Source organism: Quercus robur, chromosome 12, assembly GCF_932294415.1.
Source record: "Quercus robur chromosome 12, dhQueRobu3.1, whole genome shotgun sequence".
In the NCBI taxonomy this organism is placed as follows: Eukaryota; Viridiplantae; Streptophyta; class Magnoliopsida; order Fagales; family Fagaceae; genus Quercus; species Quercus robur.
This window is the reverse complement of record NC_065545.1, coordinates 43,055,704-43,114,063: the sequence shown is the minus strand read 5'-3', so window position 1 is coordinate 43,114,063 and position 58,360 is coordinate 43,055,704. Positions and strand designations below refer to the sequence as shown.

Sequence of the window (58,360 nt, the reverse complement as noted above, 5' to 3'; positions counted from 1 at the left end):
CGGGAAAGAAAGACGCAATTTGGTGAACAAGCAGTTTGTGTGGAGTTTCAGTCCGAGGGGAATGCTCATTCAAACTTAGGTCCTCATTCCTTGACTGAATTCCAGTTTGGTGCATGGTTGCAAGCTAGCCATACCAATGTTAAAATCCCCCCACATATTGTAAGCAATGTTGGAGTACAAAAATGGGACTGTTTCGATGGTGCCAAAGAATCAATCATTGGTGATGGTTCTAAACAAATTGAGTAAGCGTTAATAGCAATTGGGCTTCTCTTAATCAATTATAAACCCAAAATTTAATTAGTAAAACTAAAAACCACCTGATATGAGACTCAAAACATGCCTGCACAAAACACTTTCTAACAATCTAAACCAATCAAATCTGTACAATTTGGGGTATTACAATCTTGTCTGCTTAAATTTCTAACGTTTTTGTCAGCGCTGCTTGTATTGTAGTGCCTCAAAGCCATATGATGTTATCAGATTTGCTTTGATACCATTTATAATGGCTTAAGTAAAACACTAGACATATTTGAGCTTACATCCCAAAAGGACCAGTTAAGAATCAATTAGGTCTATCGTAATAACTTATAAACTCAAGATACATCTAGTAAACAGGATAAGAAGCTCAATAAGCACTTGCACAACACACTTTAATAATCTCTTCCATTCTAATTCGTAACACTTTGTGATATCACAATGGTGGTTCTCCTACTAACTATCAAGTTGAGAGTTCGAAGACTTCTAGGAGGAAAAACAGTAATGGTGGTAAATCCAAGATTGAGAAAAATTGAAGTTAAACATAATGTGGAACAACTGGAGATTATTGCAGTGAAGTTATAATGTAATTCACAGTTGGAAACTGCAAACAAGGAGAATTTTAAATTGGGAGGGGACTACTCAACAACTCATGCAAACCCATGAATCATAGGATTTGACTACAAGTTTTTTTAATGTCACTCAAGCTATTGATATGGGCCTAAGCCTAATCATCCATCTGAGTGTTGTTAGGTTTTTATTATTATCATTATTATTATTATTTACTACCAACGCACACCTTTGGCGAGTTGGTGTGATGGTCTCCACAATTACAAGCTCTTATGGGATGGGGGAGAAGGGCTGAGGTACGACTTACAAGTCTCTAAAAGGAATTTCACACATATACTTAGATTAAGCTATATACATATATAATGTAAACACCTATTTGGCTTGGCTTTAAAAAGATGGTGAGCATGCATACTTGCATTTGATATATCTTACAAGATAATTAGAAGTTTAATTATTAAAATTAATTGTTTGGTTCAATAGAATGATATAGAAGAAAAAATGTGACCGAACTTTTGTTGATGATCCACAATGAACTCCAATTTTTTGGGACTAAGACTTAATTGTTGTTTTTGTTGTTATAATGTTTGTTTTCACAAAGTTTTTTTTTTTTTTTGAGAAGCATTTTCAAAAACTTAATTAATTAAATTCTTTCTCCTAAGTATTTTTTAAGCTAAATCAAGGTTTATCATTGAAAAATGAAGTTCCCTAAGAAATCTTGTGATTTTTTTAAAATAATCACATAGAGAAACTCACCATAAAGGTGGTTATTTTCCTCTGACATTTTCTTCACCAATTTTTTTTAAAATAGAAAACTCACCCCTTTACTTCATTCAACCATATCGACAAGGTTTCTTTGCGAAAAACCTCATTTTGAAGCCGTTAAAGCATCACTCCATCAAAGTTCATCATCTCAATTCACAAAATATATAATATAGAAAATCAAACTCTAGCTTTCTAGGTAGTTGTTGGCCCCAATATTATCCTCTACATATATATCACTAGCTGCAACACATTTGATTCATACATATTCAATGAGAGACATGAGCCACGTGACTTATCATTTCAAGGGGAAGATTTGACTATCGTTGGAGTTTGTACCTGCTGAGGGATTTGACTTTATCCTGTGGCTGATTAAGAAATTTTTCTTAAGTACTTCTTAAAAAGCATAAATTATACCATTTAATAAAAAGAGAAATTCATATATTGACAATAACAATAATAAAAAAACATACAAATACATAAAGTTTACAATTGTCTTTTACAAGTTTTCATATTTTGAAATCGTTGTATGATAGTCTCATTATCAATACTAAAAACTATATCTCTTTCAATGTATACAATCAAGCAATTATTTATCCATTGAATGTAGAACAAATTATGGAGCAAAATTTAATTTTATTGGTATAAAAAAAAAAAACTGAGGGTGTTCCCAATTTTTTTTTGAAGGGTAGACAAATAAAATTTTTTTAATTATTATATATATATATATATATATATATAAAATTTCAGGTCATGGTGGTTTTTTCGGAATTCTGTATCTAGATAAATGAATGTCAATGTTACTTAAAAAAATTTCAAGACTGGTGGTTTTTTTAGAATTCACTTGATGTTTCTAGATAAATGAATGTCAATGTTACTTTTAGCAACAATTTAAAAACGGAGATTGTGGGGGTAAGGGTCCAAAATCATGTATTAGGCTTTGGGCTTCACCCGGGACAATTGACAAGTCCGAGAAGAGGAAAAATGTTGTTAAAGGGACTCCCAATTAAGGTCTCATAAACAGGGAACCCGAGAAGGATGATCCGAGAAGGAATATCTCCTCGGATACGATGGGTGTAGCTCGAATACATAACTCTGGCAATTAAAGGGCCCCGCCGAAAGGCCCTAGTGACTGGAATGTGCCACATAAACATACGGGAAAGAAGGAAATGCAAAATATCTAAAGAAAAGTTGCTACCACAGCATTAAATGCATTACAGCTACTTTTCTGGCTACATTTATGTGGAGAGGACCTCTGAACAGTACTGCCTTAGCTAGCGCAACTCACAGAAGGCTGAAGGGGGATGTCTGATAGGACGGACACTCAAGTGGGAGCTTAGATGATCAACAAGTGTAGGATCAAGATGGCCAAAGGAGGGCTATATAATGGAAGAGATCCCTAGGAGAAAGAGGAGGAAGAAAAATAGAGAGAGAACACTGTAGTAATTTAAATTGTCATAGTATCCAATGGTGATCAATATACTATCATTTAGCCTCCTTGGACTGAAAGTCTATGGACATCGATATGTTTTATTTGTGCTTAATTGTCGTTTAGCTCAATGCTAACTGTTGTCCAATTCGCTAGGATTTAGTTCTTTGACTCATTCTCTACAAATTCATTGTTTTGGACTCATTGGGTCAAGACCCCATACCTACCCAAGACCCCATACCTCTTGGGCTTGGACCAAATCATGACTCTACAGGGATGATAGCTTATTTATACTTTATTATGTCATATTTTTCTTATAAAATTATCAAAATATGTGTGAAAGTTAAATTTCTCTACATAGTTTATTTTAGTAAGTAGTTTACTAAATTTTATAAATATAATCTATTATTTATATTGTAAGGACTGAAGGATCTTACGGCCCAAGCCCATTTAGAATAGTGACTGGATCAGCTCAACCATGGCTCAAAACAAAGAATTTGTAAGAGAGGGAACTAGACAACCAAAGGGGTCTTAGCCTGAGGACAAAAACAAAGAAGAAGAGGTTGATCGTATTAGATAGGTAAACCAATTTATCTTGTCAAGCTTGTTCGAGGAGGCCACAGTTACATAGGAATTATTACTGTTCACTCTTTTTTTTCTAAGTGTTCTTCTTGTTTCCTTTTTTTTCTCTTGATACCCGTGTCCACCCCCTCTCTCTGTCAACCTTCATTTTTTTATATACTCCTCCCTTCATCATATCTCAACCATCCATCCTCACCTAACATCCCTCCTCTCATGACATTTGTCGCTTTTTACATCTGAAGAAGGTGGTGGAAGCATAGTTGTCAAAACATGAATCATATCGTAAATCGATTTTTGATTTTTCCGTATCGTGTATCTCAAGATACACAAACACTTGATAAAATTTATAAAAAATTATAGATATAAATATATATATATTAATGGTATATTCATTATAAATTTTGAATATATTTAGCTAATGACTAATTTATCCATCACTTATGTAACAATATTTAACAAGCTAACTTAATAAATCAAACTAGCACATGTTTATAACATACACATTCAAAAGTGATAATACATAACAAATGACCCAAAAATTAATTTATTTCCATCATATTCATCATATTGGCTAATCAACCTCATCTAAGTCAGTACTATCATCATGATTATCATTTTGTAAATTTATTTCTTCATTAAAATTTTCTTCATCTTTATTAACATTTACTATCTCTTCTTGTTCTTTTTATTTTAATAATTAAAAAAAAAATCTTCCTAGCATTCTAGTTTATTGGACTTATAGCAATAGTGAAAAAATAAAAATAATTATACTTTCAATTAATATCTTATTCATGATATAGAAAACAAATTTGTAAATATTAAAGTGTAGTGTAAGCGTGTACTATGTAGTCCAAATTTTGTAGAAGAAAGAGAGGGAAAAAAACTTATAAATATGTTATTTTATTAAGTAACCTAATAATTTTGTGTTTAAAACAAGTCTTCTAACAACTTGTAAGATTCAAATAAAAGAACAAATTTTAACCAAAAAATCTCATTTTAAAGCATTTGTATCGCATGATATGTATGATTTTATGATACGATGTAATTCATACGATACACACACTGTATCGTACGATTCATGAATACTTATGATATGTCGATACAATACATAATTTTTTACCCATGATACGATACGTATCGTATGATACGTATTGCGTATCATACGATACTAACAAGTATGGGTGGAAGGAGTCTGTTTAGCTGTGACTTATATTGTTTAGGTCACTTCCTCATTAATGCAGCTGATAAAGCTATTGCCTACCATTTAATGCGGAGGCAGTAAGCTAATCCAAACTAGAAATTTCCCATATGACCACTAATTCTCTCTCTTCAAATTCTTGTTCCCGCTTGGAATGCCTAAGAGTACTTTGACTCATCTCTTCCTCTCCTTGAGTGGCATTCCTCCTCGGGTCCATGGACTACAACATCCCTACATATATATTGCAACTCTTCAGATCCATTCTCGGTTTACGGGCACCCACATGCATATTAATTAATTATTAGATAAATTTCAGAATATTCTTTACATATTTAAGAAGAAGTCCATGTTCTAGACTATATTTTTCTTTTAGAATATATTCTTTACATTTTTCATTTATCAATTTTTAATAAGTTTTTATTTATTTATATAGTTACAATATGCTACTAACCTTATAACTCAAATTCTTTTACTCCTTAGACCCCAACCATCTTATGCATGGGGAGGTCCCAATTAAGTTATAAGGTCCTTGACCACTCTTAAGAAGCTTAAAGGACAAAATTAAACCTGAATGATATTTCATAAGCAAAAATAGAACTAAAACTATATGGTTTTTTTTCCCCTAAATTATAATAAATAATAATTTTTCATCCCTTAAAAAAATTGAAGTGGATAGAAGTATGGAACAATCAAATGAGTTACATTTTAAATTTTGAGACAAAATTTTTTATTATAAAATATAGGGATGAAAATATAACAAGTAATAGGAGTGAAAAATATTTTTGAATTAAACAATAATTTTGAAAAAGCAAAACAATTGAGTCCTGTTTTGGTTTTTTATTAAGGGCCTTGGTTTTTTTTATAATTAATAAAAAAATATAATAAAAGTTTTCAAAAAAACCCAACAGTAGAGGGTATAAATGTCGCTAGTTTGAAACTCTAGTTTAGTTCAGTTAGGGTTTAAGGAAGGAATTGTCCTGTCCAGTAGCAGAAGCAGAATGAGGTTCCTAATTTCAAGAACTAAAACCCTTTTTAACTACCAACTCCAACATTCCTCCTTGAATTCTCGATTCCTCAGTAACCTTCTTCACTCTTTCCATTTCCATTCCACTAACTCCAGTGACAGGAGCTCATCAATTGATCCAAACTACAACTACAACTACAATACTCTCGATGATAACCGGGTTCCTGCCACTGTCATCACTGGTTTTCTCGGTTCCGGCAAGACAACTCTCCTCAATCATATACTTTCATCTCAACACGGCAAGCGGATTGCCGTCATAGAAAATGAGGTACGTACCTACTCACTCAAACAACTTTTGTCACTCAGAAAACAAAACCAAAAAAAAAAAAGTGGTGGGTCCCAGTCGCTGGAATTTTCTAGCACTAGTAAAGGTTGTATTTTCTTCTATTCTATGCTAGTAAATGGGCATCATCAGGTTCTATTGGAACTGGTTGTGAATTAATCAGTGTTCCCACAATTATTTCTCTTCTTCTTATTAGTGTATCTTTTGAATTTGATAGGAAGGTTTTATTTGACTTGGACTTGGTAGAATGCTAAAGCGACATGGGCAGTTTACTACACCAGTAATTTGTAATTAACTTGAATGCTCAAAGTGTGTATGCTGTTAAGAAGCTGTTTCTTATTATTATTCCACAAAGTGGGTGTTTTTCTCGGGATTCTTGATGCAGGACGGACAGTTTAGGTTCCACCACCTAGAGCAGCCTGAAAGCCTTAGGCTTCGCCACCTAAGGGTTGCTTGGAATCATCACCAAGGAGATTAAGATATTTCTCATTCAATAATAGTATTCTTAAAAATAAACCACCTCGAGTGTCTGTATAGAGCTTCCAGGGTTACAAATGATTGTGACCCATGAAAGTCTTAACTAAAAATAATCTGAAATCTTATCCCTAATAATAAAAAAAAAAAAAAACTAAAAAAAAAATTGATCCCTATTTGAAATCTAAATAAAAATGAATAATTTAAAATAATCCAGTCCCATGAGATAAAGAAAATCTGAAATAATAAATTCCAAAATAATTTTGGTTATGCTCCCTGCATTAACTATGGAGACCTTCTGGTCTGTCACATATAGTTCCTATGTCAGAAGACTCAGATAGCGTAATTTGGTTAGAAGACTCATGTTAAGGAAGTGAGCATGCAAATATCTAGCGTTCTTTTACCTCCTTACTAGAGAGTTTATTTTTAAAATTTTTTATTATTAAAGGGCTGAGAATTATTTGCTGAGAGTGCTAAGGTTTTTCTTGTACTTTATTAGTAATCTGATTACTATCAATGCAGTTTGGTGAAGTGGATATTGATGGATCATTGGTTGCTAGTCATTCCTCTGTATCTGAAGACATTATCATGGTTAATAATGGTTGCCTATGCTGTACTGTGCGAGGAGATCTTGTTAAAATGCTTTTGAAGTTAGTTAAGGAAAAACAGGACAAATTTGATCATATTGTTATAGAAACAACAGGTATTTTACATTAATACCTTTGCAATGCCAATTATCAATTTTTTATGTAAGCAGTGAGGGTGGAGGTTTTATTTTATGTATTTACTCAAATTCTAAAATGACTGATTAGTATAGAGGTATCAATCTTGAAGCATAAGTTGAATCTCATTTGGTATGAATTCCAAGTGGATCTTTCATCAAAATAAGAAAAAAGATGAAAATTAGAACTTATTATTAAAAAGAAGATGAAAGGATATGCACATAAAAAAATCTTCACCAGTTGAAATTATAAACCTCATGTTCAACAGCTTCTTGTTCTTGATCTTGAAGATTTGTTGAATAGCTCTTGTCATTCCTTTAGTATGATGTTATGCTATTTATGGATTTTTAAAAAAAAGTAAATTTTGGCTCCAATAGGTGGGGGAAGGAGTGATTTGAACTAGTGACTCCACTTATGAGGCGTGGTCTCTAGCCGATTATGCTATCCCTTGGGTTTGTCTTTTATGGTTGTTATTTTAGGGGAAAAAAAGAGAGGTGAAACCTGGGAGTTTACTAACTCCATCAAGTGCAGGTACTGAAAGCTACTCTTTAATTCCTGGAATCTTTTTTGTAGGCCTTGCTAAGCCAGCTCCTGTTATAGAAACATTCTGTAGCGATGAACTGGTTTCACGTTATTTGAAACTAGATGGAGTTGTTACTTTGGTTGACTCAAAGCATGCCATGCAACATTTGAATGAAGTCAAACCAAGGTTTGTGGTGAATGAGGCGGTAGAACAAGTTGCCTATGCTGACCGTATTATTTTCAACAAGGTGAATTTTGATTTCTTGTCTTGAAATGCTATGGTTCTAAGTTTTCTGTTGCGAAGAGTTGTATGTCTAGAATAAAGCTATTTTGGCCGCCCAAATTAATTAGATTTTTTCCCATATTGGCAGATAGATTTAGTCAGTGAGGCTGAGTTGGAGGTACTGACTAAGAAAATCAAGGTAAGTTTTTCCGTTGTACATGAATGCTCTGTTTAGTTTGTTAAGTAGTGAGGGGCTGATAAGTAGAAGAGAAGAGATACAGGTGGTAGGTTGTTTGGGATGGGTTGGTCCTTCTCGCCCCAGTTCAAAAGATGCAGGGTGGTTGTGGGAAGAGGATGCATTGGAAGCAAAAATGTAGGTTGGCTTCCCAGTGGAGAAATTAGAGTCTTGATGTACTGATGTATCGTGCATACTTTTTTGAAGATCACATGCTCATCAATCAAGAAAAGGAGTGCAAGGTCATTATAGATGAGAAAAGCGCACACGCACAAAAACATGCCCTTTATGTGGGACATGATAAACTTCATAGTATGGTCTGATGTCATGAAGTTACAATTAATAATTTGTGCTACATGGATTGGCAATATGTCATTTCTATCTGTACCATCTTTTAGTTGCAGCTTTTTTTGCTTTGTTTCATTGAGTTCTATGCATTACCTTTCTATCTAAGAGTTACTTTTATCTTACTACTTTTTCACTTTTGGTTCTTTGTGCCAGCATATCAATGGGCTTGCACAAATTAAGCTAGCTAAATTTGGATCTGTTGACATGGACTTTGTTTTGGGAGTGGGAGGATATGATCTTGAAAGGTTGTTGTCTAATCTGTTTCTGCCAGTAATCTTGCAATGTCAAAGTCTTCCTCTTGAATTTTATTTCTTCTTTGTAGTATTTATTTGCAATTGAACCTACCCCTGTTTTATTGGACTTATGGTTTAATTGAGCTGAGAATATTTATGTGCTTAACCTTCCCTTTTGTGTTTGTGCACATGTGCACAAGTTTTGCTTGGCACTACCAAATTCGTAATGCACATTAATATTTCAATCAGTATGATTTGAACTAATCTTTGATGATATGTCAAATGCCTTCATTTTGCAGATTTGACTCTGAAGCTCACCTAGATAGTTCCTGTTCTGTGACTCATCAACATGAAGCTGGACATGGTAGTATCTTCTCTTTTCCATTCCTACTTTCTTTCCTTTTCCTTTCTTCAGTTTTCCTTAATAATAAGTGTTGTTAAGATGAAAGTGTTTAGGGTTTGATATGTCAACCCTAACACATAAAATATTATTTATATATAAAGAAGTACAATGACATTACTATTTTGCCCCTAGTTTAAACTCATAACCTAATTTTGTTTTTAAAAAATTTCAATTATAATTTTATTTCTTTACCTTGCTTGGGAACTTGTAGTTAATTTCATATATTAGATTGCAAATGGTTGTTTCTACTTTTAGTACATAATGGCATCATCGATCAGTTGTAATTAGGATGATGAGCTGTATGGTGGTTGTAAAATGTCACATGACAGGTTTCGATAGATTATCCATTAGCATTTAGTTCTAATTTCTTTCTTTAGACATCTTCAAAGAGACAAGTTCTACTTTCTTTTGTTGTATTTTGGTTTTTGATGCAAGACCAGTTTTATTATCAAAATTGGCTACCCTCCCATGGTGGATGGGGTTGCACTTTAAACCCATGGGTGAGTGCCTTCCTTGTGAGGGGCTGTCCATGCAGTTCAATCAAATTTTAAATTCAAAGATAGCATATCTACCCATCCATAGTGGATGTGCTTTACCTGGACAAACCATAACAGCCGTGTCCTCTGCATGTAAACCTCGGGAATTTCCACTCAAATTAAACCACTTTAATGCCCCACTTGGTAACAAGCATGCATGACTATGCTCGGCAGTATTTTGGTTTGTTTTATGTGTTTTGGTTCCTATTTTCTCATCTGGATGATGTTTGGACAAAAATCTAGTTTCTAGTGTTAAGGTACATATTAAAAAAAAAAAAAAAATTGTATACACAGATATTGAGAAAGTTGAATGGTACATTATCCGGATGGTGAGGCCAATCTGGAGCCTCATTTATCATAAGAAGCTTCTGATATTGGAGTCTATGATTACTTGTTTACTGTCTTGATCAAAGTCAATAGGAAGAACATGGATTATCTTCTTTTGACTATTTATTTGAGTTTCAGAATTAACTCTTTAAAATCAGTTTGCTACTAGCAGAGAGTATGTTCAAGCAGTTGCATGACATTCTACATGCACCCAGAGATCTCTTAATTTCAATAACAAGTAACTTTTCTCCTAAGCTAGGCCAAATTTCTGGGAAAGCCTAGTCTGAAATTGAAAATTTAGACAATTAAAGACGAAAAAAAAATATCAAAAGCTGCAAAAAATTAATAAATAATTTAACCAAACTATTTCATATTGATAATTAATTAAAATCAAATTTAGTCATATAAGATTCCTTTACTTTCTCCTTTGTTGGGGCCCACAGCTTTAACTGTTTGATATATGAAACATTAAACACAGTTGGAAAAAAAAAAAAAGGATAGTTATGAGAAGAGGCTGATTGGGATTGGGGATTGTGGATGAAGATGTATCGTTGGTGGTTTTAGATTTTAAAATATAATTTTCTTCATTGTAGTTCTTTTATTGTTTCATTATATTATTCATATTCCTTTTTCATGCTGGACTTCACTTTTTACCATGATCTTTTTTCAAAGTGACTCAAAAATATTTTCCTCTGAATTAATTTTAATACATTTCATCATTTTGGGTGGATGTTGCAGGACACCACACAGGGCATCACCACGATCATGCTCATGATTCTGCCGTCTCTAGTGTCAGTATAGTTTCTGAAGGAACTCTTGATCTTGATGAGGTAATTTTTTTTTCTCTTTTTTTTTTTTTTTTTTTGGTTTTTCATGTTTATATATGTCACCTTGCTGTTTCTATAGAAACCCGATGTCTTCTGAAAGCCATTGACTTGAATTTCATACCTCTAAGCTGTCGAGGAATAATTAAAATACAAAATGATGGCAAACTAGTTGAATATGAATTATAACCCAACTCCCTCCTCTCCCCCTTCCCCCCCCCCCCCCCAAAAAAAAATACACACACAAAAGAACATTCTTTGTAGAAGTTAGTTGCAATATTTAATGTGTGAAGGTGCTACACAAATCCTTGTTTTGCCATTCTGCATATAAGTTGCTTGATAGACTGCCTAACTGCCGGAGTCATTAGTTAATTTCCCTAATTGTCTGGATGAATATGTTAGGCTTACCTATCTAACTTCTTGGAATCATCTAATGATTAGTGTTATTTCAATAATTCTGTTGATAAGCAACGTACAAATGTCAGTTTGCATGGGTTTTAACTGAATCAATATCCTATCACCAACGGTCCACTTGGATAGTAATGCGGATAATACAGTTAGTTCGCTAGGGTGGGCCTATGAGGAACAATCACGCATATGGGTGTAATGCCCGCACAACCAGTATAATGTAAGGTAACCTACCAATCAGGCTGGGCCTAATTTGTGCATGGGACAAGCAAAATGAAGTCAGCCTACCCAAAAGAAATATGGTTCCTATTGGGATGCAGAGAGTGTCATATATATATATATATAGAGAGAGAGAGAGAGAGAAATATGGTTCCTATTGGGATGCGGAGAGTGTCATATATATATATATATATAGAGAGAGAGAGAGAGAGAGAGAGAGAGAGAGAGAGAGAGAGAGAGAGAGAGCAAAAAGGGCTTTCTATCTCAATATATAAATAACAAGAGAATAAAATGGCTGTGCGGGGCATACTGACCCCAGCACACCCAAATTAACACAGTGGGAATATAAGTAGAAAAGAACAATCTATCTTTACTCATATTAGATCCAGCAGTAAAACTCTCTCTATCTCAAGTGTTAAAATGTGTTTGCTAACTGCAAATTACAACACTGGTCTAAGCAAGTATATTGGTCTTATCTCTGCACTGTACAGCAACTTTTTGCTTCAGCTGTACCAACTCCTTAAATTTAAAACCTTGATAAAGTTCTTCCACTCCTCTCTTGACATAGGGCAAATATGTCAAGTGAATTTGTGGATTTAAGGTTTATAATTGTTGAAGAAAGGGTTATAGGGTTATGTTAGGAATTAAAAGGTGGTTTGATGAGTTATTTGATGGTTATTTGGTTGAAGAAAGCATATGGCCATTTAGGGTTTTGATAGGTAGATACTCCACAAAAAAAAAGTAAAGGTTTTGATAGGTAAAAGAAAGGGTTTGATGTGGGGTTGTAAGGGAGAAGACAGAGCGGTCTTATGGTCTTTAGGGGCTGTATGAACAACAGTACCTGTGAACAATACCATAAGAAAGAGAAGAAGAAGAAGAAGAAAAGAGAGAAGGGAAATAGAGGAAACATCACGCAGAGGCTAACATGTCTCAATGCTCAAAAAACTCAATAATTTTATTAACCAGCTTTATCTCCTTTGAATACATTGAGCATAAATATATATAAAGACTCTTTCTTGCCCTAGTAGAGTTAGAAACTGTCCTAGTAGTATTAGAAACTCCTAGTTTGACTAGTAAACTGAAAAGCTAATAAATGACTAACTCGAACCCAAAGAAAATAAAACCTAAGATAGTTAGGGTATGTTTGGTAACTTTTTTTTTTTTTTCCCCTTATTTTCTGTTTCCAAAAATAGTTTTGTATTTTCTAGACTAGAAAACTTGTTTGGCAACCGAAAATGAATAGAAAACAAAAATTGTTCATAAAACTCAATTTGTGAAGGAAATTGAAAACATGCAAAATTTTGTTTTTAATTTCTATTTTTGAAAAACCAATGAAAACATGCACTTAATTTAATGAATTCGTCCCCTTAAAGGAGTTAGCACTAGTGTTCAAATTCGAGTAATAACAAATTTTAGTATTTTTTTTTTCTCACTCCTCTCACACAAGAATTTTTTCTATTTATCTTGCACTTTATTCAATGATCCTAAAGAGAATCACTTTATAGGTAGGAAGATCCATGACTTCTTCTTCTTCACTACATCTTGAGAACCATGACTCTCTCTCTCTCTCTCTCCCCTTCCCAAATTTTGAACAGATCTATGTGGGAACTTCACTTTTCAACTTCTTACCTCCATAAATTTACAGACCCAAAGGATATCTCTAGTTTTGATCTAGAGTTGAGACAAGTTGTGTACAAAGGAGCTCTGCTACAACTTATTTAGAGTTGAGACAAGTTGTGTACAAAAGGATATCTCAATTTTTTTTTTTTTTTTTTTTGTATTTCAACTAGCCAAATATGTTTTTGATTTTGAAAATACAAGAAATTGCTTTTTCTTTATATTCCCAAAAACAAAATTTTGAAAACAAAAGGCAAAAACTGTTACCAAACATAGCCTTAAGGTATGTTTAGCAACTGTTTTTTTTTTTTCCTAATTTTTTCTGTTTTCAAAAACTATTTTCTATTTTGTAGAACAAAATACTTGTTTGGTAACTCAAAATAGACAAAAAAAACAAAAACTATTCCCAAATCTCAATTTCCTAAGGAAACTGAGAATAGCTAATGACCTCTATAAATAAATTACCATACCTAGTTGCTATAATGGTCAAGGAATAGAAATTTGCATGCAAATCTATAATTTAAAAAAGAAAAAGAAAAAATTTTAATTTTTTATCCTGTAAAAAGAAACCTTGGAAGAGGCTATTGGACTTGTTACCGGCCAATGGTGTATGCTTATTTGCTGTCTGTCAATGTAGCAACTAGCAAGTATTTTCGCAACTGCAAACTGGTGAAGGGAAGATCCTTCATTCTCACACTTATATTTTTCATGTTCCTTGTCTTTTGTTGGATCGAATGGAACCTCCTCCACATAAACAGGAGTTGGAGGTTAAGGTCAAAGGTTCAATCCTGTATTGAATCATGAGTTGTATTTGCTATATATATATACACACCATTTGCTTCTCTTTAGGGTTACCTTTGATTAATCTAATAATTAATTTTCCTTCTTAAAATTGGTTGACTATTCCAGTTTGATGATTGGCTTGAAAGACTGATTGAAGAAAAAGGAGAGGACTTGTACAGAATGAAGGGGATTTTGTCTGTTAGTGATTCTGACCAACGTTATGTTTTTCAGGTTCTTTTTCCCTTTTCCATACTATTCCTTTCATTATCAAATGAGTATATTTATAATAAAAAAATTGTGTTGCAGGCTACATTTCTTTTCTAATTTTTCTCCACCTTCTATGGTGCTGTTACCTTTTCAGGGGGTGCATTCTACATTGGATGGCTACCCAGGCAAAACCTGGGGACCCAATGAGAAGAGGATTAACAAACTCGTGTTCATAGGAAGAAATTTGGATGAATTTTCCCTAAGAAAGGGTTTTAAAGGTTGTCTAGCATAAGCTATTGGTATATGCCAAATAATTAAACAGTGGATAGATGCTGGAACACAAAACAAAATGAGGCTTTAAAGAATCACAAATGCATAAATACATGGTCTCTGATGACGAAATGATTCATGAGAGAATTTTCACCGATGTATATTAGTTGTGCATTTTATGTCAAAGCTGTCAAAGAATTTATAAAATTGCTAATGTGTAGCAGAACTGTTTATAAACTCTTGAACTTTTTGCCATTAACTAACAGCTGTGGCATAAATCTTATAGCCCTCCATTGACGAAATATAATCTAGCTTTCACTATTGCATGATTTTCATATTATGCCAAATTCATGAGAATGTCAAAATGTGGCACTTCTTCTGGAAACCCAAACTAACAATGTCCTGTGTATTTTATTTTGTCATCTTTAGTCCCACGTATAGATCTCCAGAATAAATGTATAGGTCTTTAATGGTCATAAGTTTAATGAATAGTTAATATATTGACGTCAATGCTGTGCCTATCAAGGTAGCGATGATATTGTCCTGTCTTCTAGGTTTTAATAAGTCGTTGATTTAGAATTTGGGACGTTCTTGTGTTCACATTAACGCAATCAATAGTTGTTAAGCTTGTAAATGAGTTGTGTGCTATAGTATTGATTAAGTAATACCAAAAAAAAAAAAAAAAAAAAAAAAAAAAAAAAGAGGAAAAAGAGCTCTCTCATTCTCTCCCACTTTTAAATAGATGAAACCTTGCAAATAAAAAAATCTTAGGATCTAGAAACAGCCACACCAAAATTTTAGCATCACTTACTCCACATAAAAAGTTACCTAAGAGTAGAGGTCCTAAATAAAAAATAAAAAATATATGGCAATGTTATTTTGCGAATAAAAAAGCCGGTCAAATTTCGGACGAAAATGCCTCTCAATAACTACGGGTAATGATTTTTGACTGAAAAAAAGGTCAGCACTTTCACTCAAAAAATTGCACATGGCATATTTAGAGGTCCTAAAATAATTGTACATGGCATATTTAGAGGTCCTAAAATAAAGGTCGGCATTTCGCTATGACCACCTTGAACGGCAACGCTTGCTCTCCACACATGTGGATAGGGTAGAAGGGAAATAGGAACATGCGTCCCTCCTCTCTTCACTTTTTGAGAATGATGTATGGTAGGTGTGAATTACGATAGTGAACCATTTTTTATTATAGTTGAAAAGTCACCACCAACCATTGGGTTTTTCTATGTATGATTAGTCACCTAACTCTATTTGATTTTATTATCGATCATAGGTTAAGAAAAAGTAAAATTTTCTTAATCTAAATGGATGATAAATAATCTTAATTCTTGGATTCAGACGTCTGGTTATGTGTAGGAAAGTTGTTAGAAACCCCACAAAACTTGTCGTGAGACAGTCTTTTGTTTTGGTAACTTAATTTTTGGTCATTGGCAGATAAAATCAAGCTATTGACTGTAACTTTTGAGGCTTAATGAATTTGGGCTTTTGTGGTTTGATTTGGAAAATGTGTGTGGCCTTCACCAATGTTTTGCTAGCATATTGGAAATTCTATTAAATTTCTGTGATGAAAATCTGGCGGCATTTCATTTTATTTTCGAGACAAAAATTGGGCAAAATTTCATATCAGGTGCATTGTGGCACACACAACGTAATCCTCACAAAGCTTTTGTAGTGAAAATACAACAAGAAGTTGCACTATTTTCATAGAGAAAATCTAATAGAGTTTCACATTCAGTGCATCACAATGCACTTGTAGGATTTCGCATTAGTGCACACTGTGTGCACCACTATGTTCGGTCAAAGGCGCACCTAAGTACAAAGCACGTGGTGCACGTCGTATACATAGTGTAACCACATGTCAGTAGCTGACATGGATATGGGTAATCACACACGTGGTACATCATGCACCCAATAAAGTATGAATCTGAATCTACAACACTATGCGTTGAATGCATACCCACAATCCAAGGTCAAGAAGCATTCATGATTAGGGAGAGGTTATTATCTAATCGCTGATATCCATCATCCTAAGTGCATGATCACCTTTACAATATATAGCATGCATAATATATTTTCATCACACAATGCAGAAATGTATACATATCCACATGTAGAAGGTGTGGCTCAAAGCAAGGTAAATGAAATGTAGACATATCCACACCCATAAGGTGTGGCCCAAAGTGAGGTACAAAAAAGAAAACTAATCTAGGAAAGCGACTAGAGATGGTTCTAAAGGAAGGCTAAGGAAAGGATGGACCTTTTGGAGGGGCTAACTCCTAAAATTTACTGATCAATGCCCTTTTACTTGCCTCTTGGAAGTAGGGTGCATGTTCCATCCGCCACATGCAAACAAACAAACAAGAACACCAAACAAAGCAAACATGCATGACAAAAACCAAACAAACCAAGAAATGAAAACATGCAAACAAGCAAAGAAATAAGGAGGAATCATGCTAACAAACAAACAAAGAGACATATGTAACAGATGAAGGTTTGGATTGTGTCCATAGATCCATTGAATTGAATTATGGACTGCACACGTGCCAACAAGCAAAGCTATTAAAAGTGGGTCATGAGCTTTCGTGTATATGAATGGGTACGAACCTGCACGAACTCCGATTGACTTGATTCTAGTGGCACTAAAAAGATATGAATATCTAGTTTCCAAATCATTTGATTTTTTGAAAATTGGTTGGCGGACCAAAGAGTTATGGGCCCTAGAAATGAGTTGATGCGCTTGACACTATTTTTATGATATCTCAACTGTTTTAACTTTGATTTCGACCCATTAGTAGCCATTTTAAAGGGAATTCGATACTCTTCTCAATGATATTGGTTTCATACCAATCGGACGGTTGGTTAAAAGTCAACCTTACGTCAAATTTGACAAAAAGATTATTACCTTGGATTTGATATAAAAACGCCATTTTGGTGAAATTTTGACATTTGGTCAACAATCGGTTGACTAAGGTTATTTTGGACATTTTGACATGAAGTGGCACTTTAGTGCTTTGATGCCCAAACAGGATAAACCATGGTGATCTAGATGTTCCCACGGTCCCTTGGTAAGAAAATGAATTTTTTTTGAAATTTTCAAAGTTTGACACGTAAGTTGAAGGCAAACAAAGTATGATATCAACATAGCATATCAACCATTGTCATATTTGCTATTAAATTTTTTGTGTCTATATAGTATAGACTCTCTTTCTCTTCACACAATTGGCCGCACTCTCACGCAACTACGTTTTAGTTAGCCCTTTAAATTCATAATCATTATGGAAGAACTTATATCAATTTAAATTTTACTATTGCTGGATATACCATTTTTGTTAATACTGAGTTTTATTACTTGTTGAGATTTTACTAATGGAAGATGTATGGAATTAACCATAAAAGCTGTATCATCACATATAGGATTTATTGTGAGACGTGTAAAATGTTGACTTATTGTAGGATTTATGTTCTTCTATTTTGACTCACCGCTGATACAAATTATTTTGACTCTCGATTATAACTAAAAGTGTATTGTCCTATTCATCATTCCATACCATAGTTAAAACTTTAAAAGATAGATTAGGGTCCCCTTCAATGTTCCCTCTCCTCTATTTGGGCTTTGAGTTGGTTTCTTTTTGTAGGTCTCAAAAATGCATCGGTAATCGCTGATCCTTATTGGTCTGGTGTCAAGTTGTAGGTTAAAGTCAAAGAAGGGACCCTTTTTTTTTTGCAACAATAATTGACATGTGACCTTCCCCAACACAACGTATCTCAACTATTAAGGCTGGTTTGGTTCAATGTAAATTGAATTCCAAGTGTAAAATGAATGCAGGGGAAAGTGAATTCCTGTAAGGAAAATGAAATCAGGGCGTTTGGTTCTGCAATGGAAAATAGTCTAGAAAACGATTTTCGGTGTTTGGTAACATTCTGAAAATGTTATTTTCCTACAAAATTTTCACATTTTCTTAGCCATTTTCTTAGCTCCCAAACAAATTTTATAACAGAAAAATTCAAAATATACACTTAATACAACCAAAAATCAAAATAAAAACATTTTTTATTCACAAACTCGGTGAGAGGAGGAAGAAAGAGTGACAGATTGAGGGAAAGAGAGATAGATCAGGAAAGAGAGGATCAGAGTGGATGGAGGCGGCGGCGGCCAGATCGGGTGGGTTTGGGGGTGGAATGGAGTGGGCTAGTGGTCGGCGGCGGCCAGATCGGCCAATGCGTTGGAGAGCCTAGTGGAGCACAGCTTGCGATCAATTGTCAAGATCAGAGCTCAACCTGTACTCGTCGGTGCATGACTGGCGATCGGAGAGGTAGGTCTTGGGTGTTTGTGGATCGGTGATGAGGGAGGGGTGGGCTGAGATCTTCAAGTGTGTGATGTCTGTGAGGAGTGGGCTGGTGGTCAGTGACGGCCAGATCAGTGACGTTGAGCAAGAGGGAGAACAAGATTGGTGTGTCAAGAACGAGCTCGGTCTTGGGTGGGTCGAGAACGAGATCGGTTTTGGGTGGATCGGTCTTGGGTGGTGATGATCTAGATGGCGGTGCCGATGAGCATCTGGCGGCGACTATGATGGCGACTCCAATCTCTCTCTCTCTAGTTTCACACTTATCACTCTCTCTCTCTCTCTCTCTCCACTTTTTCAGTTTGTAAAATGTGGTTTGAAGGTAAAACAACTATGGAAATGGCTTTACGGGTAAGAAGGGGTATTTTACGGTCAAAGTGTAAAACATTTTCAGTTTGACCATATTTTCAGTTGGTGCCAAACACACACAATGGTGTAAAATACTTTCCGAAACTGCTCTTTATGTGAAACAAACGCAGCCTAAGTCTTCTTTCTTTAAGATTATGGAGAATGAATCTAGTCTTATTTTATTTTATTTTTTTCTAAGGCTAAAAAATTATATTGCATCATTAGCAATTTTTGATGAGATATGCTTGTGACTGCCACATTTCTAACGGCCTATCAAGAGTAATTTTAAGTTTTAAGTAACTCCATTGCTTTGTTTTAAAGTCGATTGAAGGATGTGCAGTCACCCTAAAAAAAAAAAAAAATTCTAGGCTGACTTTTATGCTCATAAATTTGGTTGAGATTCCCATTAATTATGGTTGGTTGAAGGAACATATATGTTATTATATCTAAATATATTCATTCATACAACAACATGTTGTTGTATGCAAAGCACTGTACTTCAAAATATATTAGAATGAATGGGGGAAAAAAGAAAAAAGAAAAAATAATATTAGGGGAAGGAGCATCTGGACAGGTTTATTAGGGAGTTGGGACTTTTGACTTTTAGTTTTTAGTGGGTTTTAAGTTTTAATGTAAAAATAAAAAAAAGAAGGAATATTCTCTGCCGTCCCTTGCGGAAATCCCGAAACGTGTTGTGTAAGCCGTGTTCTCTTCATGGCCCCCCACATGTGCTATCTATCACCTTTCCTACGTGCCACGTGACTCCTTTATTATTCTATTCCCTTCCTTCGGTGCAGAATATTCCACGCTGGCATCAACTTCGCTATCTCAATCTCGTTAATTTCCTCCTTGAATTACTGTGTTTTTACGGCTTCTTATATTATATAACCTCATCTCCCTTAACTCCCCGCTACTCCATTATTTTTGGTCCAACAATCCTCTACAATGGACACATTCTCTTCTCACACCTAAATCTCTATGTGTTAGCTCGTAATTTTCACGGGACTATCATGGTACTTGCTAAACACAAAATTAGGTACACCAATCATAAGATGATAATTAGGAATGACAATAGGATAGTATGTGTTTGAAAGATGGGACATTTGTCTCTGTCTCGCATGATGGGAAATTTTTTTTGCCCCATCCCTGTCTCTTGGGGCCCCGCAAAGTCTCGTCTCACTCCGTAAAACTCTACTTCTTGTTAATTTGCCCACAACTATTACAATTATTTTTAATAAAACTTGTTTTTTAAATAAAAATAAAATTGAAATTACAAATAAATTTATCCCATCAAATCAAATTAATTTTTAGCAAAAATTGAATAATATTATTAAATTATTTAACAAGACAATATCACAACAAAAACAAAAATCTCATAATACAAAATTAATGATTCAATACTATATAAATTTCTTTATAATAAAGACAAAAGAATATGTTAAAATTTGTACCTTATTTCCAACCTTGCTAGAGAAAAAAAAAGAGGCAAAAATTCTTGTTGGGTAGAATAAAATAAGTTGATGATATGTTTGTTTACATAATAGGGTTTTAAGGTATGAAAAATTTACAATTTAACCCTTATCAATGTAGAGTGGGGCAGTTTAGGTCTAAAAAGTCTAAATCTATTCCTACCCTGCCCTGCCCTGTGGTGGTGTAGGGTTAAAATCTTACCCCATCCCTGCCCCACCACCTTTGTGGGGCGGGGAAAACCTACGTGAGTCGAAGCAGGGAGGGGAGGGGCTGGGTGGGGCCAAATTGCTATCCCTAATAACAATTAAATATGTTGTGAATTTAGGTGTGCGTCTCTAGATTTACTCTTTTTGGTCCAACAATTCTACAACGTACGTACTCATTTTTACTTCCTAAATCCATGCCCTATTTATGTGTTAATTCATAATTGGATTTTAGCCCTTTCACTTAGGTCATCATAAGTATTTGAGCATGTCGTATCAACTTATGCACCAATCATGAGTTGACATAGAACAAGGTGTGGGTTTTAGGGAGGAAAATAATGTGTCCTAGCATTATTCATCCTATAAATATAATAAATTTCCCAACTATTTCACACTTTGCTAATAAGACATTGTGGATAGTTCAATATCATTTTTACATGAGAAAATCAATGGCATCACTTTTATTGTACGTTAATTAACCTATCATCATATATATAATTGAGAAGAATATTTGTAACTTTATTAAAAATGAAAATATATTAATATGTGCTCAATTACACTTGTTAACGAGTAATCAAACAGGTTCTACTCTATTAGACAGTAATAAAAATAGATAAACAAATACCCATTTAACTAAATACATAATATAACTCACAAAAAATTGATTGAATTTACGGATCATATTTATAGTTACATCAAAATTCAAATTATAAATATAATAGAGTAAAATTTAGGGAATCTTAGGGATTTTCCTATGAAATTTGGTCCCACACTCCAACTAGCTGACTAGCATTAGGAATGGGAGTAGGATTTTGTCATAGAATCGTAAGATAGATCCAACGGTCCAAGGTGGAGTGGATAAGCTCCATTGGAGCATGCTATGCTATGCTATAGCAGCACATTATAATTATAAAGTTATCCGATATATTCTATAGATATCTTTATCTATATGTAAATGGTGTCCTGTTGCTTTGAGATTCGCCGCCGAGCTTTACTCTACATGTTCGTCAAATTAAATTATAATATATATATATATAAATAATTTGTGACTAAAATAAATAGGACTTTGAAACAAAGCCAACTCCTCCTTTTGCTTCTTACACAGACATCGATCAATCTCTGTTTCATTTGTATTTCAGCTTTTGATGGGTCTCCATTATTTCTTAATATTTGCAAAGCACAACGTTGGTAACATCATTAACATTTCCAAATACCATTCAGTTTGATTTGTTACGTAGACCAAGATATATACCATAATCTCCAACAGTCTCTATATTTTCCGCTAGCTGCCAGCTGCGTGAGATCATGAAGTCAATGGTGCCGATCTGATAGAAGAAAAAACAGACAAAATTAAGCTGGAATTCGTTTTCCTAAAGGAAAGGGGTTGAGTGAGTTAGCTAGGGTGATATATATGAACCTGATGGAGAGGAATTACAGTGGTGGTGGTGGTGGTGGTGTTGGTAGAGCAGTAGGGAGCTATCCATATGAGAACGCTGTGATGATGACAAGAGACCCGAAGCCCAGGTTAAGGTGGACGCCTGATCTGCACGAACGATTTGTTGATGCTGTCACTAAACTTGGTGGCCCTGACAGTATGTTATTTTACCACTCAACTCTTTTCTTTTTTCCAGTTTCTCAAAAAAAAAAAAAAAAAAACCTCTTTTCTTTTTCCCTTTTTATTTATTTATGTTTAATGTTCTTAAATTTTGAGCAGTGGTAATTTGTTAAGCAGGACATATTGATCTTCTAAATTATAGCAATAGTTTGAGATGCCATTGATTTTGTTATGTTTGACAAAAATTATCGAAATTATCAACTTCTCTACTCTAGTCCATTTCCTCCAATTCATCGAAATATGTTTCAATGGAGAATCTTACTTATTTTGAACATTGTGCTGGAATGATTTTTTTTTTTTAAGCTTAATAAATAAATATATAGCTTGTGTCTGGTGCTTCTTTTTGCAATGGACACATGTCTGAATCATGTCGTATCCAATGTAAAAAGATACTGGACACAAATTTCACCTAATAAATAATTAGTTGACTTACATCTTAAATTGAATTATAGGAAATGAGCAAGATGTAACAAGTAGTTTTTATTTTTGGGAAAAATCATGTAGTAAGACGTAATTGTCATTTACTTGAATTGGGTAATGAGAAAGAACCAATTGTTGTCTCCAACATCCAACTTGTTAGGTACTTTTTTTGAGTAATCATTAGGTACTAGTTTTACAATAACATGATACTCTTTCATCACACACAAATGGGATCCTACCATAAATTTCATTAATGAAATCTACTATTATGTGAGAAAATGAAGTGTCATTTTGTTGTAGTACTGAATAATTACTCATATTATTGCTGCTTACAAGTTCACAACCTTTCACAACTTAGAAGTGAATTAACCAATCCAATTCTCATGCAGTTAACTCATCAAAAACCAGCAATTTACATTTGCACTTTCTGTTAGAAAATCGATTGTATAGTCTCATTTCACTGTGCTAAAATGAGGTTTTAGCACTTTCTATATTGCTCGATAATTTAGTAAGCATTTTTTTTTTTTTTTTTAATTTTAAATTTTTATATTTTATTTTCAGAAGCAACTCCCAAGTCTGTATTGAGGCTGATGGGCTTGAAGGGCTTGACATTGTACCATCTGAAGAGCCATTTGCAGGTGATTATAAAATTTTCTTCTCTCCTAATTTTCTTTTCATTTGCATTTTGAGTTGTGGAACACGAATGTAACATTAGGATGTAAATCAATATGCAGAAGTACAGACTTGGACAGCAAGCACGTAGTCAAAATACTGTAGAACAAAACAAAGCGGGCAATGGTGAGTCCATAAATATTTCACACGAATTCTTCCAATGCTTTCATAGGCAATAAAACTTTTAGCCAATAATTCTATCTTCATAGAACATAAATGATTTTTATTTTTGCTTTTAATGCTTGGTACTTTGTTATTGGAACTTTTCATGTTTTCATTTTCTTTATTTTTGTTTACAGCTTCAGAATTCTTCGTACTAACACATTACCCTTTCTAAATTTTAGGGTGCACATATGTACATTTCAGTAATTCTCCTGGGACTAGTACCAATTCTTCCAGAGATGATAATGAACAAGGGTATGAGAAACAATTACTTACATTTGTCGATTTTGTTGCTTTCTCAATTAAAAAAAAAAAGGTCATAACACACACTGGTTGCATGATCTTGATCCATATAGCTAAAACTTTATCAAAGGTAGAGTTTCTTTGACCACCCCCCCCCCTAATTCTCAATCCAAGGAATTTCTAAAGAACAGTGAGAACATAGATTTGACCTTTTTGCATGTAAGTAAAACAATCAAAACATCCAGTACCTTCAAGCCGTCGTTGGGCATGAGCAAGTAGAAACAGAGCAAAAGAAGGTAAAGGTATTAATTTTTCAATTAACAAAAAATGGAACAGTGACAAATTGGAATAGTGCAGGCTGATTGTGATTGGTTAGGGTAGCAGACAAATCCCACACCACACCCTCACTTACCCAATATGTGTGGTTTGCGGTCAAGTGCAAGTATTTTGGGGTTTACTCTTCAGGGGTGGGTTGGATTTAGCGGGCAATGGTAAGTGTTTTGGCCAATTTGGGTTTCCTCTCCAGGGGTGGGTTCAAGCGACAAATTTTGCTTAATAGAAATCATTTATTCCACTTTTTGTGTTCCTTCAATCACAACTGAAATGTATTTGATTTTTTCCTAATTCTATTAGTGATCTTGGAACGAAGTGATCTGAATTTAAACTTTGAGAATTCACAAATAAATTTAAACTCTCAATGTATATAAGACTTTTCATATAAAAAACTTGTCAAAAATAATTCTAGTAAATTGCAAATTGCTTCCCTTAAATAGGATAGTTGTAATGACCACGTTTAGTATAAAATATTGCTACAATATTCTCTCTTCATTTATTCGTAGTGACATTGTACCCTTTTCATTAGTACTTTCTATCAAATTAATAGAAAATTCAAGTTATTTTTAAGGGTAATACTACGTTTGGTCCAGCGTTTTGTGCGTGGGTCCCATGTACTATTCATGAGACTCACAAATCTCTTTTTTTAGCAAAACTTTCATTAAAAATGAGTTCCACGACACTATTCACACATTTAAAAATTATTTTACTACAGTGTTTTCAATTTTCAGTTTTCAGCAATAAGCAGTATCTAAATAGACCCTACATGTACAAACTGTTTTACAAAATTTTTACAAAATGTTGATGTAGCCAACCTCTTATTGGTTTTCATCTAGGCCCATCATTAATATCACTTTTTCATATACCAATAATCATTCACCACATCAACAGTTTGTAAATAAAATTTTTACAAAATGTTGATGTAGCCAACCTCTTATTGGTTTTCATCTAGGCCCATCATTAATATCACTTTTTCATATACCAATAATCATTCACCACATCAACAGTTTGTAAATTATTTTGTAAAATAGTTTGTACCTCTAGCATTATTCATTTTTTTAAATGTGCCTTGCCCACATATTAATGACATTAATACCCTTCAATAACAAATGCATCACTTGCATAATGATCACATACACAAGTCCATTCAAATTGTGCATGTCATGTTTTTAATATTAGACATTATTAAGATCATTAACGTGTGGGTCTAGACACTTTTTATTAAAATAAAATAAAATGAAGTTTTCCATTAATTTGACTGAAAATACTAATGAATGAGGTAAAATGGTCATTATAGAAAGATAAGGGGAGATATTGCTAATTTTCTATTCCCTCCATCCCATTTTATTAGGCGTATTTTTAACATTCAACTTTAAGAAAACATTATTTTATGCATTGTCTTTTATATAAAAAGGTACAACTTTCCAAAATTATCCCATAATTTAAATTTTAGTGAGAGAGAGGTATTGATTTTTTCAATAAAGTAAGAGGTATGCTAGGAAATTTATTTATTGATAAATTTCAAAGATGATTTTATTTTGAGACATGATAGAATGGATTAGAGAACTAACAATTTAGGACATTGGGTGTATGTTTTAGACCAAAATGGGGACATTGCAAATTTCCTACACTTAAGTTTTTTTTAGAGATAATTACAACATGCTACTAACCCTGCTGCTCGAACCCTTTCTTCCCTAAACTCTCAAATACTTTATTTATGGGGAGGTACCAATTCAGTTATAAGACTCGTGACATCATTCACTTAAGTTAAATAGGAAAAACTGTAATACTTGCCCAGTTAATTAACTGGTGACTTTCTGTCTTCCTTTTGTGCTTATCATTAGAGTTATTGATATCATAATTTGAAGCAAAAATTTATCCTGCTTCTTAGTTTCCACTACTCATTTCTAGAACTAGTATCATTTTAGATTCATCTTGTGAATTTCTTTCATTTTGCAAATTTTCACAAACTTTTTTTTTTTTGAGTAAACTATAATACTTATTAGAACATATATGAAAATAATAATAATAGTGTTTTAAACCAGGTTTTTAATACATTACATAAAATTTTCACAAACTTGATACTAAGTAATTCTGTGAACATAACAGAGAAATCCCAATTGAGGAAGCACTTAAGTGTCAACTTGAAGTTCAGAAAAGATTACAAGATCAGCTTGAGGTATATCTACTGTGGATACTTTTGCTGTAACATTTTGATTAATCACTTGTGACAATTGCTTAATTATCACAAGTTTTGCTACTTCATGAACGAAATCTATGATTTCATATTGTTAAACGACCCATCATTGCCAATAGGTACAAAAGAAACTGCAGATGAGGATAGAGGCCCAAGGGAAGTACTTGCAGGCTATATTAGAGAAAGCCCAAAAGAGTCTCTCCCTAGATATCAATGGCCCAGAAAGCCTTGAAGCGGCCAGATCCCAATTAACGGACTTCAATTTGGCTCTATCGAATCTCATGGAGAATATGAATGAAGGAGAGAGGAAAGAAAACATGATAGAGATGAATGATATTTTCAAAAAGGCCAATAGTTCAGCAATCCAAATTTACCAAGAGGGAGGCAGAGAAGAAAATGAAGATGTTAAGCTCAAGATTGAAGGGGGTTTGATACAGTTTGACTTGAATACCAAAGGTAGTTATGATTTTTTTGCAGCAAATGGAGCTGAGTTGGAAACCAAGATGCTTTCCTATAGGAGATAAAATTGGATATATATTTTCTTTACACTTTTGACACACAATTCACCTTTTAGTACCTGCTTATATTTGTTTGCATCAAGTTAAATAATTATTCTCTCAAAAAAAAAAAAAAAAAAAAGAACAGAAGTGTGTTTGGATGAGCTTATTTTCATCTGTTTATTATGTAACGATACAATTGTAGTTTGATAAATTTGATACTTTTAAAAGATGTATATTTTTTTTAAGGATGAAAATAAGCTCAACCAAACATTTACTTAATTATATGTATAATATATAACTTTTAGGGAATACCTATTTCATATTTTCTTTCGAATGTCTTTCATTTACTACACTTCAATAATCTGAGATTTCTATCCATCTTGAATTTTTGCTTTTCCTATTCTATAGCCTACACTTGTTGGGTATTACAAGATTTATTCCATAATTGAGGTGGTAACCTTAAGCAAACAATGAATAACAAGGACATATATTTAATTGCATCCAATTAAAAACATCTTACAGAGTGATTATAGTTTGTTAAAGTTATATTTTTATGTAATTTTCTTATTTTCTCTTCATATACGGTAGGTTTATGTATATGTATTTATTTATTATGGACATAACCGTGACAATGTCAAGGTACTAAGGCTCATTTAATGGCTATTGAAGAAGATGGTGGATGCGTATAAGACTAAATTACAAATCACCCCCTAAAGTTTGGAGTGATTTGCCCTTTAAAATTCCAAAATTTTAATTTGTTTCCAAAATGTTAGGTTTTGTTTGGATTTGCTCACATCCATTTATATTCATTAATGAGATGGATATTACATGCCACATATGACTGTTGGTCCAATGAAAACATGCAATGTCATGTAATTAATTGTGCCACATCAATTAAATTGCTTAGAAGAGCTTTTAAAAAAAAAATTAAAACGATTCTTTTAAAATCCAAAAATTGCATAAACAAATAAAATAAAATAGTTTAAATTTCACTTTAAACCCTATAGTTTTTGGTAGTCCAAATTAAACTCTATAGTTTTAAAAGGAGTTTGAAAAAAAAAGTTTTAAAATGTAACAAATTAAACCCTACAGTTAAAAGTTAGCTTAAAAAAAAAAAAAAAAAAAACCCTACAGTTAAAAGTGGTCTAATACCGTTAACTATTAGAATTAGGTTATGTTTAGATTAGGCTGAAAACCCACGCCTGCGTTTGCGGTTTTTTTTTTTTTTTTTTTTTTTTTTTTTTTCACGTGTTTGTGACTTGTGAGACTTGCGGCTACTGTTTATGCACTATTTAATGAACAATAGCCGCTGTGGGGCTAGAAAATTTGTGGTCCCGGCCCACTTTCCATTAGGGACCAAGGCTCACGCCGAGGAGAGTAGTTGCCGAGGATAGGTAGCGAAAGTCCAAATGGCCTAGAGATGCAGCCAAGGATGACCCTGTCCATGGCATCCCAAGGTCCAAAAGGAAAGAACGACACATCATCAAAGGCAACCTCCAAAGCGCTCCCAAAAGAAAAGACGAGTAGAATGGGACTCGCACGGGAGTACAGTGTAGGGGTGATTCAAGGAAAAAATGTCACCTCTGCATTGAATGTGCTAACAAGCGTCCTAGCCACATTGATGGGAAAAGACCCCTGAACAGTGTGGCTTCGGTTATTGCAACTAATAGAAAGTGGGGGGAGACGGCTAATGGGATAGGCACTCGAGTAGTTACCTGCTTGCTCAATAGATGGAAGGTCAGGATCAACTGAGAGGGGCTATATATTGTAAGAATTCATGCGCCAGAGGGGGGGGGGGGGGTTGGAACAATGAGAACCAAAAGTGAAAGGAATAGTAAGAACATTAAGCTCATCGGACGAGGGCTAAGAACTAGAGCCTCCCAGGCCGTGCCGAGGAGAAAATCTTCTTGGGCAAGCACGGTTTTACCATGAACACCATGACTAACCACTGTCCGGTGACCAAGACCTAGTCTTTCAGCCCACTCTCTATAAATTTATTGTTTGAGCCTTTAACGTTCGAACCCAATAAACCAATTTGGGGTCGTTACAAATTGAGTCCTTACAGCCGCAAAGTTTGACTTTTCTCCCTTTTTCAGCCAATCAGTGTACATCGTATACTATTCACGGACCCACAAATTTTACTTTTCAGCAACTTTTTCATTAAAAATGGGTCCCACGGTACTATTCACACATTTAAAAATTATTTTGCTACAGTATTTTTCAGTTTTCAGTTTTCAGCTGTATCCAAACGGACCCTTATTGTTTGAACTATGCATGAGAGAGAGAGAGAGAGAGAGAGAGAGAGAGAGAGAGAGAGAGAGAGAGGCAGGTCTGCTATGTGCTAGCCATCACTTGTTGCCCACTCTACCGATTGCTAAAGCCTTCTTTTATCACACTCTGACAACCACCTCAGGCTATCGGCCACCAAACCCCACCTATAAGTTTTGTTTTCTCTCTCTCTACTGATTGCTAATTTAAGCCTTCTTTTATTCTTATTTTTATGAAAAATGGATTGATTTAGTTAGATTTATTATGTATTTTAGTCAGGTTGGTTTTGTGTATTTAAATCAAGTAGTTTTGGGTTTGATATCTCTTATCTCAAGAATGAGAATTGCCTCACTTTATTTATTTATTTATTTTAGTTTTGTTCTTTGGGAGCTAAAGCTCGAAATTTTAATAGAAAACATTTGACAAGGAGAAGAAGCTGAACAAGAAGAAAAGGAGTAGGAGATAAAAGGAGGAGACAGTAGTGGGAATTATAGAAACAGAAGACGTAGTCATGTAGTTCTAATAGTGTAGTCTAAAATTTATGCTAACATCCACATGCCACATGTAATTAGTAAAATATACCTAGGATAATCATGTATGAAAACAAAACGATAGTTAATGTTAGAAAAATGGATCAAAATTTTAGAACTTGGGGGGAAAAAACAAACTTACCTAATTTTAGGGATGTAATTTACAATTTAGTTTAAAAATTATGCTAACATACTAATCTCATATGTAATTACTAAAATATACATATGATAATGATTGATATAAATATAACCGTTTATTGTAAGTTGTAACAACCAAAACGGAGAAAATGGTGCAAACATAGTATGCCTATAGATACAACTATTCTCATGCCCAATTTTACAATTTATTAACTTGTGCAATTGTGAGTGAGTAACGTAATGTGATAGGTTGCACAAGGTAGAAAATATCTACTACTCATAATCGCACAAGGCAATGAGTTGTAAAATTGAGTGTGTGATTGACTATTTCTAGAATTATTCATCAAAATACAGATCAAAGTAGAAAATAGCAAGGAAATGAGAAATACAACCACCATAACAAACATGAGTAATTATTGAACCTTTCCAAACTACGATGAGGTGATGTTTTGACCTCTTACATTTATGGTAGTTTTCACAAATTAAATTTATAGTAGGGTCTATTATGAATGTAAGAATCACATTATTGTACTTTGAGAGTACCTAATAATTTTCCAACCAACAAAAAAACACATACTATAGCAACCCTATAATTAGAAAAGCTGCGACTCAGCACTCACGAAGATCTCCACTGATGAGTTCGGATGGCCATGGTTAGACATCACACTCACACCCTCACAATTAACCTTGGAAGCCCTATTGGTTAACTCGTGAAGTACCTCAAAGCTATAGATAGAGCTTTAGGTATTCATCCATGCGTATATATTTCACATCTGGATAAAGCTCTGAAGCTTCTTCACCCTCTTCTCCTATTTGAAAGTTTGTCAAACAACCTTCATAGAAAAAGTGATAGAGATGCCCAACTACTGCCTGGCCAAAAGGGTCCAGTCCTGCGCTCAGAACAGAAGGAAAATAATAAAATTAATTATCATATGTATAGTCTTGGAAATATAAAAAGCATAAGAGTTGAGCAAATTCTTAGTATTGCTTAAAAATTACTGATTATCTCAAAAGTTTAAATGGTTAAGAACTTGTAAATTTAATCACTTAATCGTAATTCTAACAATAGAGATCTAAACTCTTTGTTAATGAGTCTCAATACATAAAATTTTTAATATTTCAAATAGGAGGTAGAGTGCAAACATAGATCAAACTTAGGAATATCTCCTCCATAATAAATTACCCATTGTTTCAAAATATTAAACCGTTAAGAAATGTTGAATTTATTTACTTAACCATAATTTTTAACAGTAGCTTTCCTTTAACTTTTACCTTTCATGGAGGCGAGAAAATCTTCTTGTGAAATGCTAATCTTTTCAAGTTCCTTCCCAAGAAGTTTCTCCCACTTCTCAACTAGTTCTCTTTGGGAGAGAATGTTCTCTGGAGGCCGAATGTGCAGTGTTTTGTTCAATGTTCGAGGATCATCTATTGTTTTAATTGTGTATAAAGCAACGTCGTCTTCATCCACGTAAATCACTGCAGCAAATATTCCAAAACAATGAAACATATATGACATTTTAATAATAATAAAGAAAAAAAAAAAAAAAAAAAAAATCACGAGCCCAGGCCAAGTCTTGTGCAAAGCAAAACATATAATCCTTGTCTACTGGGGTTGGGTACCTTTGACGTTGCCATCACCATAGACGGTAACTTTTTCCTTAGGAGGCAAGAGTGTTTCCATTTGAGAAAGGTTGGCAGCAAAGTAACCAGCAAAACAGTTAGCAGTTACATAAGTGAAGGGGATTTTAGCATCCTCTATTGCTCTTCTCACTACCATTTTATCATCAAATGTCACTCTTCCAGGCTCAAGAGCATGTCCCATCCGTGAAGGGTCCGTACCAAATTCCGATGGTATGAAACGCTACAATTTTTTTTTTATACAAAAAATATGACAAGATGTTAGCATGTCACATCCTCCTCAAGTAACATTGCCTTTTAGGTATGCAACATGGTTAAGTAAAGTTCTGTTCACAGATTTTCTCTATATCATTTAGTGTGTGCGTGCATTGACCAACTTATTTGTTGTTAGATAAGAAAAGAAGAAGTACTTCTCAAAAAGAAAAAGAAAAGAAGAAGTAAATAAATGACTTAAATTTATTAACATTTAAATTAAAAAAAAAAAAACTTCTAAACAAGATAATCCAGATAAACCCACACTAATCATCAAACTCTAATGCTGGGAAACGTTCTTGAAATATATATATATATATATATAGATAGATGTTTTTTTTTTTTTTTTCCTCTTTTTGAGTTCAACTTCAGAAATTTTATTTAGTTTGGTAATTAACTACACACAAAAAAATTTTCCTAGCTAATAAGTAGAATATCTATCATAGCTAGTCCTTCAATGTACGTAGGATTAGGTAAAATCATTGAAATTCTTTGAATAAATTGCAAGGTTATAATTATTAATCTGGGTTAAATGCAAAAATTATCCCTAAGAATTGGATTACTACTAGGTACTAACAAAATTTTCAAAAATCTCCAATTTTTAATGCCGTTTGAAAATTCTCTAGTTCCTACATGCTTCTTCATCTTTGGTTGCTATTTATCTATCATTAGTTATCCAAACACACTCTTGTGCATATAATTGCTATATAATACAGTCATTTTGAATTATAAAATCAAGACAAGCTATCGAAAGGAAGCAGAAGACTTGCAGGAACAAAAAGCTTTCAAACAGTGTTATGTGTTATTTGTGTTTATGGGGCAAAATGGACTTGTTTGAAAAGTTTTACTATTACTTGGTATTAGTCCAAATTTTACACTACCCACAAATGAGATAATGTCTGTATTTAAATATAAGAGTGGATGCGAAAAAGTGAATTTGAGAGAATTAAAAACCCTAATTTTGAAGAGGTTAATGAAGTAATTGAGGATATGAGAGAAAGGGAATATAATAAAAGACAGTGATACTATGTCAAACAAAATAGGTGGAACCGACCCACCTGTCCAAATTGCTGGGGCCAACTCAAAAACCAGCTGACCTAATGCCAGTGACGATTGGCAGCAGGTCTCCGCCACCAAAAAGGGACTTAGGTGGGTCGGATGGCGAGTTTTCTTCTCCAAAACCAATGAACCCAATCCGACCGACGAAACCCATGAAAGAAGGCCGGATTTACCTAGAGCCGTTCAGATCCAACGAAATTCCGGTGAAGGTTTGGTAGTTTTTGGTTAGATCCGGCAAAGATCTAGCTTTTTCTGCTTAGATCCAATGATGAGATGAAGTTTTTGCTCAAATCTAGGCTTGATGTGGTTGTTTTTGGTTTGATTTTTACTTAGATCTGGCGATGAGACGAAGTTTTCGCTCAAATCTAGGCTTGATGTGGTGGTTTTTGCTTCAATTTTTGCTTAGATCCGACAATGAGATGAAGTTTTTGCACAAATTTGGGCTTAATGTGGTGTTTTTTGCTTCAATCCAGTGCTCGTAACACAAATCCGATGAGGATCCAATGAAATTTGGTGGTTGTAAGTTAGTTTCAAGCTCGACCAACCCGATCGTTGTCCATTGGAGACCAGTCCGACTTGATCAGAGGTTGTCTGCAGTCGGCGGTGGGTCATTCAACCGTCCACCCAATGTAAGCGGGTTAGTTGCGGGTTGGGTACAAACCTGACCGACCCTACCCGTGGATACTCCTAAAAATAGTATGGGCAAATTACAACTTACTCACTTGTGGTTTGGCCGAAATTTAAGTTGTCTACCTATGGTTTAAAAGTTGGCACTTTGCCCACCTGAGGTTCACTCTGTTAAGCTTCCGTAACCCACCTCTGTACTTTCACCGTTAAAAACACAAAAAACATAACAAAAACACAAAAATCAAGATCTAAGAGCATATTTCTTAAAATGGTGAAATTTTGGCTTAAGAACACTCTTTCTCTTCATAAGAACATTCTCAAGCCTATCAATCCAAACAAAACTATCAAGGGGATAGAAAAGATTGAGAAAGAAATTTGTGGTGCATTTGATTTGGTTTTAATTTTTGGTTGTAGTGGCTATGGGTTTATGTTCAAAATTTATGGGGTTTAATTTTTGGTTTGGGTTTATGCTCAAAAATTCTGGGTTTAGCCTTTTTTTTGGGTCCTAAATTTAACTTTATGATATGATACATAGAAAGGAACAAAACATGATTAACATAAAGAAGTTGCAATTCAATTTATCTTACATATGAGCCACATGGATTAGCATATCAAAGATAGAAGAAAAGTAGGTTGCTTAAAGGAGGAATCATGCACCCCTCTTGACAAATACAATTTTTTCGAACCTCAACATCCACATCTATTCATTCACCAATTTCCAAATTGCGAAGATAAAGATCCAAGCTGTATCCACAAAATTAATTTGGCAGAAACGGATCCTATCTTACAGCCTAGAAGACTTGCCAATCTTTCTCCCGTCCATACCAATTTATTTAGAAACTAAAAGCTAAACCCAAAATTTTTGAACATAAACCTAAACCAAAAACTAAACCCATAAATCTTGAACATAAACCAAAAATTAAACTCATAAATTTTGAAAATAAACCCACAGTCACTGCAATAAAAAATTAAAACCAAATCAAACACACCACAAATTTCTTTCTCAATCTTTTCTATCCCCTTGACAGTTTTGTTTGGATTGATAAGCTTGAAAATGTTCTTATGAAGAAGAAGAATGCTCTTAATCCAAAATTTCACCATCTTAAGAAATATGCTTTTAGATCTTGATTTTTATGCTTTTGTTATGTTTTTTGTGTTTTTAACGGTGAAAATACATAGGTGAGTTACGGAAGCTTGACGGAGTGAACTTTAGGTGGATAAATTACCAACTTTTAAACTATAGGTAGGCAACTTAGATTTTAGTCAAATCACAAGTGGGTAAGTTATAATTTACCCAAATGGTATTAAAAGTTCCTTAAAATAATCTATTAATCAATGTGTAAAAACAACGGTTAACAAGGCCTTTTTATTATTTCTTTTCTTTTATGCATTTCTTTTGTTTTTATTGGCAGCGGAATAAGATGGATCTAAAAAACAGATAAAATGTTCTCTATTGTGGAACATGAACATTTAAATTTGTTCACAATATATAGGTCATTTAGGCTTTAGCATTAATTGAAATTATTCGCAAAGTATTTTATCAAATTATCACGAATATATGAGATCAACGCAATCAATTGGTAATGAAACTACAATAATATGGTTGCTTATTTTTAAATGTGATACTAAGTACGTAGTTAATTATCGTAGACATATAGTTAGTTAAACATGGAATGAAATGGACTTCATTGATTGAAATTATATTTTATATATTTAGTAAAAAGATAAAAGAAATAAAATAAAAAGAAGATATAAAGTTAATAATTAACCTTAATGTTTCCAGCTTCTTTGATGGCCTCAACAAGCTTGAGCTGCAACAAAACTCCGTGAGAGCTGCCAGAATGACTCCCAGACATGGTGCAAATGACAACATCAACTTGTTTCACAGCATCTACGAGACTGTTGTGATCGGAAAATGAGGCTTCAATAAGGCGGGCACCTTGCTTCTTAAAAGAAAATAGCAATTGGACCTTATCAATGTCAAAACCCATCTCTCGGCGCTGAAGAACATAGGTGATTATATGATCCTCCTGTGCTAGGCTTGCCTTCACAATTCTCTTCCCGATGTACCCAGTACCCCCCACAACAAGAACTTTCGTCTTTGCCATTTCAATCAATATTCACTCTTTTCTTTTCTTTTGCTTAATTGCTTCTGTTAATCAATATTCACTCTGCCATATCAATCAATATTCAGTCTTTGACACATGGTTTTAAAAACCGGACTGATTCTTTCACCTCCTTTGTTTATTAATGAAACAAATTTTGAATTGAGGTGGAATTCCGTATTCCGAAGAGCAAAAGGATAAGAAAGTGGGGTATGTGGAGAAGATTTAATGAGCAAAAAGAGAAGAAAGTGGAGGTTGGTGGAGAAAATTTAATACCAATGATTGTAGGTGAGATAGTAGGGGGAGTTAGTTATTTTTCATTGTAAGTTTTTTTTAATGATTGTGATTAAACTTTTATGATATAAATTTTTTAAAGTAAATATTATTATTTACTATAAAATTATTATATAATTTATTTATTATTTTTTAATTATAAAATTATTAATTATGATATCCTTAGTCCAATCATTGATTTGATCTCACAAAAAACCAATAATCAGCCTCTTTTATAATTCTTTGTCACGGTAGGAATTCTTTTTGGTTTTTAAAACCATGCTTTGATGAGCCCACAATCTCTGAGATCCACATATATAAAGGGTGCTCAGAGATATCTTATGACATTGACAGGTCCCTCCATCCACTGTCCACACTTGAATGAATGTATGGACACTGTAGACAACCAAAAAAAGTTCTTAACCCAAAATAAGTGGAAGTGTACCCGGCATGCGTATGATGTTTACTTTTTTTTCTTTAATGTGTTACAACAAAAATATATAAATAGAAAAATGTTAAAGGCATAAATTATTTTATAAACTATACTATTAATTCAATGAATGATTATTAATAAATAAAAAAATGATTATAATTTTTTATTCATCTTAATTTGAGTTTTACACGTTTGTGAACTGTTAATACAACTAAGAGTTTATCAAGGCCAGCTTTTAAAAAAATGAACACACATGGTAGATTTGAAACAAAAAATAGGTTCGTTAAATTATAGTCTTTAAAATGGTTTTCTTCATCTTCTTATTGGCCTTTACAAACAAGAAATTGAAAATACGCTTGTGTGTAGTGTTTTCATTTTCTCTGTCAAACAAGTTTTCTATCCTAAGAAATATAATATTGTTTTTGACTGATATAAAAAAACAGTTTAGCAAACATACACTTGGTGTTCTTGTTTGAAATTCTCTTCCACTTGCTTGGATTTTATGACTAATTTAGTGAGGTTACTATTGTAGAAGGAAAATTATTAGATACTCCCGAAGTACAATAAATATGTATTCCTTCCTCTCACATGCATAGTGGATCCCACCATGAATTTAATTAGTGGGACCTACCATTCATGCGAGAGGAGTAAGTATGTATTTATAGTACTTTGGGAATATGTATTTATGGTACTATGGGAGTATACAATAATTTCCCATTGTAGAAAACGAACTTGCTAAGATTAATATTTGTGACTCAAGAATGGAGTGTTCTTACTGTTTTGATAGCATTTAATATTTATTTTAAATAGGATTGTTAAATTGATTATTTTATAGCTAAAGTCTCACTACACTATGTTCCATAATTTAATTTTTTTTTCCCTTCTCTTTAAAGGGTTTTCCATGTAAAAATTCAATGTCATTTTTTTTTAAACTGTCATTTAATTTTTCTATTTGCTAGTCCCTTAGCTCGTGCAAAGCATGAGAGAACTTTGGATAAATGTATATAATATATTAGGAAACTATAAATGTTATTTATTATATAGTAATTCTAACCATTGCAAAAAATTTTTCTGTAAGGACTCAATTTGTAACGATCCCAAATTGGTGTATTGGGTTCGAATGTTAAAGACCCAAACAATAAATTTGTAGAGAGTGAACTAAAAGGCTAGGCTTTGGTCACCAGATAGTTCTTAGTCATGGTGTTCATGATGGTCGTACAGAGGTGAACTGAGTTTGCCCAAGAAGACTTCCTCTCTGACATGGCCTGAGTGGCTCCGGTCATTAGACCTCGTCAGAGGAGGTTAATGTTCTTATTATTCCTTTTACCTTCGGTTACAATGGTTCAAGGGTCGATGCATAATGCTCTCCCCTCCTTTTTGGTGGATGAATTCTTACATTATATAGCCCCTCTCAGTTGATCCTGACCTTCCATTTGTTGATTAGGCAGGTAACTACTCGAGTACTTGTCTCATCAGCCGCCTTCCCCCACTTTCTGTTAGTTGCAATAACTGAAACCATACTGTTCAGGGGTCTTTTCCCATCAATGTGGCCAGGACGTTTATTGGCGCATTGAATGCGGAGGTGACGTCTTTTCCTTGAACCGCTCCCACACTGTACTCTCATGCGAATCCTATTCTACTCGCCTTTTCTTCTGGGAGCGTTTTGGGGGCTGCCTTTGATGGCGTGTCATTCTTCCCTTCTAGGCCTTGGGATGCCGAGGACAGGGTCATCCTTGGCTACATCTCTAGGCCATTTGGACTTTCGCTGCATGTCCTCAGCAACGACTCTCCTCAGCGCGGGCCTTGGGCCCTAATGGAAAGTGGGCCGGAATCACAAATTCTCTGGCCCCACAATTTCAATTTAAAATATAATAATTGTGTGAAAAACAATTGAGGCTTTCAAAAAATTATATGTGCCAAAGTTGGAAAACGTGAACAAAAGATCAAACATACTTATTTTATATATTAGGTCATTTTGAATATACACTATTGTTAATTTCTTTAATACCTTATCCCCTCTCTCTATGTGTGTTAAAAATACTTAATATTTAAAAAAAAAATTATTTAAAACTCCTATAAAAAAGTATAATTTTTTTTTGAGAAGCATAATAAAGTATAATTATGTTAAATGTTATTTATATTGTTTATTTATTCATATATGGTTGGTGCCAGTCTTATTGGTTAATGGGAACACTCTTTCGAAAACATTTTCTCATTTATTGAGAATCTATTTTATTTTTTGAGAAAGCATTGAGAATCTATTAGGTGCTGGATATGTGTGGTGGGTAATGTATTGTCGTGGGCATAGTATTCATCAACTATAGATCATGTTTATTTTCAAACCAGAATTATGAGGGGTAGGAAACGTATTGTCGGAGTTATAGTATAAAATAGAACTATAGATCATGTATTTCAAACTAGGATAATGAGGGGATTGAGGGGGTAGGTATTCTAATATTTTGTTGTATATAGAATATTTTACATTTGATAGATTGATAGTTTTTTTTTTTTTTTTTTTGATAGATTTATAGTTGATCCAATGAAAACATGTCATATCATTTAATAATGAAAACATGTCATATCATTTAATTATGTAACATCGATTAAATATCCTAGAAAAGCTATAAAAAATTAAAATAATTTGATTTCTTTTTTTTAAATCCAAAAATTACCTAAAGTAATAAAATAAAACAATTTACCATCACAATTTGCTTGGCATAGTAGTGATGTAAAGCATTCGTATTGGCCTAAACATGCTTGACAGTTCCGATTGTTAGAATTTTATTTAAAAAGTAATTCAAGAGAAACAGATATAATACATCTATCAATTAACAATTATATCATGTGCATGTGTAATAAAAATCAACAATAAGATGTGAGAAATTTCTTACTAAATTATATTATTCAAGAACCTCACAAGCAATCAGGCTATTCTCCCAACTGGTCAGGATTAACAAGAGTTTTCTTTTCTCTTCTCACACCCTTTACAAGTGGGGCCTTGATAATATTTATAATATTCAGAAAGGATATGATCAGCCATAAAATCCTTTCTATTGTTATAACAATTAATGTAACAGATATGTTACATTCATTAATAAACAACTTCATTAATGAAGCAGTTAAATAAAACATAGATTCTTAAGTTTAAATGATTCAAAGTTTGCTAAGATACCATCACCATAAAAGTTAGGTGATTTGCCATAAATGCCCAAAAATGATGTAGTTTTGGTTTTGGTTTTGGTTGTTGTTGTTGTTGTTGTTGTTTTTTTTTTTTTTTTTTTTTTTTTTTTTTTTTTTCATAAAAATAAAATTCATAAAATTATAACTAAAAAAATTTATTTTAAAAAATAGAATAGTAAGTGTCCATAACTTTAGTGGTGCAACAAGGGCACATTAATTCAACCCTTGACCTCTCAAATGCATACTTTGTTCCCCTTGGAAATAGTGAAAGAGGTGTTGGTTCACTTACAATGGCAAGAATTTTATAGTTTTATTTTAGAAATTTGGGTTTTAGACCAATGCTCTGAACATTTTATCCCCCCAAAGGATGTGGAGATGTTTCAATCTAAGCTAATTGATGATCTCAAAATTTATATTAAAAGCTCAATTTCTTTGAATCTTGTTGCTCCGTGGTCAAACTAAAAAGAAAACTTTATGCTGGTTGCTATTTGATTCAATGTAGTCATTAACTTTGGATGGTTAACATCATGCTACCTTTACATGGTTTAGCATTTAAAATGATTTTTGCTAGCTTATTTGGTTTGATTTAAAAAAATAATAATAATAATAAATTTTGAAAGATGGGTTAAGTCATGAATCAGATGAGTTGACCCAACTCGACCAAAAAAAAAGGGTCCGGTACGGGTCAATTGGTTTTACTTTAGGTAAAAATTTCATAGGTTTGGGTTGAATATTTTTATTTACTTATGATGATGGTAGATAGACCAACATAAAATTTAGTTATTAAATAATAAAATATTCCACACATTGGTTTTTGTGTACTAATATATATTATTACATAGTAGTCTTGTGGATTTAGTTTTTTTTGTTCAATTAGTAAATATTTATATAAATTATAACAACCTCAGAGGGAAGCAAACAAACACACAGACCCAATAAGAATACCACAAAGAAAGGAGAAATACAACCTCCGCAACAAACAGAAGGCGGCTGGACGAAAAAAGGCCAGCCACAAAAAAAAAAAGGACAAAAGACAAAAGAAGCAATCTTGTAATTGGAGAAGCTGCAAAGCAAATAAGGTCCGATTGGTATGGCAACTTAAATATATGTATTTAGTTTTTAAACAATATTACATGTATTTTTATATATTTTTTTAACTACATATATTTTCATATATATTTTTAAACAATAAAATACATATTTTTAAGTGTATGTACCAAACATCCGCGGTGACGAATGGAGGTGTTGACTAAGTTCAAAAGGCATCTTTAGACAGAAGTCCAATGAACCTTGGAAGCCCAATGAATATTGGGTAACCGATCGATCGAAGGGCCTTGTTTCACACACTGAAACAACTGGAAGCTAGCTAGCGATGAGTGAGACATCACATGGACATGGTGTACTTATAGATGCATCTTTAGGTATTCATCCATGCGTGTATATTTCACATCTGGATAGAGCTCTGAAGCTTCTTCACCCTCCTCCCCTATTTCAAAGTTCGTCAAACAACCTTCATAGAAAAAGTGATAGTAATGACCAACTCCTACCTGGCTAGCAAAGTCCAGTCCTGCATATGTATAGGAAAATAAATATATAATGTTGGACAAGTAAACTAAAAGGCATATAAGGAAGGGGTTCAGAGAAGATTCTTGGTTTTTTTACCTTTCATGGAGGCGAGAAAGTCCTCTTGTGAAAAACTAATCTTTTGTAGTTCCTTCCCAATAAGTTTCTCCCACTTCTCCACTAATTCCCTCTGGGAGAGAATGTTTTCAGGAGGCCGAATGTTCAGTGTTTTGTTTAATGTTCGAGGATCATCTATTGTTTTAATTGTGTATAAGGCCACGTCGTCTTCATCCATGTAAACCACTACCGCAAAAATACACCACATTTTGTTTTAGTCTAAAATATCATTAACAGTGTAGTTATGTAAATTATTGCATTTTTGTCTTAATTTATTTTCTATCGAGAGAGAGAGAGAGAGAGTACCTTTGACGTTGCCATCACCATAGACGGTAACTTTATCCCTTGGAGGCAAGAGTGTTCCCATTTGAGAAAGGTTGCCAGCAAAGTAACCAGCAAAGCAATTAGCAGTTACATAAGTGAAGGGGATTTTAGCATCCTCTATTGCTCTTCTCACTCTCATTTTCTCATCAAATGACACTCTTCCAGGTTCAAGAGCATGTCCCATCCGTGAGGGGTCCGTACCAAACTCAGATGGTAAGAAACGCTACAAAATTTGGTGCAAAATGTTACTATACATCAAGTAGCGTCGAATATACTTAACGTATCAAATGAAAAAGAGGGAGAGGTTTTACTCTAATAAACAATTTTAAGAAACATTTTATGGGAAAATGAAAAAGTGATTAACTATTTTGACAATTTTTTTTTTTCAATTTCTCATAAAGAGTTTCTTAAATAGATGTATACTCTAACTGAAGTCATATATATTTTGAAAAACAAACACACACAAAATAAAAAGAATAAGGTTTTAATACAACGACACACTACAAACTCCACTTAAGGAAAGATATATATAGGGTCCATTTGGATTGAGCTTATTGTTGCTGAAACTGAAAATTGAAAACTGAAAACACTGTAGCAAAATAATTTTTAAATGTGTGAATAGTACTGTGGGACCCATTTTTAATATTTTTTAATATATAAACAGTGTATGTACAGTACATACACTGTTCATAACAGTGTATTTTGTCCCCCAAAGTCAACATATGCAGGCAAAAGAAAAAAAAAAAAAAACAAAAAAACAAAAAAAACGCAACACCAAAACGTGGACGCAGGATTCCTTGGAATCCAAACGCCCTCGTAGCAAATTATATTACTTATGACAAGCAAAGGTTATATACTTTTCCTTTTTTTATGTTGTCATTACATTATCACATCCATAAGTTAATTTCTTTGACACTACTCAACTGAGCTGCACCATCTGTTGTTAAGTGATATGCTAGCATTTTGACTCTTCTATCGTGTTGTCCTTTTGAGATTGTGATTGAGTTTTTTGCATAAAGAAAAAAAGTAATGTCTTTTAGTTGGCAATAATTATTCCGTAGGGTCTCCTAATTGCGTGTATTAGTCTAAGAGTCTTAATCTAAGGAGAAAGTCAAAAAAACTTTTGATAACAAACGTCATAGCTAAGTGGAATTAATGGTGTCGGCTCAACTCTCGTATCAAATGATGAATAGATGAGGTCAAGAATTTTGCAGCTCAATTAGTTAGTATCACTTGATATTTTTGATAGAAACATTCAAGACATATTCAAATTACCGGCCCTCAACTATTGAGTAATTAAAAAAATGGTGAATTAATGATCATGCATGCCTCAAGTTTGCCTTTGGCAAAAAGGAATAAACAAAACTGATTTCAACTTGCATCAAAGTTTTTTTTTTTGATAGATAACTTGCATCAAATTGGCTTCGACTTCTAATTTTGTGTAGTAATTTGACAGAACCATTAACAAGTATTTTGGAGTAATAATAAGTATTGACCATTATTATGAAAAAACGTTGAGTTTAAGCATGAAAACTGTGGGGACCGGCCCAGAATAATAAGTTGGTTGGGCCCTAGGCCCGTCCGAGGACTAGTTCTTCTGAGGAGACATCGTGGCCCAGGCAATCCTTATTTAGGCCCACTGGGGCAAAGAGAACATGTCCGAGGAGTAATTCCTCATCGGACACTGCAAAATCCAGATCAAAGGTGCGTCCAAGCTACTGTAGTCCATCCCCCAAATACGTAAAAAGGAAGGAAACCCAAAATATCTCAGCAAAGGCTGCCACCACCACATTAAATGCATCACAATTACTCTCCTGGCCGCATTAATGAAGAGAAGACCCCTGAACAATGCTATCTTGGCCACTGCAACTCACAAAGAATTGATAAGGGTGTCTGATAGGACAGGTGCTCAAGTAGGGGTTTGGATGATCAACAAGTGTAAAGCCCAGATGATAGGAGAGGGCCTATATAATATGTAAAAGTCCCCCAAGAGAAGGGGACGGAAAAAAGAGGAGAGGAGGAACACAAAAGAGAAATTTTACTGTATTAATATATGCTTAGGAATGAAGTTTCAAGCCTGATCACTTAAGAGGGATCTCTCTTCACGTCCATCTTTCTCGTTCTTCTTTCTGTATTTTCTTAACCCATGCAACAAACCATTTAAGCTAACTAAAACCAAGTTCTTTAGCCCATACTCTACAAAAAATTCATTGTGGGGGACTTTTTGGACCAAGACTTGACCAACAAGGATTGGGCCACTAGAATTGTGCCCCTACAAAAACCTATGTCAAGATTTTTGTAAGTCAATTAATTGGCACTTCGTGTTATTTCTAAAACATTTAGGCTTCAAATTTTCTATCTTCTATTGTAACTATTTAATTAGGAATTTTTTTTTTAATAAAAAAAACAATAAAAATTTACACATTTTATGTGGTTTGTTAGGTTTTACTATTCTTTTCATCTAACAATAGATGAAACTTTTAAAGAATTAATATGAAAATCTTCCCAAAAATCTTTTTAGTGGATAATGTGTTTACAATTATCCAACGTTGTTATACATCTCTTGATCTTGAGTATTTTACAAAATCTGTGGACTTTATTTTATTTTGTTAAAATTGTTGCCATTTAAGAAATTCATTTTTTTTTTCTCTTCGATCGGTTCCAGATCCTATCAAGAGGAGAGAGTCAACGGTATTGCTAAGACACAAAGCTCCTGTTGCACAGAACTTAATTTTGTGCGATTTTGGTTAAGTTTATTTGTTATTAACATATTTTTTCAAAAGGTGAAATAGATGTAGTTTCAAGCAAATTAGTTTAATTTTTTGCAAAAAGCTTGTAGCTTAATTGACAATTTATAGTGTTTCTAATAAAGACATTTGTGCGCACCTTAAACGAGCTTAATAGACCTGTCTCGCTCTTGGGCTCACAATATACTTATAATGTGGGCTTTGAATTCCTACTTTAGGTGATTCTAACCTAGAGACCCAGCAATATTTTTACAACCTCAGTACTACTTTCCTTTCACTCTTTGTAGCTATTAATCTAGATTTGAGACTCTCCTTTCAGACTTTCAACAACCATTCCCTTTCCTTAACCTCATATATTTATAGTTCAAAATTAGTGGGAAAATCATGATTACTCTCGAGGCTAGTGGGAATGGAGGTCCAATACTGTTATCACTAAGTGGATGTTTAGTTAGGAGTGTGGTGTGAGTGACATTGGAACTGGTTCCTACTACAAGGAAGGGATGATGTTCGGCGGCGGAATTTGCCAAGGAGTCGTCGAGCATCCGGGATATGGCCTTCCCGAGCACTCACACGCATAGGAGGTGGGACACGCCGGGCAACTTCCCGGCCACGAATTGACAAGCACATATTTCAACGACCGGCCCAACAGGTTTTGGGCTAGACATGATACTGCAGAATTTGCTCCCATGGCCCTAGCTTCGGCCCAGTTTCTGACAAGGGTGTCAGGAACCGCAGGACATACCGTACAGCTTGGATCTAAGGCCCAAATGGCTCTGGAGGCCCGGTGCCGTACATTAGCCCCCCCTTGATTCGTGCTTGGAACCCAAGGGCGAATCAAGGAGTTCAAGGGACAGCAGCGACCCAGGAAGTTCAATCAGTAGGCATTAGGCGGTTGAGAGATTAATTAAGGTGCCCTCAAATCAAAAGACGCGTTGTATCTGACGTTTGACTAAGCCGTCATTATAACTTGACGGTTCGTGAACTAAGGCGGCATGCGTGTGGCGTTTGTGATGGGATTCGTAGAGTTTCCCGCCCTTTATTTATTAAATGGTATTTATTCTATCCCTTTTAGTCCCAATATTTTGAATCATTCTCCCACTTTTGCATTCTTCGCTCACCAAATTTCCTCTCTGCTGTGTATAGTTCTCTGTGTGTTCACCCTTCAACCCAGAGCACCCTTCCTTTTTAGAGCCCAAAGTAAGTTTCTCTACCTTTCTCTCTTGTTTTAGTCTCTTCCTTCAATTCTAGAGCTTAGGATGGGTTTTGCTCACCTATTAAATACTAGGGCATATCTAGCCACTTTTAGGCAGACATTCAACATCCCTGAGGATGTGAATGTGGCATATTGCCATGAGAGCGAGATTGCTCTTTACAGGCATTCCGGGTCGAGTACTGCCTTCTTCCCTTTGATGTCAATTTTGGAGGGTGGGGTTAGATTTCCAGTGAGTCCACTCTTACTTAATACCCTTAGGTTTTACGGTTTAAGCCCCGAGCAGCTTCCTCCCAACTTTTACCAAGTAGTTAGTTGTGTTGATAGGTTGAATCAATTATACGGTTTGTAGTTGAACCACCATGACATAAATTTCATGTATAGCCTGTGTGGAAATAAAAAGACCAACTATTATTTAAAAGTTAGGGATTACCGGGTATGGCTGATTTCATGCCTACCTTATTCAAACAGAAACTTAGCCGGGGAGTTTGTCTGGGTGAGCGGCAATTGGTTTGCCGATGAGCTCCCCTGCTCACTCCCACCGCGCGAAGTTGGTTCGTATTGCCTACGCGTCCATCTTATTTTCCTTTTTGTTTACTCCCGTTTGTTTTATCCATCCAGGTACTAACTTACTATGTTCCTTTGTTGCAGACAGCAAAGAATTCGTCCCGGACCTTAGGGTGGTGCACGAAAGGGACTTGAATTTTGTCCTCAAGTCCGAGATATTCGTTCACACTGACGGGCAGCTCTGGGCATTGCATCTCATACTTGGTTGTGTCCCTGTATACAGGACTTGGCAACCCTTCAGCCAAGACCTATTGTTGGATAGCCCTTTGCTGTCTTACATAGATGTGCGGCACGCGAACTTCCTCCCTCCAAAGCAGACCTTTGGTGAAGCCTAGGACCTCGGTCTGCGCTATATAACCACGGACAATCTCGCCCCGATCAGGGACGAATCTGCCGAGCATGTCTCTTAAAGCCGTTAGGAGCATGTTCCCGTTGAAGAACAGGTAGATCTGGCCCCGCCAGTCGAGCAAGATGCAGCCGAGGTCGACCCAGACGCCAAGATGGTGACAAGGCGAAAAATGATGGTCAGCCGATTCTTGCCTAGCTCCCAACCCTCCGACGAGTCTCAATAGCCCCAGGGAAAGGGCCGTGCTCCTCCTCCCCCCTCTTCTAGCCGTGCAAAAAAGGAAAGAATGCCTTGATGATCAACCGCCAAAGGCTCCGACGATGCCCCATTAAAGACCCCACCCCGACTGTCCAACGGGATCATGATCCGGGAGCCAGTTGCTGAATCTCCGTCTACCATTCAGGCTAGCGAGAATGTAGCGTCCTCCTCCCAGCCCGTAGTCCCCTGGCAACCTACCTTCAAGCTTGGAAAGGGGCCTCTACCAGCCACGACCAGTGCAATAATATGGGATAAGGGCGAGGGGGGAAGGGTTGCACAGAGCCTAGTGCATAGCTTACTGCTGCCCGAGGACGTTCGCTTTTTCTCTGAAGGGGACGAGGATTCGTTGGTACGACGGCTACAGTGGCACACCATCACGGTAATTTCTCTCTCCCTTCTTTTTCATTTATTTAAATACAGGAAGTATTCTTTTATTCTAACACTTGTTTTTGCGTTATCAGTCCACACAGATGACTCATATCCTTAGTGAGAGACTGAAGGACCTCGCTGAGGATGCCGAGCGGGAAAAAGCTTTGAAAGACGTTGCCAATGACAATGTGAAGGAGAAAGGCAAGGCTGCCGAGGTTGTGGAGAAAAAAGCTCAATCCTCGGAGAAAGCTCAACAATTGGCGGAGAAGAGAAGAGCTGAGGTGGAGGGTCGACTGGAGGGCGTCGAGCTGAAATTAGTAGAGGCGAACAGTCTCAACTTGGCCCAGGCCAACCAAATAACTGACCTTAAAGCAGCCCTTGAAGCCTGCGAAAACAAATGGTACGAACAGGGATTTACAGATGCCAAGAAGTCTGCGGAGCCTGTTGTTCATCAAGCCCGACTTTATGGGTTCGGGGAGGGTTGGCTAGTGGCCCTTCAGGTGATGGGAGTGGTCGAGGACTCCCCTTTGAGAGACCCAAGTCAGATTCCATACCCGGCTCCTCCACCCCCTTCCCAGAGTTAGACCGATGTTGTGGACGAGGAGGAAACTACTAGTATGAGGGAGCTGGTCAAAGTGATTGACGCCTATGTTGATCCAGAGGTTTCTAGCACCCTTCATGCTACAGATGATGGACAATCCCAACAGCCACGGACCGAGGACACTCTTATATTTGCTTTTACTTTATTTGCTCTTTTTATGGTTTGCTTAGGGTCACCGGGCTGTGGTGACCGAACAATGGTTTTAATTTTCTTTCTATTTATTTTCAGACTTATTTTCCTATGGTCACTGGGCTGTGGTGACCGAACAATGGTTTTATTTTATTTACTTCTATTTGCACTAATAGCTTTGCTTTTTGGCTTTGGATGCCATGTATCGTATATGGTTGTCTTAAGGTTAAATAGACTATATATTCACACGTCCGGGTATCCTAATACCATTCTTGTTTTCGCATGTCAGTGAAACCTTTTATTCCCAAAAGTTTTGCTAGAACAGCGTTGGGGATTCTTGGCACAAGGCTTTCTCCTTCCCGGTGATGAGGACCTAGTCGGGAATGGGACTTTAGAGAGTTCAGATCAAGGTTCCTGCTTGTTCGGGGACAGGTTTCTGGACTTTGAAATATATATATATATATATATATATTAGGGTTTCCACCTGTCCGGTGATAGGAATTCAACCGGGGATGGGTTTTTGTCCTTAGAATTTCTGATTAAGATTACCACCTATCCGGTGATGGGAATCAAACCGGGGAAAGGTTTCTGTCCTTAGAATTTTTTATTAAGGTTTCTCTTATTAAGGTTTCCACCTGTCCGATGATGGGAATTGAACCAGGGACAGGTTTCTGTCCTTAGAATTTCTCTTATTAAGGTTTCTACTTGTCCGATGATGGGAATCAAACCGGGGACAGGTTTCCGTCCTTAGAATTTTTTGATTAAGGTGTCTACCTGTCCGGTGATAGGAATCAAATCGGGGACAGGTTTCTGTCCTTAGAATTTTTTATTGAGGTTTCCACCTGTCCGATGATAGGAATCGAACCAGGGACAGGTTTCTGTCCTTAATGTGAAACATGTTTCCTCGGTTTCCTTGACTTTTCTTTTCCCATTGGCTGGCGCTAATAGATCAATAATGTAATTTTAACGCACCTGCGAAAATATACATCATCTTAATATTACTTCATAAAGCATATATACAATGTTTCATTCAATTTACGCTCCGGTGTTCAATGGGTCAATGGTAGAACTTCTTCAAGTTATGGACATTCCACAGCCGGGGAAGCGGTCTTTCGTCTAGATCCTCTAAGTAGTAAGCCCTCGCTCCTACGATAGTAGTAATCCTGTAAGGCCCTTCCCAAGTAGGGGCCAACTTCCCAGTGTTCGTATCCCACATGTTCCCCACTGCCTTCCGTAGTTCCAGGTCTCTGGCACTGAACTCCCTTATCCTTACACAATGATTGTAGTGCCAGGCGAGTTTCTGTTGATACTCAGCAAGCTGAATGGTCACAGCTTCTCGGTGTTCTTCTAACAAATCCAAACTCTCCACCATCAATCCATCGTTTCGGGCTGGAGTAAATTCTTTGACCCACGTATTGCACAGGTTCACCTCGGTTGGTATCACGGCTTCTGCTCCGTATGTCAAGGAGAACGGGGTTTCTCTTGTTGATCTCCTAGGAGTCGTTTAGTACGCCCACAGAATGCTCGGCAGCTTCTTGGCCCACCTGCCCTTTGCACCGTCTAGCCTTTTCTTCAATCTATTTACAATCGCCTTGTTAGTGGCTTCAGCTTGTCCATTACTTTGTGGATACGCCGGGGTGGAGTACTTGTTCCTGATGCCAAGACCACTACAAAACTCCCGAAAGGCCTTGCTGTCGAACTGCAATCCGTTATCCGATATAAGAGAGTCCGACACTCTGAACCTCGTGATAATGTTCTTCCACATGAACTTTTTGACATCTACGTCCCTAATATTGGCCAGCACCTCCGCCTCCGCCCATTTGGTGAAGTAGTCGACAGCTACCAACACAAATCTCCTGTTGCCCGTGGCTCGGGGGAAATGACTTAGGATATCTAGCCCCCATTGTGCAAAAGGCCAAGCACTGCTGACCGGGTTCAGCTGGCCTGCTAGTTGGTGGATCAGGGGGACATGCCTCTGGCACTGTTCACATTTCCGCACATATTTGGTCACATCTTTTTGCATTTGGGGCAACCAGAATTCTTGAGTCATTGCTCGGTGTGCCAAAGAACGTCCCCCTGCGTGACTGCTGCAGACCCTATCATGTAGCTCGGCCAAGAGTTCATTAACTTTCTCAGTGCGTAGGCATAAAAGATACGAACCCCCAAATGACCTTCGGTAAAGCCTTCGGTTTGCCGATAACCAGTATCGGGCAGCTATTCGGCGAACCTTGTTAGCTTCCTTCTCGTCATTCAGGACCCAATCCTCGGCTAGGAAGTCAATGATTGGGTCCATCCAACATCGTTCGGTCAGCGAGACCACCGCGACATCAACACCAACTGCTGTATTAATACTCCGCTCCACTACGAGCTTCACCTTAATTAACTGTGGGACGTCCTTTGTCACTGACGATGCCAATGTGGCTAGAGAGTTGGCATGCCTATTTTGTCCTCGGGGAATCTGAGCTACACTTGTCGTGTGAAACTTACTCATAACTTGCTTTACCACCTGTAAGTATTGTTCATCCGAGAATTCCTGGCTTCAAATCTGCCTTGCACTTGGCTTACAACCAGCCGAGAATCTGAATAAAACTCTACATCCCGAGCGCCCATATCCAATACAGTTCTCATCCCAACGAGAAAGGCCTTATACTCAACTTCGTTGTTGGAGGCCCTAAATCGCAGCCTAAAAGAATGCTCCAACCATACTCCTTCCAGGGTGATGATGACAATCCCGACACCGGACCCCATTGAGCTCTATGCACCATCCACAAACACCCTCCACAGGCGAGACTCTACATGAAAAACCATCTTCGGCTCGGCCTTTGGTGAAAACTCCGCAACAAAGTCAACAAGAATCTGGCCCTTCACCGAACTCCGTGGCCTGTACCTTATATCAAAGGATCCCAACCTTGTCCCCCATTTGGCTATCTGGCCTATGAAATCAGATCTCTTCAATAATGACTACAAAGGGTACTTGGTTAAGACATAGACAATATGGGCTTGAAAATAGTAAGGCAACTTCCTGGTAGTGTTCACTAATGCTAACACCAACTTCTCCAAAGGCAGGTATTTGGTGTTGGCGTCTACCATAGTTTTGCTAACATAGTACACAAGTTGCTACATCCCCTGGTATCTTAAAAGCATGGCACTCACGGCATGATCAGACACCGAGAGGTACATGAACAAGTCCTCCCCAGGTTTCGGGGCGGCCAACATGGGTGCCCACATCAAATATTCCTTCAAGTCTTGGAAAGCTCTTTCATACTCCTCATTCCATTGAAATCCCTTCCATTTCTTCAAAAGTTGGTAGAACGGACGTCAGCGATCAGCAAATTTAGAAATGAACCGGTTAAGGGTAGCTAACATCCCGATCAAGATCTATACCTCCTTCGGATTGCTTAGGGGTTTCAAGCGCTGCACGGCGTTGATCTGGTTGGGGTTGACTTCAATCCCGCGATTGGTGATTAGATAACCAAGGAACTTGCTAGCACCTACTCCAAAGGCACATTTGTCCGCGTTTAGGCATAGCTTATGCTGCCAAAGCACTTCGAATACACCTTGAAGATCCTCTATGTGCCGTGCCTCTTGCTTACTTTTTACCACCATGTCATTGATATATACTTCAACCGTATGCCCAATCTTATCCCGAAACATTCTAGTCATCATTTGTTGATAGGTTGCCCCGACATTCTTCAGCCTGAAGGGCATCACGGTGTAGTGGTAGTTTGCGTTTGTGGAGATGAATGTTGTCTTCTCCTGGTCCTCGGTAGCCAATGCGATTTAATGGTAGTTTTGAAAGGCATTCAAAAAACTCATCCTCGAGTGCTCGAAGGTTGCATCTACCAACTGATCTATTTTTGGCATAGGGAAAGGATCCTTGGGGCATGCTCGGTTCAAATCTATGAAATCTACACAGACTCTCCATTTGCCATTCTTCTTTCTAACCACCACAGTATTTGCCAGCCAATCTAGGAAGAAGATGTCCTTTATCGCCCTGGCCTCTTTCAACTTCCCGACCTCCCGCCTTACTGCCTCGACGTGTTCCTTGGCCGACCTTCTCGGCTTTTGCTTCTTTGGAGGAAATGATGGGTCTACATTAAGCTTGTGGACGATGAACTCGGGATCGACCTCGGGCACCTCATATGGGTCCCACACAAACACGTCCACGTTCCATATCAAGAATAACAATGTCTCTACCTTATCCTCATCCGTCATGCTTGCCCCCCCCCCCCCCCTGAAAATACCGGTTAACATCCGGTAGTATCTTTACTCTGATTAATCGTTCAGCACAACTAGCCCCTAATCTCTCTCGAGGATTCTGTAATTGCTATGAAGGGGCCTCCTTGGCACCTTCCCTATTCTCACCCTGTTCATTCTTCTTATTAACTGCGGCTACCAGGCATTGCCTAGCAACTTGATAGCTCCCCCTTACCACAGCTACGCCCTGCTCGGTGGGAAATTTAACCTTTACGTGCAAGATGGACGGAACAGCCCCCATTGCATGGATCCACGGCCGTCCCAGAATCACCGTGTACGGTGAAAACAAATTGACCACTATGAATGTTACCATCACCTCCTTTCCTTCCATATTCACGGGAAGGGAAATTTGTCCTTCAGGAGCAACCATCTTGTTGTCAAACCCAACCAATGACGTATCATACTTTGATAGGTCCCGATTTTTTAACCCGAGCCCTTTGAACAGGTCCAGATACATCACATCAGCCCTACTGCCTTGGTCTACCATCACTCTTTTGACCAAAAAACCACTTATTCGGACCGTAACTACCAACGCATCATCATGTGGCTGGACCGTTCCCTCTAAATCCTCATCGCCAAAGGCAATGGGCTCCCGTCCAATCTTCATCTTTTTCTCAGGCAATTGCTCTCCTGCGCAGTTACCTGTGGATACTATGGTCAGTACTCCTCTACTGGTTATAATCGGACCCTTTAGGGGCGGTGTCGATAACTTCAGTCACTCCCAAAGGTGGTGGGAGAGGAGTTCCCCTCTGTTAAGCACCCTGGTCGGTACCCCGATTTCCAGAATCCACCACAAACTCCTTCAGATATCCTGCCTTCATTAGCTGCCTTAGATGGTCTTTCAGCACTTGACATTGCTCGGTGGTATGGCCTTTATCCTTGTGATACGTACAATACAAGCTTTGGTTTTGTCGAGATGGGTCACCCCTTATCTTGTTTGGCCATCTTAAATATGGCTCATTCTTAATCCAGTCTACGATCCTGTGCACTGGCTTTTTGAACATCACATTCACCTCTGTACTTCTGACTCTTGTATTCTAAGATCTTTTCGGGGTCGGGGCTGAAATCTGGGCTGCCGAGGGCGATTCATTAGTGGGGCCTTGCCCTTACTTTGCAATCAATCATCTTTGAGATGTTTGTACTCTTCAATGTGCCTCATTAGCTGCCTCATACCCTCGGGAGGCTTCTTCGTCAGTGACTCCCGTAGTCCGGAGTCCTTGGGGAGCCCTATCCTAAAGGTGCTCACCATGATCTTTTCGTTGCCTCCACCTATCTCATTGTAAAGCTCGCAATACCGACTGGTATAACTGCGAAGGGTTTCCCCAACCCTCATTTTCATAGAAAGCAACGCGTCCACCGGTTGCGGTACCCGACTGCAGGTTACAAACCATGCACCGAATTCCTGGATTAACTCGGTAAAGCTGTGAATGGAACCCTTCCGTAAAACATTGAACCATCTCAATGTTGTGGGTCCAAGGCTCGAGGGAAATACCTTGCACATCAACGCATCGTTGTGAGTGTGTAGAGACATCATTTGGATATAATGGTTGACGTGCTCCATAGGGTTCGTTTTTCCATCATAGGAATTAAAAGGTGGTCGGGTGAACCTATCTGGCATTGGGGCTCGTTCAATGTCATCTGAGAATAGCGACCGGGCAACTTTTCGTAAGGCGTGGCTCATAGCATTTATGACCGCATTTTAGGGCCATCGCTCCTCCGGGGAATCAGAACTCCGTCTTTCATACTCCCATGATTGTGAATGTTCCTGATGTCGGTGGGACCTCTCGTGAATGCGAGCCTACAAGACCCCCGTGAACATGAACGGTCTCGGTGTCGATGGGAACCCGACTGTTCGGACCCATGACCATAGCAATCTCCTCTACTCATAAACCCCCCCTGCTAGGTTATCTCGGTCCCCTCTTCGGGGTCTGTCCCTTGCCTCTAGCTCCAAATCTCTTACCAGTCTACGCAACCGTTCAAGCTCCTCATCTCTTTCATCCAATTGCCTGTGCCCCGAAGCATTTGATGCTGCCCAGTTCGTCTGGTATGACCCCTCTCCAAGGTCGGACCGTTTTTTCCCGTGTTCATGCTCCTTGTCTTCGTGCCTTTTTTGCCTTCGCTTTCGCCATATGGATCCCCGAGACGATCCCACTGAACCACTTTTAGCAGAACCTTCTGACCATCTCTCGGACATCTTCTAAGTGTGGGTCCTGGCCAAACCACGGCTTTATAGGAGATCCCCACAGAAGGCGCCAATTGTGCGCACCTTAAACGAGCTTAATAGACCTATCTCGCTTTTGGGCTCACAATATACTTATAATGTGGGCTTTGGATTTCCTACTTTGGTTAATTCTAACCTAGAGACCCAGCAATATTTTTACAACCTCTATACTGCTTTCCTTTCACTCTTTGTAGCTATTAATCTAGATTCGAGACTCTCCTTTCAGACTTTCAACAACCATTCCCTTTCCTTAGCCTTATATATTTATAGTCCAAAATTAGTGGGAAAATCATGATTACTCTAGAGGCTAGTGGGAATGGAGGTCCAATACTGTTATTGCTAAGTGGATGTTTAGTTGGGAGTGTGGTGCGAGTGGCATTGGAACTAGTTCCTACTTCAAGAAAGGGATAATGTTCAGCGGCGGAATTTGCCAAGGAGTCGCTGAGCATCCGGGATATGGCCTTCCCGAGCACTCACACACATAGGAGATGGGACACGCCGGACAACTTCCCGGCCACAAATTGATAAGCACATATATCAACGACCGGCCCAACAGGTTTTGGGCCAGACATGATACTGTAGGATTTGCTCCCATGGCCCTAGTGGGCCATAAGCCCAGTTTCTGACAAGGATGTCAGGAACCGCAAGACATACCGTACAGCTTGGGTCTAAGGCCCAAATGGCTCTGGAGGTCCGGTGTCGTACAACATTCATATTCAAATCACCCAACTCCTAACTATTGAATTAAAAATATAAAGAAATAAAATAAAGTTTATTTTTCCCCCCAAATAAACTAATTTATTTTCTAATCAATTTTTGTCTAATAAATAAGCTTACCAATCACACGTTTTGATTATATCATATCAGCCAGCAAAACATCTTCAATTTAAGATTAAAAAAAAAAGTCTTTAACCATAATGGCAATTGGCAAAGACAAGGTTATTCAATGATGAGAAAGGAATCGTGGATCCATTAGTTGAAGAAATTATTTTATGAACACTTTCTCTTCATTACATGCGCTGTCCATTCAAACTTCATGTTCGCGTGCCGATGGATCGCACCAAACACAATATGTATAATATATGGAGGAGCCGCCCATTAAGAACAAAAATAAAAAATTTACTTTATGTTATTCTAAAGAGAATAAATTGGATTACCGTACATTTTTAGTATAATAGTTATTTCATAAGTATAAGTATTTATGAGGGTGTGGAGGGTTAAAGGTTGGAATTTAAGTCTCTAGAAGGACTCCACACATATACACTTAAATTAAATTAGAATAAAATTTCTATTAAAAAAATAAAATAAATAAATTGCGTCGAGAGCAACAACATGTTCAGACTTTAGAAACCTAAGCATAAAATTAAAATATCCTCCACCTCCTCACACCAGAGCTCCAGCCCACCACAGTCGTCGATGGAGTTGTTGCTGGAATCATGATTTGGAGCCGAAAAAAAATTCATAAGAACCTAGCTAGCTGAAAAAAAAAAAAAAAAAAAAACATTTTTTTTTGAGTTTGAACCTGCCACTCAAGAATCCAATCAAACCCCAAAAAAAAAAAAAAAAAAAAAAAAAAAACAGACAGCAAAATCCATACCAAATCAACAAAACCCATACCAAATCAAGTGATTGATATCCAAAAAATTATCCAAATCCATCAATATTTTGAAATCCAAAGTTTGTGGAAATAACAAATCATAAAAAAAAAAACCTTGAGTTGCGACACCACACTTGCAACGGCTCCAACAGATTTCGCCAGCTCTAGAAACGACGTGGGCGGCAGCATCTGTGACCGGGTGGAGCTCCGGTGTGAAGAGGAGGAGGAGATGAGATTTGGGTTTGCCGTGCTCCAGGTCTGAAGTCTGAACGTGTTGTTGTGTTGTGTTTGAAAGGGGCTGATGGGTTTTAATTGGGTTATAGTTTTGTGTTTTGAGTGTACTGAAAATAAGTTGTTTTGTTGAGCAAATTGTGACGATTTTATATGGCCCTGTGCGGATATTTATAAAAACAGTTGTAGGATAGATTGCGGTAGAAATACAAACCAGTTGAACTACAGATAATTTTGTTTTCATTTAACAGAAAGAAAGAAATGAGAGTTAAAAGTCACCAGAAAAAGAAAAAGAAAAAGAGAGTTAAAAAGAAAATCGAAAAAGGGTTATTTACCTTAATGTTTCCTGCTTCTTTGATGGCATCAACAAGCTTGAGCTGCAACAAAATGTTGTGAGACCGAAAATGAACACCAGACATGGTGCAAATGACAACATCAACTTGTTTCACAGCATCAACAAGGCTCTGGTGATCGGAAAATGAGCCTTGAATGAGTCTGGCACCTTGTTTCTTAAATGATAAAAGCATTTGTATCTTGTCAATGTCAAGACCCATCTCTCGGCGTTGAAGAACATAGGTTATATGGCCCTGTGCTAGGCTTGCCTTCACAATCCTCTTCCCTATGTACCCAGTACCACCTACAACAAGAACCTTGCTCTTTGCCATATATATTCACTCTTATTGTTGGTCTCACAAGTCCACAAAAACACACAGATTATTCGATCATGGGTTTATTACTACTGCACGGTATTATATAGGCGCTTGCCGTGCTTCCTCCCATGTGAATGACGCGGCCTTCAAGAAGGTTTGAAAAGATGTTACGCCCATTTGACTAATTAATGTCTTTTCAGCAAAAGCTACAGTTATTGCTACAGTACTTTCCAGACCTGGAGAGCTACTGTAGCAAATCTAAAAAAAAATTTAGAGATGGAGAGGCTGTTGGACTTCATTTTTAGTGTGAATAGTGGTTTTTTTCTCCAAAATTTAGAGATGCCTAGTCCTGTTAGAGATGCTCTAAAGCAATCACATGCGGCTACCCTATGCACAATTTTAGCTAAACTAATCTAAAATGTTTTATTCTTACTACGTTGTTGACCGTGAGCAATGGTTCGTACGAGAGTAACAAGTAATTAATTATAATTTAAGGGAAATTGTGTAGTAAAATTGTTTTTATTTTTTATTTTTTTTACAAGATAGAATTCTACTCTAACCTAATCTAAGTGTATACGTGGATGAAACTTTCTTTTGGAAACTTAAACCTTAACTCTTACCTCCCACACTCCACAAGCACTTATACTTATGGAGTAACCATCACACTAAGGGTATGCAGTGGTAGATTGTGGTCTTGGAATAATTGTTTTAATAAACAAACATTCACGTCAACCTCAATATTTATTTGTCTATGCTATTTACATTTTTTTTTCTTTCTATAAATAAATATTTTTTTCTCTTCCCCACCCTATTTTCTTGGCAAAACCAACTAGGGCTGTCCAGCGGGCCAAGGACTCGACCAGACTGACTGAACCGAAGCCCAACGGGTCGATCTGAATAGCCTGGTCGGTCAGATACGGGTCTTCTTTCTTTGAAAACCAAAACTTTGGTTTAGGTGGCGGGTTAAAGGATTAGAGACCCGCATAAATCGACTTGACCAAAATATTCTCACTACAACAAAATGTAACTACAGTGACGAATTTTAGTGAGGAAAATATTTTCGTCACAAAAAAATACCATATAACTGTACCAGATCTGAAATTGGTTTTAAATTTCTCTCTCCCCCTTGTGTCTTCCTCTCATTGGTATAAAATCTACCACCTTATCTTCAAAAATTAATATTTTTTTTTCAGCCCTCATCACTTTTTAGGTAAAGTGATAAGGCTGAGATTCTTTTCCCTACGTGTCTTCCTCTCATTGGTAAAAAAATCTATCACCTATCTTCAAAATTTTTTTTTTGAGAGAAATGATACAAATATTATTGAAATAAAGATCCAAAAAAAAAAAGAGAAAAAAAGAAAAAGAAAACATGAGAAGCTTTCAAAACAGGCTTTGAAAGCTTACCAAGTGTGCATTTGTTTACACTTTTAGAGCCCAAAACGCGCGTTTCCAACCCCAAAATCTAAAATGCGTGTTTGGTAAATTATTGCCATCATGCGTTATCAAAAAGCAGCTTTTCCAAATACGAAAGATTATCGCGTTTTGAAAACAGACCTTGGAGCTGCTTTGTCGAAAACGCAAATAAGTTTGAAATGTTACCATTGGTCATTTTCAGCATTATCCCTAAACTACCCTTATTTTTATTTTGAAATCCCAATTTTACCAAGATCTCTAAAAAAAAAAAAAAAAAAAAAA

At 36.2% G+C, this 58,360-nt stretch overlaps 3 protein-coding genes across 4 annotated transcripts; 2 read left to right on the top strand and 1 right to left on the bottom strand.

Annotated features, from left to right (window-relative positions):
- The first annotated feature begins 5,732 nt into the window (after positions 1-5,732).
- On the top strand, positions 5,733-14,772 carry LOC126709639 (uncharacterized). 2 transcript variants are annotated; one of them, XM_050409946.1, is made up of 9 exons: positions 5,733-6,085; positions 7,097-7,277; positions 7,870-8,066; positions 8,190-8,240; positions 8,778-8,869; positions 9,157-9,221; positions 10,874-10,953; positions 14,101-14,205; positions 14,336-14,772. In XM_050409946.1, the coding sequence occupies exons 1-9, from the start codon at positions 5,792-5,794 to the stop codon at positions 14,471-14,473; spliced, it is 1,203 nt and encodes a 400-aa protein (XP_050265903.1). In that variant the 5' UTR covers positions 5,733-5,791; the 3' UTR covers positions 14,474-14,772. The 2 variants fall into 2 exon arrangements, with proteins under 2 accessions (XP_050265903.1, XP_050265902.1); XM_050409945.1 differs by having other exon boundaries at positions 10,862-10,953.
- A 7,053-nt stretch (positions 14,773-21,825) lies between these two features.
- LOC126709382 (myb family transcription factor PHL11) lies at positions 21,826-27,313 on the top strand. The gene is made up of 6 exons (XM_050409595.1): positions 21,826-22,425; positions 23,430-23,506; positions 23,603-23,666; positions 23,885-23,957; positions 26,388-26,457; positions 26,595-27,313. The coding sequence occupies exons 1-6, from the start codon at positions 22,245-22,247 to the stop codon at positions 26,997-26,999; spliced, it is 870 nt and encodes a 289-aa protein (XP_050265552.1). The 5' UTR covers positions 21,826-22,244; the 3' UTR covers positions 27,000-27,313.
- Positions 27,314-30,308: 2,995 nt separating this feature from the next.
- On the bottom strand, positions 30,309-35,867 carry LOC126709797 (isoflavone reductase homolog). Its single transcript, XM_050410138.1, has 4 exons — positions 35,257-35,867; positions 31,532-31,772; positions 31,184-31,387; positions 30,309-30,801 (listed from the first exon to the last, which is right to left on the bottom strand). Exons 1-4 carry the CDS (start codon positions 35,593-35,595, stop codon positions 30,638-30,640), a joined length of 948 nt encoding a protein of 315 aa, XP_050266095.1. The 5' UTR covers positions 35,596-35,867; the 3' UTR covers positions 30,309-30,637.
- Between the last annotated feature and the right edge of the window lie 22,493 nt (positions 35,868-58,360).

Excerpts from the sequence above, each read along its gene's own strand:
- LOC126709639 (XM_050409945.1), top strand. The coding sequence starts at position 5,792 with ATGAGGTTCCTAATTTCAAGAACTAAAACCCTTTTTAACTACCAACTC. Across the intron at positions 6,086-7,096 it reads TTGCCGTCATAGAAAATGAG|TTTGGTGAAGTGGATATTGA; the intron begins GTACGTACCTAC and ends CTATCAATGCAG. Across the intron at positions 14,206-14,335 it reads ACCAACGTTATGTTTTTCAG|GGGGTGCATTCTACATTGGA; the intron begins GTTCTTTTTCCC and ends TTACCTTTTCAG.
- LOC126709382 (XM_050409595.1), top strand. The coding sequence starts at position 22,245 with ATGAACCTGATGGAGAGGAATTACAGTGGTGGTGGTGGTGGTGGTGTT. Across the intron at positions 23,507-23,602 it reads ATCTGAAGAGCCATTTGCAG|AAGTACAGACTTGGACAGCA; the intron begins GTGATTATAAAA and ends ATCAATATGCAG. Across the intron at positions 26,458-26,594 it reads GATTACAAGATCAGCTTGAG|GTACAAAAGAAACTGCAGAT; the intron begins GTATATCTACTG and ends CATTGCCAATAG.
- LOC126709797 (XM_050410138.1), bottom strand. The coding sequence starts at position 35,595 with ATGGCAAAGACGAAAGTTCTTGTTGTGGGGGGTACTGGGTACATCGGG. Across the intron at positions 31,388-31,531 it reads TGGTGATGGCAACGTCAAAG|TGATTTACGTGGATGAAGAC; the intron begins GTACCCAACCCC and ends TATTTGCTGCAG. Across the intron at positions 30,802-31,183 it reads TTTTCTCGCCTCCATGAAAG|GACTGGACCCTTTTGGCCAG; the intron begins GTAAAAGTTAAA and ends TTCTGAGCGCAG.